At 38.5% G+C, this 72,089-nt stretch overlaps 2 protein-coding genes across 7 annotated transcripts; both read right to left on the bottom strand.

Moving 5' to 3' along the window:
* Positions 1-15,264: 15,264 nt before the first annotated feature.
* LOC124859040 (progonadoliberin-3-like) lies at positions 15,265-17,348 on the bottom strand. The gene is made up of 4 exons (XM_047351488.1): positions 17,337-17,348; positions 17,014-17,156; positions 16,766-16,843; positions 15,265-15,457 (listed from the first exon to the last, which is right to left on the bottom strand). Exons 2-4 carry the CDS (start codon positions 17,149-17,151, stop codon positions 15,404-15,406), a joined length of 270 nt encoding a protein of 89 aa, XP_047207444.1. The 5' UTR covers positions 17,152-17,156; positions 17,337-17,348; the 3' UTR covers positions 15,265-15,403.
* Positions 17,349-18,250: 902 nt separating this feature from the next.
* On the bottom strand, positions 18,251-62,831 carry LOC124859039 (receptor-type tyrosine-protein phosphatase epsilon-like). Of its 6 annotated transcripts, none has more exons than XM_047351484.1 (21): positions 62,392-62,812; positions 46,472-46,703; positions 36,205-36,258; positions 33,249-33,339; positions 32,784-32,857; positions 32,229-32,365; positions 31,991-32,081; positions 31,796-31,872; positions 31,679-31,715; positions 31,487-31,584; positions 30,143-30,262; positions 29,105-29,265; positions 27,206-27,341; positions 26,882-27,031; positions 26,369-26,462; positions 25,983-26,059; positions 25,708-25,842; positions 24,322-24,447; positions 24,081-24,232; positions 20,976-21,111; positions 18,251-20,875 (listed from the first exon to the last, which is right to left on the bottom strand). In XM_047351484.1, the coding sequence occupies exons 3-21, from the start codon at positions 36,251-36,253 to the stop codon at positions 20,801-20,803; spliced, it is 2,016 nt and encodes a 671-aa protein (XP_047207440.1). In that variant the 5' UTR covers positions 36,254-36,258; positions 46,472-46,703; positions 62,392-62,812; the 3' UTR covers positions 18,251-20,800. The 6 variants fall into 6 exon arrangements, with proteins under 6 accessions (XP_047207440.1, XP_047207438.1, XP_047207442.1 ...); XM_047351482.1 differs by having other exon boundaries at positions 29,105-29,268; positions 62,392-62,804; XM_047351486.1 differs by lacking the exon at positions 24,322-24,447 and having other exon boundaries at positions 29,105-29,268; positions 62,392-62,823.
* Positions 62,832-72,089: the final 9,258 nt, after the last annotated feature.

The raw sequence follows: 72,089 nt of genomic DNA, 5'->3' as shown, positions 1-72,089 counted from the left end.
GAGCCAGTTTCTTTGTAGCGCTTGATGGTTTTTGCGACTGCACTTGGGGACACTTTCAAAGTTTTCCCTATTGTTCGGACTGACTGACCTTCATTTCTTAAAGTAATGATGGCCACTCGTTTTTCTTTACTTAGCTGCTTCTTTTTTCCCATAATACAAATTCTAACAGTCTATTGAGTACGACTATCAGCTGTGTACTGTATCCACCTCATGTACAACACAACTGATGGTCCCAACCCAATTTATAAGGCTTGAAATCCCACTTATTAAACCTGACAGGGCACACCTGTGAAGTGAAAACCATTTCGGGTGACTACCTCTTGAAGCTCATCAATAGAATACCAAGAGTGTGCGGAGCAGTAATCAAAGCAAAAGGTGGCTACTTTGAAGAAGCTAGAATATAAGACATATTTTTAGTTGTTTCACACTTTTTTGTTCAGTATATAATTCCACATGTGTTAATTCATAGTTTTGATGCCTTCAGTGTGAAGCTACAATATTCATTGTCATGTAAATAAAGACAACTCTTTGAATGAGGTGTGTCCAAACTTTTGGTCTGTACTGTACATCAATTAATGTCTAAATCTGCTTTAAAGGGGTCAATTAAAAATGCAAACCAAGCCTGATTTTTAACATGATATCTAAAAAAAGTTACATTTTAATATGTTCTTAAAAATGTTTCTAAATAAAAAAGAAGGGCTGTTCAACCCCAAAAATTCATAAAAATAGAGGCATGTAATGATTCTGGAGCCCAAAAGTTGGATTAGTTTAATGTGTTTTCTAAGTTTTTTTCTCCTTTGAAGCAATACAGTAATTACAGATTCTGCAGTAAGAATGCATCGATATGCCGGGTTTCTTTATGCATGTTTGGAGCAGTGATTGTGCATAAGAAGGTGATGCACCAGGTTCTCTCTGATGGTGCATCAGAGATAACAAAACGAAGGCAGTTAATAAGAGATTGCCAGCATTGGAAGGGAGGGGAAGGAAGAACGAAAGAGGGTGGATGTGGGTTGGGGTGCTTTTAGCAGATTACCCAGTGCACCTTGCGCAACTCTGCAGGCCCACACACTCATATCAAAGTGGTACCCCCTATGTGCCCGAGGCTTAGTCGGCCCCTGTCCACCCCCCATGTCACTCCATACATTCTCCTGTTCATGTTGAATAATTGACAGTTCTGTTTTACATGCTCCACATTTGCCAGGACATGGAAGTGTGCCTCCAAACAGGGCATGACTCCGAGAGGTGCTGTGCATTGGTTTGACTTCATTAAAATGTACCCTACTAATGCTCAGCACGCACCCTGAGCAGAACACTGTTGAGCATAAATCCGCAGAGGAACTCTCTGTTGAATCAGCGAGCAGGTTGTCGCAATGAACATGCATTTATTTTATTTTTTGCTGTGTTTATACCAAAACTTAATTACCCACAAAGCATTGTCCACATAAAGAGTGTCCCTTCCCAAATGTGTTTTGACATCAGGTTTTATTTCCTACCAGGGCTTATGAAGGGAGCGACATCTCCCTTCATTATGCTGTTCCAGCTTCTTCTTTGAAGATACTCTGCAGCGCCTAGTGTGCACTTACACTCGGAATCTGCTGAACTTGTTGGATGTCACTCAAGACCGCCAGAATGGCCGTGCATAGCAAAGGACAATGACCGTCATGGGTACGAGAGGGGGACTGGAGTGTTTGTGCCAAGGCAATCTCAAAAGTCAAATAAGCCATTATCAGTCTGTTAAGCTAGGTCTCATTTGAGGTCTCTTAATAACAGTTTGGTGAGGTCTCCATCAATGCAGCAGTAATTGCTTTTTACAACTGCTGCAGAGAAAAAAAAATGGAGAAAAAAAAAATGGAGGGAAAAGGTACAGTTGCAACAGGGTGGTGGGATTATAATCTACTGCTCTGTTTGCATACAACGAAAACATCAAAGAGTCTGTCTTTGTGTGTTTGCATGACTTTATATAGAGTATGGAATGACTCTGTGGAAGTGTATTATGGTATAGCCCTTTAAGTAGTATGAAAGGGTTAGCTGTTCATTTGATAGTTTACCTTGACCCCTGAAGTGTGTCGCTCACACCCTGAGGGCTCGGGCTGGCAAAACCTTTCTCTCTCCCTCCTGGGAATGATAATCTCAACGTGGGCGTTTACCACGGACACCAGACACAACACCATTAGCCACAGCTCCGCGGCTGCTCATTAGGACCCTCCGATCGATACTTGCGGCCGCAGAAATCGCCAGTGCTGTGGAACCGGCTATCACTCTTCAGAGTTATAATTGTAAACAGCACTGGCTGAGATTTAGGGCAGTATCCCACTTTGTTCTGTAAGGGTAGGAAATAAGGGGTCGGGAGCGCAAAAAACTGAGTGACCATCACAGTTCTAAGGACATTAAATTGAAGCAATGGTTAAGAAACGTTGCCCAACGTGGAGTCATTGGCCCTGCTGTAAAATTAGAAGCAGTCAGGAAGAATTACTGTGTACGAGAAAAACATTGACGCATAAGAAGTTTGTTCATTGTTGTGAAAATGTTGGAGTTCTGATGTCTCCTTTATTTAGTGTCTCACACAAATGAGTGAGGTTAAGCACAACAGCATTCTGGTGGACCTGGCAAACCAGCTCTCTGTGTATAAAAACAGAAAAATGTAAAGAAAATATATGGGAAAAATGTATTTATTCAACTTTAACTGAACCAAACAAAATTAGTTTTTTTTTTTTAAGTTTCAGCACACCATAACAAAATTATTTAATCATTTTCCTATTATTTCCCCTTAAAAGGTGAGATGTGCAGACATTAGTCACAGGAAATCGTAGATGAAAAGACAAAAAGCAAAGTTCATTGGTTTCTGGCAGAGGAGAGAATAATATTGAGGCAAAATTGTGAAAATAAGAAAAAGGGGAGATGTATTGATTTTTGGTGGAGCCGGGAAAAGAAAAGAGAAGGAATAAAGAAGTGCTCTTTGGCCGATGTGTCCAAATGATGTCTCAGGGGAGGTTCTTAATGGTAGGGGGAGGGGTGGAGGGGGTTAAGGGGGTGAGGTGGGGGTGATGGGGGCAGGTGCCTACCCTGACTAAGGCATGGAACTGCCCTTAGGCTAGGGCTAATGGTATTGGCTGAGCTTACTTTAAGCAGCTCTTTCCTAATGGCCAACTATGAGTGTGCCACAGGATAGACAGGTATTGATTGTTTCAAATGCTCTTGAGTTGACAAGAACTGAAAGTCCCTCAAGCATATACAATCTCACAGCAAATTATGTCACATGGAAAGGTGATTAAAAACAGAAGCTTGGGGCATGCACACTCATTAAAAGTGTATATGATATTTCTCTTGTTGTCCTTGTATCTCACTCTTTGTGTTTACTCTTTTTTCTTTCGTCTCTCTTGCATTTTTTTGTTTGTTTTCAGCTTTTCTGAGTGAGAAATGTCTGTTTATGTGGCGTGAAACTCTTCAAGCAACACAGTCTTCAAATCTTGTTTTCCAACATAGTGCACTGATGGTTGAACTTGCATTGCATCAGTCAGAATGATGCACACACTGTAGTTATGCACTTCATCAATGTATGCACACTAATTATCTTTGTATTTAAATGTTTATTGTAAGGAATGTGCACCGGTGTGAGGCTTTTTTTAAAAAAAGGAGCAGAATCTGGGTATAAGACACAGAGAACAATGCCATATATTTGCTTTGTTGTCATACCCCCCTCTTCTTCATACACACATACAAAAAATGCTGTGTACAAGATTTTCTCTTATTCACAAGGGGCGCTTTCTAGACTGCTTGAGGCATCTGCTTTGATTGCATAATTCCCAAGAGACGTGCAACACAAAACAAAAATACTGACTGAATTCATACTTATAATATACCGAACAAATAACATACCAGCTCCTCTCTTCAAAAACCCGTAGTTCTCTAAAGAAAAAGAATTGGAGAGTAAATTCAAAGTTGAAAGCTTAGCTCTTTTGAGGAGAGCACGGGGATGGGGGTGACAGATGAAACAAACTTCTCTCCTGGCTGAGAATGTGCGGCATCACTAAAACAAATAGGCCATAGCACACGCATTTATGTAGACTTTAACTCAAGTGGCACATATCAGAGGCCATTTTCAGCCCTAACTTCTGTTTATGTTGCAGGGATGTTAGGTGAGGAAATGTGTTATTATGTCAGGGGTAATACAGTGCCTTGCAAAATTGTCCATACCCTTAAAAGTTTTTTCGCATTTCGTAGATGTCTGGTAAATGGAAACTGATTAAACACGAAACAGTAACTCCTCATTCAGTGATGGATTAAAACTTAATGACAGAATGTTTATTGATTTCTTATTAGAACAATCAGATTACAATGCCTTGGAATTCTATTTATATATATTACACTGTTGTGCATTTTGTCACATTACAACCAAAAGCTGCATTGCATTTTATTAGTACTTTACGTGATAGACGAACACAAAGTAGTGCCTATTAGTGAAGTAAATGGAAAATGACATATGGTTTTCAAAATGTTTGTAAACAGTGAACCTGTGAACTTGTAATTACAGCTGCACATCTTTTGGGCTATGTCTCTACCAGGTTTGCACATTTACAGACTGAATCTTTGGTCCGTTCTCACTTGAAAGCTCAGTCAGACTGGATGGACAGTGTCAGTTAAGAGCCACTTTGGATCTGGTCAATTAGATTGTCAATAAGATTTAGATCTAGACTTTGGCTGAGTAGATTTAACACATGAATATGTTTTGACACTTCATTGCAGGTCTGGTTACATGTATAGTAATGTTGCATTGCTTGCAGGTGAACCTCTGCTCTAGTCTCAATACTTTTGGAGCCACTATAAGTTTTCCTACAGGATTACTCTGTATTTAGCTCCATCCATCTTCATGTCAACACTGACTAACTTCTCTGTCCCTGCTGAAAAAAAAAAAGCATGATGCTGCCACAACTATGTTTCACTGTGGGCTTTCTTGAAACCTTACCATAAAGGTCAGAGGGTCAGACAATCCCGCCATATTCTCTAACATGACCTGTGGATTTCTGCAGCTCCTCCAGAGGTAATATTGATCTCTCAGCTGTTTTTTCTGATTAAGTGGACTGCCATGTCATTTTAGGTTTGCAGTTGTGCCATACGCTTTCCATTTTTGGATGATGGGTTAGAAACTTGTATTATTATTTCACCTAGCATCAGACCTTCGGCCGCATGTTTTGGACACTCGGGTGAAGAGAGGGGCTGAGCTGTCCACTGATCATCACCTGGTGGTGAGTTGGATCCGCTGGAGGAGGAGAAAGCCAGACAGACTTGGCAGGCCCAAGCGCATAGTGAGGGTCTGCTGGGAACGCCTGGCGGAGCCCTCGGCCAGGGATGTATTCAACTCCCACCTCCGGGAGAGCTTCGACCAGATCCCGGGAGATGTTGGAGACATAGAGTCCGAGTGGACCATGTTCTCTGCATCTATTGTCGATGCTGCTGCCCATAGCTGCGGCCGTAAGGTCTGTGGTGCCTGTCGTGGTGGCAATCCCAGAACCCGGTGGTGGACACCGGCAGTAAGGGATGCTGTTAAGCTGAAGAAGGAGTCCTATCAGCTGTGGTTGGCTTGTGGGACTCCTGAGGCGGCTGACTGGTACCGTGAGGCCAAGCGTGCTGCGGCCCGGGCTGTGGCAGAGGCAAAAACTCGGGCCTGGGAAGAGTTCGGTGAGGCCATGGAAAAGGACTACCGGTTGGCCTCGAAGCGATTCTGGCAAACCGTCCGGCGCCTCAGGAAGGGGAAGCAGTGCTTTGCCAACACTGTTTATAGTGGGGGCAGGAGACTGCTGACCTAGACTGAGGACATTATCGGGCGGTGGAAGGAGTACTTCGAGGATCTCCTCAATCCTGCCATCACGCATTCTGTGGTGGAAACAGAGGCTGGGGACTCGGGGTTGGACTCTTTCATCACCCAGGCTGAAGTCACCGAGGTGGTTAAAAAGCTCCGCGGTGGCAAGGCTTCGGGGGTGGATGAGATCCGCCCTGAGTACCTCAAGTCTCTGGATGTTGTAGGGCTGTCATGGTTGACACGCCTCTTCAACATTGCGTGGCGGTCGGGGACAGTGCCTCTGGACTCGCAGACTGGGGTGGTGGTCCCCCTTTATAAGAAGGGGGACCGGAGGGTGTGTTCCAACTACAGGGGGATCACACTCCTCAGCCTCCCTGGTAAGGCCTACGCCAGGGTATTGGAGAGGAGAGTCCGACCGATAGTCGAACCTCGGCTTCAGGAGGAACAGTGTGGTTTTCGTCCCAGCCGTGGAACACTGGACCAGCTCTATACCCTCTACAGGGTGCTCGAGGGTTCATGGGAGTTTGCCCAACCGGTTCACATGTGTTTTGTGGACCTGGAGAAGGCATTCGACTGTGTCCCTCGTGATGCCCTGTGGGGGGTGCTCCAGGAGTATGGAATCGGGGGCCCTTTATTAGGGGCCATCCGGTCCCTGTACGAGCGGAGCAGGAGTTTGGTCCGCATTGCCGGCACTAAGTCGGACCTGTTCCCAGTGCATGTTGGACTCCGGCAGGGCTGCCCTTTGTCGCCGCTCCTGTTCATAACTTTTATGGACAGGATTTCTAGACGCAGCCAAGGGCCGGAGGGGGTCTGGTTTGGGGACCAGTGGATTTCGTCTCTTCTTTTTGCAGATGACGTGGTCCTGCTGGCCCCCTCTAGCCAAGACCTACAGCATGCGCTGTGGCGGTTCGCAGCCGAGTGTGAAGTGGCTGGGATGAGGATCAGCTCCTCCAAGTCCGAGGCCATGGTACTCGACCGGAAAAGGGCGGCTTGTCCTCTTCAGGTTGGAGGGGAGTTCCTGCCTCAAGTGGAGGAGTTTAAGTATCTCGGGGTCTTGTTCACGAGTGAGGGAAGAATGGAGCGGGAGATCGACAGACGGATCGGTGCGGCTGCCACAGTAATGGGGGCGCTGTGCCGGTCCATTGTGGTGAAGAGAGAGCTGAGCCGAAAAGCAAAGCTCTCAATTTACTGGTCGGTCTACGTTCCTACCCTCACCTATGGCCATGAACTTTGGGTCATGACCGAAAGAACGAGATCACGGATACAAGCGGCTGAAATGAGCTTCCTCCGTAGGGTTGCCGGGCACTCCCTTAGAGATAGGGTGAGGAGCTCGGCCATCCGGGAGGAGCTCGGAGTAGAGCCGCTGCTCCTCCACATCGAGAGGAGCCAGTTGAGGTGGCTCGGGCATCTATACCGGATGCCTCCTGGACGCCTTCCTCGGGAGGTGTTCCAGGCACGTCCCACCGGGAGGAGGCCCAGGGGACGGCCCAGGACACGCTGGAGGGACTATGTCTCTCGGCTGGCCTGGGAACGCCTTGGGCTCCCCCTGGAGGAGCTGGAGGAGGTGTCTGGAGAGAGGGACGTCTGGGCGTCTCTGCTGAGTCTGCTGCCCCCGCGACCCGGTCCTGGATAAGCGGAAGACGACGAACGAACGAACCTAGCTTAAAACTTCTCCACAGTGTTACCATTGACCTGTCTACTGTGTTCCTTGGTCTTCATGATGCTCTAACAAACCGCCGAGGCCTTGACAGAACAACTGTATTTATACCGAGAATAAATCACACACAGATGGACTCGATTTAGTAATAAGGTGACTTTTGAATGCTGTTGTTTGGACTTGAATATTTTTAGGTGTACCAGAGTTAAAAGGGCATACTACATTTGCAGGCCACAAAATGTAGAAAACAACATGTTGCCTTTACATTGTGGTTGCCTCATGGTTATGCACTACTTTGTGTTGGTCTATCAAATAAAATCCTTCCAAAATATACTGAGGTTTGGAATTGCAAAGTGACAAATTAGGAGAAAGCTCAAATACTTTTGCAAGGCACTGTACAACAGGTCCCCTGTGTGATCTGGGACCCAGAGCGACATGACAGGTTCAGAAAAAGTAAACATAGGAGAAATGAAAGTTAAAGGGAATGACAGCCACTCTTTTCCTTTAGAAAAACTAAGAATAAAAAGGAAAGAATTTCTGCATCCAAATGATAGGGCTGCAGTCAAAGCTCACAGTTTTCTTCTCTTTCGATTAAATGCTCTTTCTCTGGCTGTTTGTGCTTTACAGTGGAGTGTGCTACATCGCTACTTTCTTCTCTACAGGGGCCCCTGGGCTCCCCAAGCAATAGGAGTAAATTAGAGTGCACCTGTTCCAGCTCCAAGATAAGCCATCTCCAGAGGATTTTCTCTGAGTAAAATGAAGTGAGTGAAGAATAAACAGAATATCACAGCATTACTCCGCCAAGGTGAAGTTGCTGCCGCTCTGGGGACACGGTTCGTTTTGCACAACACCCAGCAAAATATCCTCTATAAACCTCTGGATGTAAGACTGTAGGAATGGTCTCTGCTCACAGCGGAGAGAATAGGCGCTGCTCTTTTGTGCTCCGACCGAGGCAAGCGAGTCAGCTTCTCAACTGTATCTACTCACAACCCTGACTCGAGATGCTGTTATTTTGTGGTCTAGGTTTTGTGGCTTGTCTTCAGCTTGTTTCGCCTTCGTGTCAACACATGTGAGATGGTCAGACATCAAACCACATGCTCCCTCTATTTAAGCAGTTTTGTAGTCCTGCCAAACATTTTTTTAAATATCTAATTAAGTCAACTCAAAAAATATTTTTTTTTTCTCTCCCTTCTTTGCATCAGCTTAGTTAGACAAATATCTCCTTGTATGTTTCCTGGAGGAAATAAAAGACGTAACCCCAGTGTGATGCCCAAAGACCACTGACCGTAGATGTCTGGAATGCAAAACTCCCCCATTTGGTTTACACATGAAAGGCAGGAATAATTAGAGGAAAAATGTAATTCATCATACGTTTGATAATCAGTCTGATTCGGTCTCCTATCTGAACCAGGGCATTCCGATAACCCCCCCCCTACTATTAGCTCCCCACTCAGCCTCACAACAGTAGTATGTTTTACCCTCCCTTTGTTCCCTTACAACACATTATCATTATTGTAGCTAATTGCACGGTTCGCCTTGAAGTCGTGCTGGAGACTCGCAATCCGGGGTTGAAACGTAGATGGGGGATCCGGTCTCATCCACAGCTTGCTTTACTCTGCTAATTGCCATTACCAGAGGATGAGGCGTGCTCCTTGCTGCGGCCAGCCGGACAAGGCTGGAACAAGGCACGGGCTGGGCTGGGTGGAGGGGGATGCTATCTCACTAGGATGGCGGGATGTAGGAGGGAGACTAAGGGTGGTGCAACTGATGTGGGATGGGTAGACCAGATTGGGGAGGGAAAGGATAGCGGTTGGGGGTGAGCTGAGGGGGATGAAACCGGCATTAGATGTAGGTCAGCAGGAGTGGAGTACCCTAAAGATTACAGTTGGTTAGTGCGACCCCTCTCTGACAAGATCTGAGCCCTTGCTCCCAGCAGAGGTGGACCCTGGCATTTGGGGAACTCAGCTATTAGTGAGGCTAATAAAACCCGAGCAGAAAGTTTTGAACCTGCAGTGGCCTGGAAATACTGTCCAATACTAAAGCATACTTCACAAGGCTGCACAAATATCAGGAAAACATACAATATTTGATAACGTTGGTAAATACTGCAATGACAAGAAGACTTGCTATAGATACAGAAATACTTTAGTCTTCATGGTTGATGTCTTTGTACTTTAGCATTTTTGTAAACATTAACTAGTCTATTCAGATGACAGAAAAATAAATAAATACAGTATTCCTATTCCATCAGTATTGTTTCATTCAAAATGTGATGTGAAAAATATATATATATATATTTTCATGGAATACAGAGCATGAATGCATTGCATTTGTATAATAAACCAGAGCTTTGGACCCCCAGGCCAGAAGGGGGCCTAACTGCACTTGACTCCATACACTGGATTACAGAAACCTTTTCAAACCATTAATCACATTTATGAGAAATTAGCCAACATTTAAATCAACAATGAAGGGTTATCAATAGCAAATTTTAAATTATTTACATGTAAAATGTATTTTGAACTTAACAAATGTTATAACAAATGTGCTAGTTGTAAGGTATGTTAACATTCACAATTTATTGTCATTTGTTACTTTTTTGTTAATAATTTCTGCTACATTCTGTGAAATCTTGTTAATGCTGTAGTGGTTGTTGCAACTGAATTTACTTAGGGCCCCATGAATTCAAGGATCAGCTCTGTAATTAGCTTAATATTTATTGTGGTCAAAGCAATTTGTTTTCCAATATTGATAATGCACATACTAATACTGCAATGTCAATAAATTTGAGATATCTTGCAGCCCTGATACATAGTCCAAAATGACTACAGATAGTGTGTAAATAATGATTAATAGAGCAGTTGAACTGTGAATTGTTGTAAAATGTATCTATAGGCAGAAACCCTTTATCTTTTTTGGAGCCTATCCTAATTGTATTTTTTATGAATGCATCTTTTTTTATCAGCATTGTTTATTAAAGAAATGCACTTTAAAAGACGGGTTCATCTAACTCAAAAAACCTCACAGTTTTTGCGAGCTCTGATAGTTTTCCGACGGGAACGCTAGTTTTAAGCTGCAGTATCAACTTCTAACTTCAAAAAATGAGTTACAGCTCCCTGGTGGGGCTTTAGAAAAAGAAAATGGAATTGCAGACATAACTAGTGACAAAGCCTCCATCACCTCACATAAGATCTTATTCTATCTGTAGAAATTCTGGGTCTATATGCCCCAGAAAAATAATAAATATGCTCCTAACATGCAGCATTTTTCACTTCATTCAAAAGGTGTTTTCATGACCAAACAAGGCAAATGGTGTCGTTAATGATATGTATTGTGAACCAGGCCCTCTTAAAGCAATTTTTTTCTATAAATGCACAGATAAAGGGGTTGATCTCCTTCCCAACAAAGGATCTCTAAAATATGAAGTGAAAAGCTACCCAAGATGAAGCTGGTAAAGAAACAGGCAAGGAAGAGCCTATTTCCACAACACAAACAGCTTTCCTGGCCTTTAGCAGTCTCTTACTGGGATACTTTGAGACATATCCATCAAAACACAGCTGTATTCATTCATATTTCATACCTCCTCCTTCTCCCAGTGCTTTAACACTGTTCTTTGATCAAAGAAGAGAAGTCAGATCACAACAGGAAGGTTCCCTGCCAGCCAAGAAGGAGATGCAGTACTGTACATGACTCTGTATAGTTGTCTGTAATTTAAATCCCCACTTATACAAAAATAAAATAAAATAAAATGATGCTTTACAAATCACAGTGAAAGAAAAAAAAAATCAAAAACTTGAGAAAGTCATCTTGTTCTCAAATTGTTCTCTGTTTAATTCCTGTAAAGCACTGGAGCAAAATTTTTACAATTTATCTCTATTTATGTGAGAATAAAAGACAAACTCCACCAGTGAGTTTACAATGGAATATGGATTTCTGAATATATATATATATAACTTAAGCCTTTGTTAGATTCAAAAGAAATACTGTTGAGCAACTTGGGTGAAGGAATTGCTGAGACTGACACCTAGGATCAGATCCAGAACATACAGCTCAAGAGTGTCACCATGTGGAGATGAGAAGATATGGCAAAATGGTGTCAAAGCAGCTGTCTGAACAAATGTTTTACCTAAGACCAACAGCTCAAAAGAAGTAGGGGTATTTTCAAACTTAAGACATCTTTATTTGTCTTTATCTGAAATTATATTTTTTAACAGCTACATTAGGTTTCAGTTAAATTTGATTAATTTTTCACACTGTTTTTTACTCTTACGTCCAGCAAATCAATTCCAAGACATTGCACTTCCAAAGACCCCTTTCAGTAAGTCTGTGGGAAGGAGAAAAAAACTGTTTGAAGACCTCCCTGACATTTAGACTCTCTCTGAAGATGACTTTGCCTTCTACAATTGCCTGCGGGAACATAGTAAGACCCACACTTAACTTCAATTGAAATGCAGCGCCAGAGTCCTCCAGGGGAAATTATCATTCTGTTCATTATAAGTGTCACAACAAGCACCTGGAAAATGACTTTATTACACTATCTGGTTAAATAAAAGTTTCTTCTGACCCACTGTAAACACATGTAGCGCAAAGAACTATTAACAGTGTCTCCTTATGCTTCTTTGGAATTTAGCACATTTCAACCACAATTACAATGGAATTTCATGGGCTATTATTTTGCAAGCAACACCACATGTATGGCGGAAAACTCTACCCCAAGTTATTTAGGGGACACAGTAACATGGGAAAGAAGGTGGCTTGTTCAGATGAAACCGAAATGTAACTTTCTGGCCTACTTGCGCTATGTGAGGTGAAACTCTGCACGTCACCCTGAAAACAGTGTTAAGCATGGTAGTGGCAACATCATTATGGGTATTTTTTTAATTTTTTTTTGGGAAGGACAGGGAAGTTGGCCAGAGTTGATGGGAAGACAGAAGAAAATCCTTATAAGGATGTGAAAGACAACATACAGCCAGAGTAAACCTACCAAAATTTAACCGTCCACAAAACTGACCGACTGGCCTCATGGTAACTGTGTAGCAGCTGGAGAAAGATCCACAGGACAGTTTAGATCATCTGTTGACATCAAGACACATTGTACTTTAATCTGTCGTTTTTTGTGGAGTAGCAAGAAAGCCATTAGAAGTCCTATTGGCAGCTTGCCACAAGCCATGCTGGGGGACAGAGCAAATGTGTGAGAAGGTGCTTTTTTCAGATGACACCAAAATTTAACCATAAAAACCTCAAACGAAGACTAAACGTTACATTGAAAACACCACCCCACTGTGAAACAAGGTGGGGGGAGAATTATTCTGTGTGGATGATTTTCTTTAACAGGGACAATAAAACAGAGCAAAGGTGATAAAGATAAATGGAACAAAATCAAGGGAAATTCTGGAACAGAACCTGTTGGACGCTGCAAAACAAATTGAGACTGGGGTGGAGATTCACCGTTTTTCATGACAACGACCCCAGCCTTCGGCGTTTGCCTTTCCCAAACACTTGTAGCTGCAATTGCACATAAACGTGGGTTAGCAAAATATTGTCTCACAAAGCCTGAATACGTATGCAACTCACACTTTTCGTATTTTAATTTCTAAAAGGTTTTGAAAACCATATATAATTTTTCTTATCCACTTCATAGTTCCGCACTGTATGTTGCTCTATTATGCAGAACAAGAGTAAAATATGTTAAAGTTGTTGGCTGTAATGTCAGAACGTGTGAAAATGTTTCAAAGGGTATGAATACTTTTGCAAGGCACAACAAACCCTATAATGGCAGTGATATAATGCCTATTTGATTATGGACTTTGTGAGGATGCACACCTGCTCGGATGTGCTTGATTGGAGTGCGTGTTGACTCTGTGCCATAGCCTTGGATGGAGGTGCTCTGAGACCCCTTTTTTTCCTATAGCCATTATCCAAATATGTTTTTTTTAGCAAATGAATGGCACAAAAAATCAAAGTATCAAAAATGCATCGCCTCCTCATAATGGAAGTCCCTCTGAGGAAGGACAAGTAACAATGGGCCATTCTCAGCTTCCTGTCCTTTCCCTCTCTATGCCAATGAACGTGACCTCCACGGCTTTAACAATGGGCCATCTCGCAGCATAAGCACACATGCACTAAGGCTGCTTTCATCTTTGTTGTTATATTTAAGGATGACATCCTAGCCTGTCGGCCTCTAACCATTGTCTTCAGCATGATTATTTTCTACCCGTTGTTTAGCCCCAGTTGTGGCTCATTGATGAAAAGGTCGCCACTCAATTGGAAAACAGTCATTAAAATGCGGTTGGTACTATTCACCAGTGTGCATGGAGGAACCAACTCAACTGAGCTGGTTAATCAAAAGTTAATTATATAATTTTCATGCAGATGAGGGAAACATTCAAATGAATCCCAACTCCACAATCATTACAAAAAATAAATAAAGAAAAAATTCTAAAAGGCTATAAAATGTTCAGGGACCAGGAGGCTGTAAACAATATGAAGTTTAATTTGAGGTAAACAAAGTGAATATCCACCAGGGGGTCTGGGGAAGGAGAAAGTGAGGTTAAATCAAATTTGGAAACATAGATACCAGCAGGTTTTGTTGTCCTGATATACGTGCAATTAGGCGGGTCCTTGATGAGGACACTGGGAGTGGAGAAAGTTGGCTCCCGCGGCTAAAGCTTAGGGTTTTTTTAAACAGGATTTATGGGATTTTATGCTTTATGTGTAAACATTAATTATTCTCACAAAAGTACACCAAACCGAATTAAACCCATATTTTAAGAAGAAGTTGTAAAAGGATAATTATCTTTTACGAGCATGTTCTGAAATTATTAAACACCCCACGAAGACAAGCATAAACTCAATGGGACTTTCTGAAGGAAATACCCTGGACAACAATTTCCTCTGCAACTTTGTCCAAGAAGGCAAAGTATCATGTTTCAAAAAATGCGCAGCATATCCTCATCTAATGAAATGAGTGTGTTATGCAAATTACAGACATGAATATTAAACCAACGAGGTGAAGTATCACAAATGAACAAGCATTGTTCTGGAAGTGCAGTGGAATGTGGTTTAATTCCTCTTTAATTCTATGTGCTTTTATAATGTTAGCTTTTTTCCCAGTTGTGCTAGCCAGTTTGAGTTCATTGGTGTGCATTACAACCACGCTCTAACAATGCGGGGCCTCCCCGGTGTCAGCACAGTTCATGAATCTTAGCCCCTTATGCACCAGGCGATTAGTATGGTGCTCTGTCTGTAGGGCTTTGCCAGAAATGAGTTCTCTTTAAAACATATGCCCCCTGCTGATTCGTTTCCTTTCCTGATATGAAATTCCAATTTTTATAATGAACACCAATTTCATATACGGAGAGAAGGAAAAAAAATTAAAGTTATGCACTTCGCCTGGTTTTGGATGACTGCGGTTACCCTAAATTAGGGGAAAGCCGTTGTGGACGTAGCAACCAGAAATGATTTAGATGAGGCTAATCAGCAGTTAGGTATACAAGTGCCGAATTCAGATGGTGCGCTTTTCCACATTGCATATGCATATGACTGGCGTGGCAGAAAATGGAATTACCAAAAGTGTAACAAATTCAATTAAGTCATTGATTCCTAATAAATTGCCTAAATCACCAGCTGTTGTCATGCTCAGATTGTTGTCACAAGTTTTTCATGCTTGTCGGTCGTGGCTGGTGTACAAAGGCGATTCATTGTATTTAAAAGCTATGAGGATCATGCTTTTTGCACCTTGTCAGTTGTGGTAACCAGCTCTACAAGGTACATGTTTACAAAAATGATTAAATGAAACATTACAGCTTGGTCAGGGTTCAAAAGTTTATTTTAACTGATTTATAATGACATTAAAGACATAAATTTCATGTAAACAGCAAAAGTCCGAAGTCAGGGTAGACAGTCCATGGCGTTGATAATAATGCAGTCTGTCTTCTTTTTGTTGCTCCTTATTTATTCAGGAATCTTTTGTTTCTGCCAAAATGGCTGGAGCCATCAATAATCTAAAGAGATTAAAGTCAGACGTTTGTTAAAATTTGAGCTGCAACTTGAATACTGGTGTGCCTCAGTAACTTAAAATACATTGGAAGAGTTCATGTTTCCAGCAATTTAATTCATATAACTTCATTACAAACAGAGTGACATATTACACATTTATATCAGTTAATTTTGTGAATGGTGTGTCTCACTGACAATAACCGATAATTTCTGTTTGGCCTTAAATCAACAAGTTTTCTTGTTGTTTTAGCACTTTAGCACAGTGATGACGTGGTCATAAAAACCTAGTTGTTGGTACTTTTGTTAGTTTGGGCAGGTGACAACTCCTGCTGGAAAGTGAAATCAGCATCTCTTTAAAGCTTGTCTCCAGAGGGAAGCATGAACACCTCTAAAAGTTCCTGTTATAGGGTTGTGCTAAACACCTTGTGGAAACTTTACACAAAACCTTAAGCAACTTGTAGTCTGTGCTTCTCCACTCTCCCTCTAGACTATAAAAACCTTGATTTCCAAATTAAATGTAACATTTACATTGATCTGAAAAAGTTGGTTCAGCAAAGGTTTAACACAAGAAATTAGCTTGTGTTCTTAATACATCTGTCTGGTGGTTCTTGAAGCAATTACTCCAGCCTGTGAATTTCAGGCATTTCTTGAATGGTGATGCTTCAAAATCTGTTCAGGGCTGTGGTTATTCCTGTTTGTGCAGCTTTCTTGCCAAAGTTTTTCTTTCCACTTAACTTTCAATTAATATACTTGGATATGGCTCTCTTTGAACAACCAATTTCTTTAGCAATGACCTTCTCTCCTTGTGGTGGGTGTCAACTGACTCCCCATGATTGTGAGACCAAAGCATGACATTTCTATATTAAAAATCATCTTTATTTATAATATCCTAATTATCTGAATTTTGGTTTATATACCTGCAAGACATAATCATCATAATGTGCTGGAAATGTATTACTGTGTTAAATGCAAATACATAATATGTGATTTTTACTTTATGAATTTGATTTACTGAAATAAATTAAGAGTTGAATCATATTCTACTTTAATGAATTGCACCGGATTAGAAATAAACAACTTATGTAGATAGGAAGTCTGAGGAGATCTGAATTACGGCTGCCACTACTCGATTAGGTAAAATGAATCATGGACATATTCAGTCAGGCAGAAGCAGAAAAATAAAAACAGTCATTGAGCACTTTGTATATTGTCATTGCCACTTTAGAGCATGGTGGCTACCGAGGCATGGTATACATTAATATTGTACAATTGAAGAAAACATTGGTGATGAATAATGTATAAGAAGCACTTACGTTGTATGGCCTAAGTCTCTCCTGGGTTTGGGCACTCGCCTCTTCGGGAAGAGACACCACTCCTCCTGTGCCCATCATCTGAACACAACAGGAGACATTTGGAACTGAAACCAGCGTTTGAAATGAAACCTCAAAAACCAGACTTCATAAACAAGCTCTATGAAAACATGCCTTGTAAAATGTGTCTTTGATTTAATAAAGTTACCACATTTCCTGAAACTCTAACTCCACATAAAATAATCACTTACCCTGATGGTTGCCTCAAGCTCTCCCACGCTTCTCTTTCCACCTGGTAGCCATCCATAGGACCAGTGCTGGCACAGAGTGACCTGAGCCAGCAATGCCAACAACAGCACCTGCACCATAACTCTGCTGCTTGCCTTCATTAAAGCTGCAGGGGAAGCCACATATTTAATAAAAAAATAATAATGTCACAGCTTTGCAGCCCACAGATGCAGGGCTGCAAATGAAAGCATAGCTGAATGCAAACAGACAATAATTTAGACTGCAGTTAATCAAAGCAGTTCTAAGTTCATGAGCATTCACCCAACTTCACTCAAGACTATCTTACCTCTGTGTTTGCCTTGTTAGCATGTGGTGCATTAGCCAGGGGTGGATTTTATAGGTGTTGTACAAGGCTGCTGTCAGGATTATAATCCCCTCTTTGCAGGTGTGACACATTTACGGACTAATGGGACACAAAACACAACTAATGGCGCTGGCTAAGTGCTCACATATGCTGAGATCACTGGCAGGCTTCGAGTGGCATTAAATATATATCATAAAACGTCTTTGTGATGTATTGGATGCATCTGTGTGGAGGTGCTCACTAAAAAAAGACAACATTTGGATGAAACTTGACGTTTATCTCCATCTATAATTTATTGGACACTGCTTTTAGCAAACAGTTGTTGAAAGTCTGCGCAGATACAAAAGGCAGAGAAACATCACTAAAACAAGATGCTTGTGCATTTGTTATACTTGCTGTAAGGCTTTAAATGTCATTACCCTTCTTTGTAATTATTTTAGCAAAAGAACAGACTGAAGCCAACAGTGCAGTTAGTGACAATGAATGACCACAACAAATTTTTCTATACAACAAAAATAAAACGTAAATAAAAATAAGATCAGTGTAAACCAATTATTTAATTGTACAAACATAGTAGAAAGTTTATTATACAAACATTACTGTTCCACAAATAATAATCACAAAACTTGCCAAAATATATAGTTTCATTTAAGCAGCAATGTTAAAGTTTATCAATATCAATTTTGGTTTATGTAGTGTGTGAGTTTGTCTGAATGTTTTATACATTACATAAACTTTTGGTAATGAGATGAATTCTTTTTGCTGTAAACTGATGCAGCTCAACTAATTTCTGTCCATAGGTTATTTCAGATGATTGTGCACATGCATGAGTCCTGTTTGTTTTTATTTTATTTTAAAATGTAAAGCTTCCATGGTCAGATAAAAAAAAAAAATTAAAATCATCTCAGTCAATTTTCACAAAGTTTAATTTAATTTTATCATGTTTTTGTGTGTTTGGGATTTGATATCAGAATGCTCTAAGAAGCCCCAAAAGAGTGAATAAAGCCTGTTTTTGTCTCTCAGAATTTTTTTTTTTTTCATCACTTTATCCAAATAAGTTATCTAATTAACCTGAAATAAAGAGAAGGTGTGCTTGTTTGTTTTGATAAGGTTTAATATTCCGTTATGTTTTGATAACAGATTCATCATTTTTGGATCTGCAGAAACAACGCTTCATTTGCTTTGATAGTGGATATATATACATTATTGGCTTGGATTATTTGAAGTTAGAAGCTACTTCATATTTGTCATTTTTAACCATTAGTCATTTTATGCAAATAATACTGATGATGCCAGTATTTCTGTTTAGCATTTAGCAGAAATGTTGTAAGTAGTTTACAGAATAAAACACAAATGTTAATGTTACTGAAACACATACTTATTAATAGTAAAATCAGAGAAACCTAAAAAAAATTAGCAGTGGTCTCTTCATTAAAGAGCAATGATGCTAGCGGCTGGTTCAAGCTGAAAAACATCCATCACTAACTAATCTTTACATTTTAATCATATCATTATTTTAAAAAAATGTCTTTGTCTTAATAATATCAAAATAATGAATCAGCCAACTTGTCAAAATAATTGTAGCAGGTACTGTGACTTCCATAAGTCTTCCATTTATAATTAGTCTCAATAATTCCTCCACGTTTTTCAGAGATTTACTATAAAAAGTCAGATTTTTAGGTTTTACTAAACAGAACATGGAAAAGAGTCTGGAAACATCCAGTCACTAGTGGTATGTTGATATAATAGATAAAGCTCCCCACCCGGGGCGCCACGGTATGGGGGATGCCATACGCAGTTTGGGGGTCGTCATCCATCAGCTGCGCCTCAAAAGAATTTTCTATTGCTCATTTTCAATCCAGTCAACACAATATGTTATACAGATTTTTCAAATTTTTATTTTTGTTTTTATTCACCTTTATTAATTTAGGTAAATCTCCTTAAGACACAAGTTTTCATTTGCAAGAGTGACCCATTTTAAATCTGCAGCTGACATTAAGGTTAGACTTAGACTATCTAAATAATAGTGGGTCAGCGAGATGTAGAAGTAGATGATAGTCTAATGGATCTGACAATATTAGTGGCTATGAGCGTTATAACTAAATGTCACCATCCTTACATCATATAAATTAGTTGTTAACACATAAAACTTTCTGTATTAAATACAATTCTTCCCATAAGAAAATCTAAAACTGTTTTAGTTCTTAATTTACAAATTAAAAACTTCAAAACCAAAAATCTATGCTTACAGGCTGGAGGCTTAACAACTGTATAAAGGTTGAAGCTAGACATATATGTTATCTCTGGTAAAGGGTGTGTTTCAAAGCAAAAAGAGGAGCTTACCCAGGGTGCCATTCATGTAAGAACCATCCAGTAAATGAGTTCCCAGACTCTATTTTTAGTTTTTAAATACTTAAAGGTTTTGTAGGAACCCTGACTCTAGTTTCCTGCCACACTCTACAAAACACTAATGGCAGAAAATTGGCAATCTTAAAATTGGCCTAAGGTGTGGGTGTTTGCCTGATTATTATTTATTTGTCTTGTACGTTGTGTGTGTTGGCTCTCTGGTGAAACAGCGAATCATCCAGGGTGTACCTCACCTCATACCTGGCAATCACTGGACAAACCCTCTAGTATCAGGAACCTAAATAGGCAGGTAAAGAAAATAGAACAGTGTTTTTGCAAGCTTTTATTTCCTAATTTATACAATAAACCCTTCTTCAAAATGTACGTTACATAAAAAAATGGATATCACAAACAACTGGCTTAACCTTATTTAATTTGTCACTTTGTGACAAGTTTCTCAAGATTAGAACTTTGCCTAATCAACATGACACTGATCTATACAAGATGGAAGCATGTAAAGCTGGCTCGATTCAATGTATAAAATTTATTCTTTTAAAAGCAGAATGTGACGCTTGACTGGGATGATGCATCTGAATTCTTGATAACACATTACACATTACTTCCTGCCTGTTCCAATACGAGCTAATTGCATGTTGCCAAGTCAGGCACCAATCCACTAATATTTATCGCCACAGGCAAAACAGAAGTTAGTTAGTGAGGATGAATCTAATTGCAGCAGGCAGCAGCTGTTAAGTGAATCCCAGACAGAATGGAAGTACTATAAGGCCGAAATAAAGTATATGAAGATTTCCCTTTCTCTTTGATCATAAATAATGTTTACACAATAAACAAGAGATTACTTAATAATTTTACTTACAAATGTCTACAATAGTACTGAATAGATTCCTTCAGAAAGCCTCAGCTGTTCAGATTAGACTGAAGTTTTAAGGAGATTTATCTCTAAAGCTTTGCTGTGCCAAATATCTCCTAAAATTTTTCTAAGTTCTGTAATGCTAAGTGCAAAATGTAAAAAGCTTTACCAATCAACATTCAGAAAAACAAAGCAGACTTTTATTTGACTGATGTATGTACAAAATGATCTATTTAAAATTGGCATAGTCTGAGAAAATGTCGATAAAATCCTGGACCACTCTGTAGCAGAAGTCATACTGCTCCTGAAAAGGAAAGTGAAAGGAGAAACATGAGCAGAAAATGTTCAGACAACATAACCATGGATAAGGAGACATATTCAAAATGATCTCGCTTTGCTCTTACCACAGTCTGAACCATGTGTGGTCTTTGCATGCGTAAACTCTTGACTGTCTGAAAAACATCCAGAAGGCCTTCGGCTTTCACTCTCTCCAGAATGTTGCTGAGAGCAATAAAGGTGCCGGTCCGTCCTGCTCCAGCGCTGTGAACAGAAGGCACAAAATTAATAGCAACATTTTCTTAAAATCCAAACAATAGAATTTGTTTTGTTTGTTTGTTTGTTTTCGTGTCCTGTCCGAGCAGCTCAGCCAAGCGTATGGCGGGTCTAGTTGCCTGGCAGTGTCAAGCCAGATTTGCTCTACAAAAGGGGAAAATTGAGATATTCCTACTGTAGCATAACTGAATTTATTGTGAAGTACAAAAGATATCACCCCTTACCCACAAGAACTGCTTTCCTCTGAGGCCCTTCAAAATGCCACTGCTAGACTTTTCAGATTTGGCCACAACTACCTCTCATATTTGACCTCAAAATGTCTCAAAAAATATGCTCAAAAGGAATTCTCAAAAAACAGTTTTTCTGGATGCTGGCTGATATATGTCATAGTTCAAATATGAATGATATTATGTGGCTGAGTTAGAAATTGAGAAAGGCTTAAAATAATCCATGATCAGCTAACTTTAAATATTCGGTAAATTGTTAAACTTTTAATGGAACACTTCCTTTTTATTCAGTAAAAATATTAAATATTTTAAACCTTCAATGTGGAAACAGCATATGTATTATCTATGACAGACTGTTAACATTCTTTGTCTTTAGTGCAACAGGCTTGCATGTTTCTCTAAGTTCCCCTCTGACTGGTTAATCACCATCTCCTGAAGACTCCTTCCCCAGAAGTTGATGGGTCCAGGAAAAGCAGAGAAGATTCAAACAGAAACATGAAAAGAACCAAAATCAGCAAGAGGTTTTGCCTGACTAAGTCAATGAGAAGCCTGAACGACATGTCAGGTTTCGGTTTTGATAAATGTTTTTGTTTGGATTCTATGCTGACATTCTTTAAGTGCTTTATCTGGTTCTAAATCCAATTTGAGGAACCTCTCGACATCCAAAAGCTAGAGTGAGGAGAGATAGGTTCTGCGCTTTCTATTTCAGAGAGACCTGTAGCAGAGCAATCTGCTGTTGATGCACTTTCATCTGAAAGACAGAGACAGAACAAATGGAACCCCAGAGCAGAACCTGTGAGCCTCTTGTGAGCAGTAAAGCGGTGTTTCCTGTTCTAACCCTGGCGGTTCTGGTGAGGGAAGCTGACAGATCAAACATGGTTCCTAAACTTTGAATTCCTCATAGTTTCTGCCTTGCTTCCCCCCTCAGATTAACGTTAGATATTGTAACTCAAAGTTAGGCTGTAAGTCAATTTCTTTCCTCTCCTGGGAGACCAATAAACTTCTGATAAAATGATTTAACTTCTGAGCCAACATCAGATTTAGCTGTAGTGGTTTTATAGTCAAGTTACTGTTGTATCCTTGTTCTTTAGATTTGGGGTTTTGAATCTTTTATTTAACTACAGTACTGTGCAAAAGTTTTTGGCAGGTGTGAGAAAATGCTGTAAACCAAAAAAAGTGCTAATCACTTATTTTCATCAATCAACAGAATGCAGGGAATGAACAAAAGAGACATCTAGATCAAATCAATATTTGGTGTGACCACCATTGCCTTCAAAACAGCATCAATTCTTCTAGGTACACTTGCACACAGATTTTGAAGGAACTCAGCTGGTAGTTTGTTCCAAACATCTTGGAGAACTAACCACAGATCTTCTGGATGTAGGCTTTCTCACATCCTTCTGTCTCTTCATGTAATCTCAGACAAACTGGATGATGTTGAGATCAGGGCTCTGTGGGGGCCATACCATCACTTCCAGTAAGTCTTGTTCTTTTTTACGCTTAAGATAGTTCTCAATGACTTTGGTTGTATGTTTGAGTTCACTCACTTAGCATTTTGTAAATTGATAAAAATAAACAATCATTTATATTTCTGAAAGCATTTTTTCACACCTGCCTAAATCTTTTGCACAGTACTGTACATTTTTAGTAAATAGATCTTACTAATTATTAATAAAATTATTACTTGATTATAGTAATCAATGGTTCAGTTATTTTTCTTATAACCTGTTTGAAATATAATTAAGTTTAATTGATGCACAACAAATCGTAATCAATTATTATAAAGAAATGTGAGTGTTTCTTTAAATTTGTGATAAAAATCATTCAATGGGAAGGAAAGAATTAATCCTTTAGACTGAAAATATGATACTAATTAATTAGGCTTATTAATGCTACAACTGACCAGACGTTATTTAAAACTAAGATCTGTCAAATAAATTATTTTACACCTAGATTTCGGTTTATTTACAGTGCAATTAAAATTCAGCTCATCTGTTTTCTATTTGACGTAAAAAGTTAGCAGGAGTAAAGGTGACCTTTGTGTAATGGCACTAGTAATCATCCCCACTTAAAGAGAGGCTAATCCAAACGCCAACACTAATCAGTTTGGAAGCTCAGTGTTTGACAGAGTCAATGTTTACAATGATGGTGGGATGGAGAGATGGAGATGAGGGGGAGTGAGTAAGTGCGAGAGTGATGTGCAACTCGGAAGAGAAAGTGTAGAGAGACATTGGGGATTTTAGCGGGTTAGCCCCATTCCCCTGAGATGGGGGGAAAAGCTTTAAAAAGCCCCTCCTAGACAAGCGGTGATGAAGGAATAGAGGCAAGTGATGACACCATTTCCTGTCGTTAGCTCATCTTATCAGATTAATCATAGTGGGAGTCAGAGGAGATTTCACTTTGAGAGGTTTTAATTGACTGTGAATCAGTGGATTGGATCAATCCCATTGGAGTATGCTGCCTTAGAATCACTTCACCTGAAGCTAGGTTCTGATCAAAGCGTTCACAGCTAAGTCTTTATAAGGGATCACATAAGTGGTTTAGGCGTAGAACGCTAGGTCTACTGAGAAAATGTACAACGTATTGTAGCAGGCATTTGTAGGAACAAGAAAAAAATTATTAAAAGTCCAGAATTGGTTAATAAAAGCACAAAAGGCATATAAGGGTCGAAAAGTAAGTGTGTGTGTGTGTGTGTGTACAGTTTTCATCTGATCATCTGAAATTTCTCACCTGCAGTGTACAACTATGGGACGGTTCCCAGACTGTTGCTGCTGCCTCTGCACAGCAGCAACAATGTCAATCATCCCCCTCCCCTCTCCTGGTATTCCAATCTCGGGCCATCCATGGAAGTGGAAGTGCCGGACGTGTTGCAACTGTTTTTCCTGGGGAACATTTGCAGGGTTTAAGTCTTTTACCTCATATGCCATGATATAATGAGATATAATGAAGATTATTGGCCAACATGACGCACTGGTTTGTTGGTCAGAACCATATCTCTGCGCGTGAAGGTTTCACATTGTGTTTCTCCCTTCAGCTCCACTGTGTAATCTCCAAATGTTACACTGCCCTCTGATGGCCAATACTGGAAACACTTTTCCTAGTAGAAAAAAAATAAATGGGAATACCCTTAGACTACATTTAAGTGATTTTTATTATTAAAGTCAAGCGAAAAAATTGGAAAACCTATTAAATATTGAGTTCTTTCAAAAGAAATACCCACTTATCAATTTCTATTCTCATTCTTTTTTTCATTTCTTAAAAATAAAGCTATTTAACTACAGGTAAACAAAAGTAAACCTAGTTTTACTCAAAACAAATTAAGCAGGTCATGTCCTGCTGGAGCAAAGCATCCCCAAACCATGACACTTCCACCTCCATGTTTCACAGCTGGTAAGGCTCCTTTCATGGAATGATATATTTGATGTATGCAAAACATGTCTTCTGTTCTGGTGTCCAAATACTTCAATTTTAGTTGTCATCTTTCCAGCAGTCCTTCTTTACCCTTACCCCCCATGAATGTTAAACTTGTGCTGTGTCTTTTTGATTGAACAGGCATGCACATTCATATTAACAGTAGCAAAAGCCTAATGTAGGTCTCGTGACATTGTAGCATTTTTTAAGGCTTATTTTAGCTTCTTCCAAACAGCTTTCAGGGTGACACTGCTTGAACAGCCTGAGCTGGGCAGTTGGAGAATATTTTCTAGACATTATGTTGGCTGATTTCAAATTCTTTTGAGATATTTTTAAATCTATTACCAGACTCATAAAATGCTACAATCTTCCTTCTGAAGGCCTCGTGCAGCTCCTTCAACCTCACCATGGTATTCACTCATGATTTGCATCGTTATGTCATCATTTGTAAGTCATTTTGGATTAAAGCGCATCCCAAATGCAAAACATAAGCTTCAAAAGTCAGGAGCACACTAGGCTAACTGTAAATAAGGTTTACCCATGACAAATCTCTTTCAAAATGCTAGGTCATATCTAACCAGGTGCATCTGGTGTGATACAGGTGGGTGTGCCCTAATTTATTCCATGCCAACGATTTAGTTTGTTTAATTACATTTTACAGAAGTTTTTTAAAGAGGTATTTTCTTGTTTTTAATGTTCATTTATAACACTTTATTTCTCTGTATTGTTCATATTTATATAAAAAAAAATCATATATTCAAATATGTTACAAAAACATGCAGACTGTGTTGTTGTGCCCTAATATCTTTAAATGACTATATGTCTGAGGTGTGAGAGACGACAATCATACAAAACATAGAAATGAATGCGAACAAAATTTACATAAAATAATAATAAAAAAAGGAACATTAAATGTGCAGATCTGTTTTTCTTCAGCACACTGTACCTGCTCCCTTTCTTTGAGTTCAGTGAGCATAACGATTGAATGACACCTCCACTCCCACACCATCCTCCAGAAGTCCTCCACTGTGTGAGACAGGGGGCCCTGGGTTGCGATAAAATAGTCCTTCTGCCTGTAGCCCTGGAGGGAGGATCAGCCGGTAAACAAGACTTGAGAGCACAGCAAAACATAATATTTTGCATTGTTTGCAAAGGAAACAATGAGCTTTATTTATACTTTTTATGGGTAATCTATACAGGAGGTTGGGAGGGAGCGCTTACATCAATAAAGGAGGCATTGATGTAGTCAGTGAACTCTTGTCCTCTTTTCACTGAGAGTATTACTCGGTTGAAATCATCTGGAAAGAGGAAAAACGAAAGAGAAACTTTCCACAAGTGATTGCTAATAAAATAAAAGTGTCAAAAAGGCTGACAGGGAAAAATGTAAATATTATATATAAATTTCTGAACATTGCAAAAACACTCTACTAATAACTCAAACAATAACAACATAAAGAAATCACAAGCCCACATTTAAATATCATTGATCTGGCTCACATGAACTGATTCAACAGATATCCATGTACAGCGTCCGGTAGCGTAGTACTTTGATATTACTTGGATATGATGTATTATGAAACCGTTCGGAGCATAAAAGCCGTTCTTACATGGGATGATCTGAAGTACACGATTCTTCCTCATGTTGGCTGGAAGGTTCCCGGTCCTCATGTTCTCCTTCATAATGCGAACGTTGGTCAACTTCTGATAGAAGAAAACACATTCAAAGTAGAGCAATGCTATTAAATATAGGGTCTGTCTTTTAATATTCTAAAGCAGGCAATAGTTTAATGTTAACAAGTAAAAGAACTGAAACTGGACAATAACATGACTTGTTGGTAGAGGGGGGAAAAAATCTGAAAAGGAGAGAATGAGTGTAATTCTGCACAATTTGAGATGAGCCATGGAGGACTGTGCATCAAAGCTAAAACAAACTCAAGGCGGCAGATGGTGGTGCCTTATAAAGTTTCAGCTGATCCAAAACATTTTTATTTATGATTTTGCTGCCAAGAGCTGCACCCTGGGCAACATTTCCATAATAATATAACAGTGTAGGATGCAGGATGATGGGCGACAATTCATTCTTCACTGAAATGTTTAACAGGGAGCTTCTTCCTTCGTACCCTGAATTCCTCCTCCAGGCCCAGCCTGTCGTGGGGGGCCCTGGTGTTGTGAAGCCTTTGCAGATGGCTCTCCAGAGAGCATACATCTAGCTCAGTGTCTCCGTACAGATAGTACTCCAACAGAGCCTGGTAGATAAAGGAGTACTGAATCTGAGGAGGAACAGATCAGAAGACATAACAGGAGCTGATTTAGTTTTGCTGAACTATATTCCTCTATTTTTTGGCATCACAGAACATGGTAGTTTTCCAAGTTTTCAGCTTGTTTACGGTGCGAGCCGAGCTGTTGGTTCAAGGTGCAGTGGGTCGGACGGGGTCATCACTTACGTCTGTCTGGATGAGTTGACAGCGCTGCTCTCGTATTCTGCTCACAAAGCCAAAGACATCCACTCGCTGCTCCATGTACATCATGTCGATCATGCTGTCAATGACAATGAATGTCCCTGTCCTCCCCACTCCAGCGCTGTGAAAACCCAAACAAGGTAAAGGTCTGGTCTGTGACAAACAGCTAAAAAGTTACAAATAAAAACATGCACAGAGGAGAACCTTTACCGTGCCCTGCAAAAGTATTCATACACCCTGAGCTTTTTCACATTTTTCACATGTTACAACCAGAAACTCCAGCGCATTGTATTGGGATTTTATGTGATAGACCAATAGAGTAGGGCATAATGATGTTGAAATAATTTTTTTCAAAAATGTTCATTGTGTCTGTATACAATATAGTCTTTAGGTTCTTTTGTTATTAGACACACATTTTTTCTGTCCCATACCTGACATGTTTCAAACAGCATACCATCTAGTGACACCTCTGATGAGGACAGAAGTCACTGTTGAAACAAATTGTGTGTCTAATAACAAAAGAACCTAAAAACTAGCTTGTGGAGAGGTTTAGAGTTGGGTATAAAACAACATCCCAAGCTTTGATCATCTAACAGAACGCTGCTCAATCCATCATCTGAAAGTGGAAAGAGTACAACTTGCAAACACATCAAGACAAGTCTGTCCAGCTAAATGGACAAGAACATTCATCAAAGTGGCAAAGAGCACCGTGAACACTCTGGAGGAGTTGCTCAAATACCCAGCTCAGTCATGCATCCATCCGACTTAATAAACGAGTGGCAAGAGGAGAAGGCATTAGAAGTTCCATTTGCAGGTTGCTACTATGTAGGGAACACAGCAAACATGTCAAAGACGGTCTGGTCAGACGAGACCAAAATTCAACATTTTGACAGCATCATTTTGTGAGGATGCTGTTCTTCAGCAGGGACAGCAAAGCTCCTCAGCAATAAACAGGGAAGACAACCTGTTGGAACGTACAAAAGATTTGAGTCTTGGTGGAGGTTCACCTTCCAGCAGAACAATGACCCTGAACATACAGCCAGAGCTACAGCACAATGTAATAGTTTAGACCAAAGCAATAAAATTTGTTTTAAGGGGAATGCCTAGACATAAATCTAATTGAGAATCAAGGGAAAAACTTAAAAATCCATCTTCATAAATGCTTTCCATCAAACCTGACTGAGTACAAACTATTTTGCAACAAAGAATTAGCAGCAATTTCAGTCTCCACATGTGCAAAGCTGATAGAGACATACCGTAGCAGGCCTGCATCACTGTAGCAAAAGGTGGTTCTCTAAAGTATTGACTCAGAGAGGCTGAAAACAAATGTGCACCATATTTTTTAGACATTTACTTGTCATTTTTTTTCCTTGTGTTGGTCTGTCCCATAAAATCCCAATAAAATACATTCAGGTTTTTGGTTGTAATGTGACAAACATTTTAAGCAAGCCATTGTAAGCAGCATAACTCTGGTTCTCACTGAAATAAAACTCTATGCTTTTTGTGCTAATGTTACAGAACCATAGAACTCTGTACTCTGAACAAAGGAGTCAGTTGTGACCAGCAGCAAGCATATGCAGAAATGCTTCGCCTCTGAAGTCCAAACACAACACTAATAGATTTACTAGGGTCATTTGGGCAAACTGCACCTCTGAGAGCACAGAAACTGGATTCCACAGTGGGGTGTTGAGCTTCAGCAGTGTGGGCCCTGTGCAAACAGACAACACCTGTTGCAGCAGTTGCTACAGTCAGCTGCAGATTTCTATGGTGGGGCCTTACATTGAAGCGTTTAGATTAAGTCATTTAATTTAAATCTTTATATATTAGACCTGGGTCTAAATTCAGCTTCATGTCACTTAAAGCTTCTTTCCTCCTGCATTTTACCTGCAGTGTACAACAATAGATCCAGCATGTGAAGGATTGACAGCTTTGACCTTCTTGAGGAATTTAAGCATTCCGATTGGTGTGAATGGCACCCCGAAGTCTGGCCAGCTGGTGAAGTGGAGCTGGGTGACCAGTCGAGGGACTCGGACTCCATCGCTGTCCTGCTGCAAAACATAAACACACCAAAGGTAATAGTGCACGGGTAGGGGTATGGACACACAAATCAGTTAAAGCAAGTCAACTATAAACTCTTAACTGTTTGAAAAATAATCTTAAATTAGCATTTTCTCTATTTTTTTTTTTCATATTTCTCACTGTGCTTTCATGGATACAATGTAATTATCAAACAGCGTTTTTTTTCCCTTTGGATCACTCCCAGGAGAACATCTATTCACTCTCTTGGTTGCTGTTTTCAGAGAGCTGAATGTAAAAGCACCCGTTACAGAGCTACAGCGCATTCATCCTTTTTTTTTTTTTGATTCAGAGAGGATTTCTGCGCTTGTCTGGCTTCAGACGGAAAAGGAACAAAGTGAATTTTGAAATGTGAAAGCTTCGCAGCACACCGAGCAGACATCCAACTTGGCAATCAAAAAAGAGGAAAGAAACAAACACACCTTTTACGTGCACATACTTCCACGGATCACGTAGCGATAAACTCTGAACATTACAGTGCTGTTTATTGTTCATTAAAATATGCTTATTTATTGATGATATATCCTATTCCTGCTATCTGTACACTTTAATGTTTTACGTCTATAATATTCATTTTCCAACCAGGAACTTTTTACTCTATTTCAATGCAGCTTGGTTTTGCATTTGCATAAACTAAGAACATAGAAAAAAATAAATAGCTATTTTACACCACATCTATAAAGAAAAACCATTTGCAAACTTTTCATCCTTAAATACTTTAATTCCTAACTTTTATGTGGCATTAAGCCAAGACATAATAAGATATAACTTGGGTATAAACTGACGATCATTTTAAGAGACAATTAACTGATGGTAATGAGATTAAGTTACATCACATGTACTTACATACTGAACGCAGAACTTTCTAATCGTGTAGTCCACGAGCACAACGACGTCTTCAGTTGCCACACGGATATTTCCGTACAGCCACCAGCCTTTTTCTGGCCAATACTGGCAGCATTTCTCCTGGAGGAGGTGAGCAATCATAAAAATAAGATGGTTATTTTAAACTTGTAACAACTGCAGTCATATTAATTTCTTACCAAGGTATTCATATCCCCAATACATTTTCACCTTTTCACGTGTTGCAACTGCAGTGTATTTTACTGGGCTTTTATGAGGTAAAGCAAATCATAACTGTGAAGTTCAAGGAAAATGATTCATGGTTTTTTCATAGTTTTTAAAAATCTGAAAAGTGTGGTGAGCTCAATTTAATCTGATTCCCCTAAATTAAATCCAGTGCAACCTATTGACACACCAGCCAGATCAGGAATGGGCTTACAGAAAAGTAACAATGCACATCACCATAAAAACACCAACCCCACAGGGAAACGTGGTTTTCTTTTTTCAGCAGGAACAGAAGCTAGTCCAACTTGATGGGAAGACGGATGGACCTGGAAGAAGGGGGCTGCAAAAGACTGGACACTGGTTCACCTTTTACCAGGATAGCATTTAGCTAGTGCTGCAGTGGAGTGGTTCAGATAAAAGAATATGCATTTGTTAGAAAGCTCCAGTCAAAGTTCAGACCTCAATCAATTGAAAATATGTGGCAAACCTGGGAAAATTATGTTCATAGAGACTTTCCATCCAGTCTGACTGAGCTTAAGCTAAGAAGCATGGGTCAATAATGTTCATTTCTAGATATGAAAAGCTAATGTATCATTTCCCCTCCACTTCACAATCATGCCATGTTTTGTATTAGTCTATCACATCAAATCCCAATAAGAAATTTTGAAGTTTGTGGTTTTAAAGGCTATCAATACTTATTTTGTCAAGGCACTGAATGAGTAGAGTAATTTCTATTTTCAGTGAGTATTTTTAAAATTCAAAGGGAATCTGACAGTCGATAAGGTCTTCACAGTGACGTTTCAACCCATTAACTGGATTCTCTAATTATCATGAAGCCTCTCAGGATCTTATCAACAATTACTTTATCATTGATCCCCACCGCCTCTATTCTGCCCCATCAAACTTGCTCCTTGAGCACTCAATTATCCTTTTAAAGGCTGAATTTAATTTCAATGCTAAGTGATCCTGCAGGGTGACACTTTTGCATGAATTCCCAGTTAGAAGAGTGGTCAAATTAAAGATAATCAGCACTTTGGCTTAGAAAAAAACCCAAAAAAGGCTTTATAGATTTATGATGTTAAAATCTTATGGATGGAACTCAGTAAAAATGAAAGAAAATACCTCCTTTCTTTCTTTTAAATTTGTCAGCATCACTATAGTTGTGGTTTTCTGCTCCCAAATCATTCGCCAGAAATCAGCCACCGTCTCAGGCTTGGGGCCTGAAGCAGTATGAGGAGAAATATTTCAAAACACATGGCATTAAGTGTCAGAAAGTTAAATACTTGCTTGAAATACCATAAAATGTCCCTTTACCTTGAGCTGCAATAAATTTGTTCTTCTCTTTATACCCCTGTGTGGAAAAAACAAAGCTCCAGATTGGTTAAAAGAATGATTATGCAGATGAAGAGCTTATTGGGTAAAAACACTCACATCTATAAAAGAGGCATTTATGTAGTCTGAGCAGAGATGTCCATCGAGCTGACTGAGTACCACCCTCGAATGATCATCTGAGACAGAGAAGAGAAATAAAGCAAAGTAAGTTTTATATCTGTTGCTGCACTACCTTTCCCAGTGATTTAGCCATCAATAAACCTGTAGCTGAACATACACTAGATCCTCACTCACATGGTAAAATGTTCGGGTATCTGTTTTTCTCTCTGTTGTGCTCTCTGCTCGCCTCCTCAAAGGACCCATGGTGGTAGTAACATGGCAGTGACTATAAAGAAAAAAATCCAATCCTCATATGATAAAAAAGCCACAGGTACAAAGCCTTCTAACAAAATATTTTATTGTTCTTTTCCCCCATACTTTGATATATGACTGCACAGAAAAAAAGCATCTTCATCCACACCAAATTTCTTACATTGAACTCCTCTCTGAAGAGCTTGCCATCGTCGGCAGAGCGTATCCGGTACTCCTCCTCCAGCGAGTCCAGAGGGATTGGGAAGTATCTCTTGGACGGCGATGGAGATCTTGGGAGGAGGACCACTGTCTGCTCTCCTGCGTGAAAAGGAATATACGGTGGTCAGACAGCAAACGTCTCCCAGTGGACAACATTACAAGCTCTCGCAGCACCTGCACAAACAAGCCTGATGACTATTAAGATTTCCTACCTCTGTGGGTACATGACAGAAATGATTTCTGGAGTCATAAACTTGGTCCTGCGGCTCAAAACCATCTCGGCTCGGAATCTGGCATTTCCGCACATTTATTTTCCACTTGAAGAAAAGTTTATGTGGCTCCCTACGTGCTATGAAACCTAAGAGCCCCGCCCCCCCTCCAACTTTTCCAGCTTGGGCTCATGAGCCTTCCTTTGTTCATAAAGAGTTTAAATTTACAAGTAAAATAAAAAAAAAGCATAAAAAGAAAATAAGTGCATTATATTTTTATGCTATGGTGGTTATTTTGAGTGCAGTACCTTGTTCCTCCAAGAAGCCATTTGGAATCTTCTTATCCACTGATGTGACTAGGGCTTTCCGGTGGTTTTTAAACCTGTAACGTTAGAAAGAGGTGAGGAAATGAAAACCATCTGATGAAAAGAAGCCAATTTCAGCTGAATAAGTGCCCACGGAGAACTATTAAGCACATGGGATAAATCACCAAGATAAAAGAATATTGACCATCTCAGAGAAGTTAAGCTGTTCCTCCTCATGCTGTCGCGTTGCAATGTGAGGCCTCATATGACCTAACTCGTTTTGTTTGCTGTCTTACTTAAAGAGCAGCTGTTTGCCCACAAGCCACTGCATGCTGCCTGTCTACCCCCCCCCCCCCCGCCCCCCCCAACCCCCAAACAATAAGGCCCTGACCCACTTAGTCTTATTCTCATATAATGAACAAAGAGGGAGAGTGAGCAAAGTAATTGTGTGTGTGCATGTTTATTTACCTCAGACAGTAGATTGTCAGCAGGACAACAATGATAAGAAGCAAGGATATGATCAGCGTCGAGGGCAGAACATGAGCTGGGGTGGGGTTGTCTGTGTAACGAAACACATAGAAACATATTCCTTCAATCCAAAAAAAAAATTTCAACCTAATGTTATTTAAGCTGTGAATAATTATTGAACATCTTGATGCTGCATAAATAGCTCAATTTGTAACTCAGTGAATAATAATGAATAAGCTTTAAACATTTTTCTAGGCTTCTCTAAAGCGCCCCACACCAGTAGATCACATTATTCTACTCAAGAAACATTTTTTAGATTTACAGAAATAACTTGCAATGCCTCTATGATAAAATAATAATTTAGAACAACCTGTTAGCATGAATGGATTGACCGCAGCTTATGCTATGGTAAGATGCAGGCTCCAGCAGGGACATATTTTGGGACCAGTTTTATTCTCTCTAAGTATGAGGGTTTTGCTTCTTGAATTGTATTTGTTTTGAATATTTTTTTGCTAATAACACTAATTCTCATACACTTTTTTCTGAACCAATGACTTCAACTATTGAAAATATTTCCAAAAAATTCAGTCTAAGTGAGTTATCTCTTAATGTTCATAGATCTTAATCAATCAGGATTACATACAAAATATTGTTGAGTTTCTTTCTTGTTTCATCTAAGGTAAAACGATTATTTGTTTTAATTAAATATCCAGATCTTTTGGCATCATTAGTGAGTTACATATTGTAGTTAATCAGCAATGCAAAATAGCTCTTTGCTAAAATCTGTATTAGATATGTTAAAGAATTGTAAAAAGAGCAACATATTCTTATATGGAAAGGTACTTTGGCAAAATACATTCTACAGAATTGTAACATTTAAACATATGATCATTCAGCACCTCTTTTCAGTGAATTTAGGATACTGTCCATTTAAGACACTGATCTGACCTTGTTTTCATCTCAGCAGCAAATTTTGTCCCATTCCTTTCTCATTTATTGTGTCTCTTTTGAGTCGTTTCTATGCAAGTGAAGAACTGAAGCTAAAACTAAATGAAAAATCTTTTTATCTGTTTGTTTATACTATGTCTTTTAGGCAGCCATGTGTTTCAAATATTTACACATTTATCACTATGTTGCTTTCTGTCAGGTCTGTAGTGTCTTGATGCAATTATCAAGGCAGTTTCTAAAAGGTTAGTGGGTATATGATTTTTATATAGATTTTATTTCAGAATTTAAAGAAATGTATTTTTTGTTACTCAGTCAGTCAGTCATTTTCTATACCGCCTCTTCCACATAGTGGGTCGCGGGGGAGCTGGTGCCTATCTCCATCAGTCTATGGGCGAGAGGCGGGGTACACCCTGGACAGGTCATAAGTCCATCGCAGTATATTTTTGGTTTTTAATAAAGAAAAAAAAAAAACAGCTCATATCTACTTGAGCTAGTTCCAAATTCTAATTGGCCAGACTGCAGGACGGATTTCACTTCGCCTCAGTCCATTATCAGTGAGCCTGGACACAGAGAGAGGAAGGCAATTTTATGAGTGCTGCAGAAACAACCAGAATTCAGGAGAGGTCCCGGAGCTCACGCAATAATTTATACAATGGGCATTTTTTGTTTTTTAATGGTCCTAAATAACAGCCAATTCCTCAAATTTGTTGAAGTGTTACCTTAAATGCATTGCATTAAACTGTTGGCTTATCTCGCCTTCTAGAACACTGAAGGTTTTTAGTTCTGTGACAATTAGCCTCAAGATGAATTATTTGATATACACAAGGTTACTACAAATTTTCCATATCCACATTCCAAACTTTCCCAGATTTTTTATTTCTAATTCTTTCCATCCATTTTTTGTAAATTCTGGACATTTGACAGTTCTAATTAGGTTTTATTTTCTGGATGTTTCACACATTATTACACAACACAATACTAAACCTGGCTTGGAAGTGAGGCAAAGGGCTATTACTCTGCTTTTATGAACATTTGAAAAACTGAAATCATCTTTACTTTTTCTTACAACATAGACTTCTGGACATAATTATCCTCCACTAAAAGATTCATCCAAGCACAGGTTGTATTCTGTCATACTTTCCCACTGACTGTGGGACAAGTCCTTTATTTTTCAAAAATTCATCAATTCAGGAAATTGACATTTTTCCTTACTCAGTTTTTTTCCCATAGTTTTCCAGACTCACAAAAAGATCTATTCAAATAAAAAAATCAGATTTTCAAGACAGTCACTGTTATTAACCTGTTGCTATATAATATTTTCTTCTGTCCGCTTTTGTGTTGTACTTTCTTAGTCTTGACATAAAATTCAGAATGAGCCATGGTTTTCCAAAGAAACATCACCATCAGCCACAAAAAGTACAATATTTCAACATTATCAATGCCATTTTAAACTGTATATTTGCAAATACTGGGCTAAATGAGAACATCCCTAGAACTAAAGAACAATTAGTTACATTATTTTTGCTTATTCAAGATTGAATTGTATGAAGAGATGAAGTGTAAATGAATGTAGGACTGCTTCGGGAACCTAATAATCATAATCGATTGATCCATATTAAAATCAACATCATGATTTCTACTTAAATGTGAAAACACTGAATTAACTGCACTGAAAACATAAATCAGATTAAATTTGCACAGTTGAATTTGGAAAACTTGTTAATTGTTTTTATTGATTAACATGTGTTTGTGATCTTGTGATCTAAACTCAAACTGGAAATACAAATAGAATTTATTGCAAAATTGCAAGTGATGTATGTGATAGTGAAAGATAATTTAAACTTTCTCATCTCTTCCTCACAACAGGATTATGCTTATTTTGTTAAATGATGGACAATTTTTTCATTAGGTTAAATCAAATTTTGAAACTTTAATATTTAAAACAGACATGAAATTTTTATTTTTTATTATTAGAATAAGCAGTATGAGCAGTCTGATATTTTTTTACCTGCGGTGTGGTTGCCATGAGATGAATTACTGACACCAAACAACACCATTGTCGCTGCAAAGAAAAAAAAAAAAAAACATCAACACAGGAAGAAACCTTTGTGTAAACCTGTAATTCTAGATATTCCCCACTAGACGGAGCCAAACCAATATAAAACCCATCTGTGCCTTGGTGCTGTACATAAAGGCCAGAGATCAGAGCTCTGCTTTGATGTGACTTGAGAGTGATGTGTGAGAGTTTGTCTGCAGAGCAGTTAGACTCCTTCTGGGAAATCTGGTTGCAGTCGTGTTCTGTCAGGCTGACTTGAAAGCGAAGCATCAAATAACCTAAAATTCCGACATCAAACCAGGGAAGAGGCTTTAACCCACAGGTGACAGTAGCCATATCCTCTGCAGACCTTGTGGAGTTGAGGTTCAGCATTGTTTGTTTGAAGCCATTTCATTTTGACCTGTATTCTTTGATGTAGTGGAACTATACTGGAACCTGCTTTCATACAATAACACTATTTCTGTATGTTCTGGGCCCTTATTACCATCATAGAATCTTAAGGGATAAAAAACAATGTAATTTTTTATTGTTAATGTACCAACAAGGGAACATTGTCCATAATGTTGCCTGGTCATTTTATCCCCCTGCATCTCTTTTCATTTTCTCCTTTCCTCTACACCCGTGTTTCTGAAACCTTTTGTATCAACTGTCGCCTCAGATATCCTGACTTACATTTCAGAACAAGAGGTAAGTAGTACAACAAAATGTGGAAAACACTGCATGATTGGTTCAACTATGTAATCTAGTTACAGGGCTGTAAAAAAGTATTTGCATTTCTTCTGTTGTTTTCTGTCACACCTAAATGATTCAGATCATCACACTTTTACTATCAGAAGATAATCAAAATAAATACAAAAAAGCATTATTCAAATAATGTTTTCAGTTATTAACTGAAATACATACACAATTTTTCTGGTTCAGTTTAATTAGCCAGACCTAGACCTTATTACTGCCTCACCCACAAAATAAAACAAAAACCTAAATAGAACCTGTGTGACAGCATGAAGTAGGGTTGAGGAGCTCAAAAGACAACACATCATTCCTGTACCAATGAAATTCAAAAAGTAATGGGAAACAAAGACACTGAAATCTGTTAATCTGGGAAGGGTTAAAAAGTCATTTCTAAAGCTTTAGGACTCCAGTGAACCACAGTCAGTAGCTATCATCTACAAATGTAGAAAAGATGTAACAGTGGTTAAACATCCAAGGATAGGTTGGTATTCTAAAATAACTCCATGAGATTAGTATTGACCAGTTCAGTAGCTCAGTTAAAGTCAGTGTTCATGATTCAACAATATGAAAGAGACTGGGAAAGTTCTAAGGCAAAATCCACTGTTGACCAAAAAGAACATGAAGTATATCTCACATTTCACAATAAAACCTCTTGACTTTTGGGGAAATGAGACAAGAACTGTATATTTTTAGAAGGTTTCCGTTTCCCTTTTATCCGCCATACAGCTAACAACATTTCAGAAATAAAACATGATACCTACAGTTAAAAAGAGTGGCTGAAGTGCAATGGTCTGGGCAGCTTTGCTTAAGGACCTGGATGATTGGCCAAAACTGATGGAACCAGGAATCCACTGGAAAATTCTAAGAATATCTGGCCATCAGGTCATGACCTTAAACTCATGAACACTTGGGTTATGCAGCAAGACAATGATCGGCAACACACGCGCAAGTACACCGCCGAATGGCTAAAAAAAAGAAGCTTTTGGAGTAGCCTAGATATTTGGAGATATGATTAATATTTAAATGTGACAAAAAAAACATAAGAATCTGTAAGGTTGGAAACAACTTTTCACTGCACTGCATGTGTTCCATTACTAATCAGAAGTTGGAATTTTCGATGTTTAAAGTTGAAAAAACTAAACAAATAGTCCCTGTCAAGTTCAAATTTCTAATGTCAAAGTCTAAAGTTTTTTACCCGACTTAAAAATACAATATGGCCACCTTACCTAGCTGCTTTAAAAAACTGTAAATGTTTTCTCCTGATGATTTGTATGTCATCAGGTCATCAAATCACACATGCAACCACCTCCAACAATTAATTTCTTCTTACTTCCAGAAGGTGCAACCTAAGTGTTAACAGTTTAAGAAGTATGGCTCTACACCAGAGTTTTTTTATTCCTAATTATTTCCTCTTCATTTTACTGTTATCCCATATTTAGAGCAGGGCCACAAGCGTCTCAGCCAAAAGAGAAGGATATAATAGTTACCCGCTAACACACCATTTTATTTGACATGACATGAGAACAATCAAAAGTTATGCTATCTGTGTGAACAGCATCATGCTAGATTCTACTGATCCAAAAGGGGGGGTACCACAAGGCTCTGTTTTGGGCCCACTTCCCGTTTTTGCTATTTATTCACCCACTTGGTATAAAAACATGAACTTTAAGTGGTTATTCTTTTATTTCCCCTGTCTAGACTTTTGTAACACGCTTTTCACATGTATCAGCAAAAAAGCCATTGATTGCCCTGAGTTGGTCCCAAAACACTTAACTGGAACAAACACAGGAGCTCACATTGCTCCTGTTTTATTGTTTTTGCACTAGTTACCTTTTACTTTATAAATCCTCTCAAGGTCCAGTATGGTCCTGCATGGTCAAGCTCTCCAGGTCACCATCTGTGAATGGTGCTATATAAATGAAATGTACTTAAAATATTATCCTTGGGTCTTTTTTATCTCAAATGTGTAGCACCATTTTTTTTAAATCATATTCATTTCCCTTTTCTTTTCTCTTCATCCTCCAAGAGGTAAGGTAAGAAATCAAACCGTAAACTGGGCAAATGTGGCACATCTGCCTAAATCTATTTGGTTTAGTAAAAGGGTAATGCAAGAACTGAGTGTCCTAATTTATCCTCTGTTCCAAGTCCCCCTCTCGTTATGGAGGCCAAAAGACTATATGGAATAATTCATTGAGTCAATTTATTGCTTGGGGAAATGGGTCATCTGGGGGCCTCATTTGTGATGTTTCAGAGAATTTCTTACATACAACCCCCAAGGGGTGGTTCCATATATTGCCCTGAAGCTTTTGTAAAAAATAGAGCTACATAATAATGCTCTAAAATTGTTCTCAAAACAAACTCTATGTCAGAATTTCTAAAGTGTTAGTAGATTATAAATTAGGGGTTGTAAAATAAGTCATCTTCGGGCTGCCATCATAAACTGCTTAACACGAAGGCTGCTGACACTCAAACTAGCATTCGTAAACATCAAACGTACAAATGCTTCTGCATATAATTTGTCACAAGGTCAAAGGCTATGTGTTGCATACTGTTAGATGACCCAAATCTCTCCCCACTGTTGACAATTATGCTGTGCCAGCACCTGCTTCCTACTGTCTCCTCCATCAGTCTGCAAGTCATATCTACTAATTTAGCCCCATACTACTGTATAGCTCAAGTCAGCAAGGCACGCTACGCATGCATGTCACTGCACAGGCCAGTGTACATCTGTCATTTCTTGGCAGCTACATTACATGTAATATTTAGTGAGGAAATGAGTAAGTAAATGGATACTAAGAATAGACCAAGCACAGTTACCTGCTATGATGTAGTTAAATGAAAATTTGATAACGCATAAAGACACTCGACTTTTTTTCTGGGTAGTTCAGGAGAAAAAGAGGAATTAGGTTCTAAGTGCCGTTTCAGTTCTGAAATGTGAACCTACTACAGGTCCTTCTCAAAATATTAGCATATTGTGATAAAGTTCATTATTTTCCATAATGTCATGATAAAAATTTAGCATTCATATATTTTAGATTCATTGCACACTAACTGAAATATTTCAGGTCTTTTATTGTCTTAATACGGATGATTTTGGCATACAGCTCATGAAAACCCAAAATTCCTATCTCACAAAATTAGCATATCATTAAAAGGGTCTCTAAACGAGCTATGAACCTAATCATCTGAATCAACGAGTTAACTCTAAACACCTGCAAAAGATTCCTGAGGCCTTTAAAACTCCCAGCCTGGTTCATCACTCAAAACCCCGATCATGGGTAAGACTGCCGACCTGACTGCTGTCCAGAAGGCCACTATTGACACCCTCAAGCAAGAGGGTAAGACACAGAAAGACATTTCTGAACGAATAGGCTGTTCCCAGAGTGCTGTATCAAGGCACCTCAGTGGGAAGTCTGTGGGAAGGAAAAAGTGTGGCAGAAAACGCTACACAACGAGAAGAGGTGACCAGACCCTGAGGAAGATTGTGGAAAAGGGCCGATTCCAGACCTTGGGAGAACTGCGGAATCAGTGGACTGAGTCTGGAGTAGAAACATCCAGAGCCACCGTGCACAGGCGTGTGCAGGAAATGGGCTACAGGTGCCGCATTCCCCAGGTCAAGCCACTTTTGAACCAGAAACAGCGGCAGAAGCACCTGACCTGGACTACAGAGAAGCAGCACTGGACTGTTGCTCAGTGGTCCAAAGTACTTTTTTCGGATGAAAGCAAATTCTGCATGTCATTCGGAGATCAAGGTGTCAGAGTCTGGAGGAAGACTGGGGAGAAGAAAATGCCAAAATGCCAGAAGTCCAGTGTCAAGTACCCACAGTCAGTGATGGTCTGGGGTGCCGTGTCAGCTGCTGGTGTTGGTCCACTGTGTTTTATCAAGGGCAGGGTCAATGCAGCTAGCTATCAGGAGATTTTGGAGCACTTCATGCTTCCATCTGCTGAAAAGCTTTATGGAGATGAAGATTTCATTTTTCAGCACGACCTGGCACCTGCTCACAGTGCCAAAACCACTGGTAAATGGTTTACTGACCATGGTATCACTGTGCTCAATTGGCCTGCCAACTCTCCTGACCTGAACCCCATAGAGAATCTGTGGGATATTGTGAAGAGAACATTGAGAGACTCAAGACCCAACACTCTGGATGAGCTAAAGGCCGCTATCAAAGCATCCTGGGTCTCCATAAGACCTCAGCAGTGCCACAGGCTGATTGCCTCTATGCCACGCCGCATTGAAGCAGTCATTTCTGCCAAAGGATTCCCGACCAAGTATTGAGTGCATAACTGTACATGATTATTCGAAGGTTGACGTTTATTTGTATTAAAAACACTTTTCTTTTATTGGTCGGATGAAATATGCTAATTTTGTGAGATAGGAATTTTGGGTTTTCATGAGCTGTATGCCACAATCATCCGTATTAAGACAATAAAAGACCTGAAATATTTCAGTTAGTGTGCAATGAATCTAAAATATACGAATGTTAAATTTTCATCATGACATTATGGAAAATAATGAACTTCATCACAATATGCAAATATTTTGAGAAGGACCTGTATAGAACAGCAAAAAATCATAACCTAGCTTATCTGTATGCAGAGAGAGGAAGCAACAGACCTTTTTTTTTCAACTTCTTAGGAAACATAAATGCGAGAGAAAAAAAGAAGAAGGTAACAGAAGGTTCTGTTTTGGTGGCAAGAAAACCTGAGTGACAGTATCATAGCAACTATAGATTAGTAAACGGATATACAGTACAGACCAAAGGTTTGGACACACCTCCTCATTCAAAGAGTTTTCTTTATTTTCATGACTATGAATATTGTAGCTTCACACTGAAGGCATCAAAACTATGAATTAACACATGTGGAATTATATACTGAACAAAAAAGTGTGAAACAACTGAAAATATGTCTTATATTCTAGGCTCTTCAAAGTAGCCACCTTTTGCTTTGATTACTGCTATGCACAATCTTGTTTAATTTGTACTGTATTGCACCGACTACGCCAAAACAAATTCCTTGTATGTCCAAAAACGTACTTGGCAATAAAGCTTTTCTGATTCTGATTCTGATTCTGATTCTGTTGATGAGCTTCAAGAGGTAGTCACCTGAAATGGTTTTCACTTCACAGGTGTGCCCTGTCAGGTTTAATAAGTGGGATTTCAAGCCTTATAAATGGGGTTGGGACCATCAGTTGTGTTGTGCAGGAGGTAGATACAGTACACAGCTGATAGTCCTACTGAATAGACTGTTAGAATTTGTATTATGGCAAGAAAAAACCAGTTAAGTAAAGACAAACGAGTGGCCATCATTACTTGAAGAAATGAAGGTCAGTCAGTCCGAACAATTGGGAAAACTTTGAAAGTATCTCCGAGTGCAGTCGCAAAAACCATCAAGCACTACAAAGAAACTGACTCACATGAGGACCCCCCCAGGAAAGGAAGACCAAGAGTCACCTCTGCTGCGGACGATAATTTCATCCGAGTCACCAGCCTCAGAAATCGCAGGTTAACAGCAGCTCAGATTAGAGAACAGGTCCATGCCACACAGAGTTCTAGCAGCAGACACATCTCTAGAACAACTGTTAAGAGGAGACTGTGTGAATCAGGCCTTCATGGTAAAATAGCTGCTAGGAAACCACTGCTGAGGACAGGCAACAAGCAGAAGAGACTTATGTGGGCTAAAGAACACAAGGAATGGACATTAGACCAGTGGAAATCTGTGCTTTGGTCTGATGAGTCCAAGTTTGAGATCTTTGGTTCCAACCACCGTGTCTTTGTGCGGCGCAGAAGAGGCGAACGGATGGACTCTACATGCCTGGTTCCCACCGTGAAGCATGGAGGAGTAGGTGTGATGGTGTGGGGGTGCTTTGCTGGTGACACTGTTGGGGATTTATTCAAAATTGAAGGCATACTGAACCAGCATGGCTACCACAGCATCTTGCAGCAGCATGCTATTCCATCCGGTTTGCGTTTAGTTGGACCATCATTTATTTTTCAACAGGACAATGACCCCAAACACACCTCCAGGCTGTGTAAGGGCTATTTGACCAAGAAAGAGAGTGATGGATGACTTGGCCTCCACAGTCACCGGACCTGAACCCAATCGAGATGGTTTGGGTGAGCTGGACCGCAGAGTGAAGGCAAAAGGGCCAACAAGTGCTAAGCATCTCTGGGAACTCCTTCAAGACTGTTGGAAAACCATTTCAGGTTACTACCTCTTGAAGCTCATCAACAGAATTCCAAGAGTGTGCGGAGCAGTAATCAAAGCAAAAGGTGGCTACTTTGAAGAACCTAGAATATAAGACATATTTTCAGTTGTTTCACAATTTTTTGTTCAGTATATAATTCCACATGTGTTAATTCATAGTTTTGATGCCTTCAGTGTGAAGCTACAATATTCATAGTCATGAAAATAAATAAAGAAAACTCTTTGAATGAGAAGGTCTGTACTGTATATTTGGTCAAAACTGAACTTTTAACCTACAGCTACAGTGTATCTGTAAAGGAAAACTAACAATGCACATAACTCTGAAAACATCATCTCCATGGTGAACCATGGTGGTGGGAGCATCATGCTGTGGGGAGGCTTTTCCTGAGCAAAGCATATTAATGTGTAAGAAATTGTTCACTCAAAGTCAAGAATTCAACTAAATAAAAAATCTGTGGCAAGACGTGGAATTAGCTGCTCAAAGACGTTATCCATCCGTTCTGACTAACCTTGTATTTTGCTAAGAAGAATGAGCAAAGATGGGCTAGATGGATACTGCAGTGAGGTTATATATAAAATACTGAAATCAGGGGACTAAATACAAATAAACACAAAACTTTCCATTTATATTTTTTTATTTGTGAAAAGAAATGAGTAACCATGTTGTCTTTTTCTTCAACTTTAGAATCTGTTGTAGGCTTATCTACGACTGGGTCACAAAAAAAGCATCCCTTAACCCAGCAGACCAACAACTATTAAAAAGATCTCGATGCAGTGAAACTGCAGAAATTGAGTAATCGGGAAACCGGAGCAGGCAATCAGCCCCGCAAAGCCACAACAAGCCCCCTCTAAATGGGCACAGTACCTGTAGGGAAGGATGTTGTGGGTTATTTTTGTGAGATGGGTGGCAGGTAAGGATGAATGCCTTGACATGCACATTCCAGGCACTATAATCTGGCTCCAGCAGCGTGGGTTTCTCCAAAATGGACAAATAACAAAAAAAAGTTGCATTCTTTTAATCTGCATTAAAGCTATAGTGCCATCCAGCTATGATGTAATGCCAAGATTGACAATGCATAACTTTTTGGTCAACCTCTAGGGTTATTGATTATTTAACAATGGTGCAATTTTCTCTGAAAACTGTCATGAAGTTATTTTTAACTCATGACAGTTTTCAGAGCAAATTCCATGACTATATATCATGCTGCACCCACAGGGATAGTAGGTGATGTAGCATATTTAATGATTTATACTGTAAACCTTTCATATCCAAACATTCACTGCACCCAGCCTGGATTTGCTTCCACATGTTTATTATCTCAACATCTGCGACAAGCTAGACATGAACTGACATCTTGGGTGATGTGTGTTGCAGGATTTCTACCGTTCATGCTACGCTAACAACTGTGCACCTCCAGGTGAAACCCATTCACATACACCCACATTTATTTCTACACATACATGCACCCACCACCCACACATGCACACAAACACACCCATGCACCAACGCACAAATAGTTCAAATGATTGAAGGTCATACAAACACAGGTTACAATTACATCAATGTGGCCTACCTACATTAATGCTGGATGCAAGTTAATAAATCAATCGCACAATTAGGATTCAGTCTTGAGATATCTTTTTTGTAGTGCAAATCTGAAGAAGGTAAATGTAGGCAACCTTCTCTACATGGTATGCCTGAAATGCCACAACAGGAAGGGTGAAAAATACAAAACAAAGACGAGTTGACATCATGGAAACACTAATAGCAAAGGTAAGTTTTTACCTCTGAAGACCTGAGGACCTTTTACCATAAATCTAATGGAAATATGCTCAACACATAATAATAAAAACCACTGACAGAACTTTCTTATGTGCATTCAAACAATAATATCTCAACATTTTTAATAACCAGAAAATCTCTTGATTAATATTAATACCAGTTGCTTAAAACAACACAATTTATTTATTATTATTACATATAAATAAAGCATCAATGAGAAGCTGATCTCAGAGAAATGCTATGTATAAAAAATTAATGACATCACCCATTTTAAATAAAAATTCTTTGCAAAATTATGTATTTCTGCTGATTGGCTGTGACATGCAATCACTGCCTTTAGGCTTCGGAGCGATTTTAAAACTGTCTCATTAATCCGTTTTGCACAACATGAATGCAATGCTTTAAGTCTCCTCAATAACACTGTTTCCTTTCTTCAAGACACATCTCCAATTTTTCTATAGCTGAATTGTCATACTGTCAGAGAACAAGTCTCATGCAACAGGACACTGAAAAACGTGGGATTTGTAAAGTATATTCAGTGTTTAACATATTTATTTAAGGTTAAATATCTCAAAACTTTAAACACGGCAATTTAAGTAATTGTGGGTAATCTTTTTTATTGTGTAATATCTGAATGTGGCATTCTCGCATCCCCTTTTTCCAAATTATTCACAAAGAAATATGGAGATGCAGGAAAAATGCAGTAGCTTCTTTAAGGACGTTGAGTGTGGTACCAATGGGAGCTAAATGGCAAAAAGAGTCAGAAGAATTGCAAATTACAAAAAAATATATATTCTTGCCCTGACAGTTAGGCATTGCTTTATTTAATTTGAAAATCTTCATAAGTCTACACAACGATGAGCAACATCATCACATAATTACAAAACAAAATCATATATAGATCCAAATCACTGACCAATACATAGAGATTAACGGATTTGTTAACACATGGACAGTAAGCGTGCAGTATTGTCACTGATTTGTTCCTTCTCCAAGTGAAGTCTGCACAGATCTTAAAAAATGCATGCACTTATAAAACATTCAGCTGGTTCCATCAATACACCATATAGGGGTCATGTACTGATGCTTCTTAAGCTGTGATTCCTGGTCTGTAACTAGACAAGTGATGCTGAAGAAAAGCACCAGTACAAGTTTCTATATTTCAGTGATCCATAAAGGATGCTGTAAAAATAGGATCATCAACACTTCCTGACTAGAAGGGTTCCCAAACAATAACAAAATAAATCAAGCAGACAGATTTTTCCACGGATCAATCTGGCTTCACAGACATATTCTTTGAATAGATGGCATGTTTGGAACACAGAAAGATTTTTAAAAAATATGTTTTTCTGTTGTTTTCAGGAAACTGAGAAACAAAAGCATCAGGTGGGATACAAAGAAAGATGCGTGTCCTAATTTATCGTTTGTTCAGTTTATGTGGAAAAAAGTTGGTTTTTAGAAAACTAGATATGTAAACAGTGGGATGACACTTACAGTTTCAATCAAAGCCAATGTGACCTGTCACTCCATAGCATCCATGGTATCCTAGCTGCTGTCTTCCTGATTTACTAGGGTTTCCTACCCTCAATCTTCATCACATCCTGGAAGTTACCGGTATCAAAAATGAACGAAGAGATGAGTCAGGATAATGGCAGCGCCTCACTGTTTTTCAGAGTTCTTGGAGCTTCAGATCGATTGGCATAAAGACAGAGGACATCATAGAAATCTGGGGGAAAAAAAAAAAAAAGCAAGTAATGTATAAATAAAGCACAAAAACTATTTGGGAAATGATGCTGCACATCTTCTGTCGCTCAGTATTGTAAGTTAACACAAAACAAAGCTTAACACATGCAAGTACAGGTCCTTCTCAAAATATTAGCATATTGTGATAAAGTTCATTATTTTCCATAATGTCATGATGAAAATTTAACATTCATATATTTTAGATTCATTGCACACTAACTGAAATATTTCAGGTCTTTTATTGTCTTCATACGGATGATTTTGGCATACAGCTCATGAAAACCCAAAATTCCTATCTCACAAAATTAGCATATTTCATCCGACCAATAACAGAAAAGTGTTTTTAATACAAAAAACGTCAACCTTCAAATAATTATGTACAGTTATGCACTCAATACGTGGTCGGGAATCCTTTGGCAGAAATGACTGCTTCAATGTGGCATGGCATGGAGGCAATCAGCCTGTGGCATTGCGAGGTCTTATGGAGGCCCAGGATGCTTCGATAGCGGCCTTTAGCTCATCCAGAGTGTTGGGTCTTGAGTCTCTCAACGTTCTCTTCACAATATCCCACAGATTCTCTATGGGGTTCAGGTCAGGAGAGTTGGCAGGCCAATTGAGCACAGTGATACCATGGTCAGTAAACCATTTACCAGTGGTTTTGGCACTGTGAGCAGGTGCCAGGTCGTGCTGAAAAATGAAATCTTCATCTCCATAAAGCTTTTCAGCAGATGGAAGCATGAAGTGCTCCAAAATCTCCTGATAGCTAGCTGTTTTGACCCTGCCCTTGATAAAACACAGTGGACCAACACCAGCAGCTGACACGGCACCCCAGACCATCACTGACTGTGGGTACTTGACACTGGACTTCTGGCATTTTGGCATTTCCTTTTTGCCAGTCTTCCTCCAGACTCTGACACCTTGATTTCCGAATGACATGCAGAATTTGCTTTCATCCGAAAAAAGTAGTTTGGACCACTGAGCAATAGTCCAGTGCTGCTTCTCTGTAGCCCAGGTCAGGCGCTTCTGCCGCTGTTTCTGGTTCAAAAGTGGCTTGACCTGGGGAATGCGGCACCTGTAACCCATTTCCTGCACACGCCTGTGCACGGTGGCTCTGGATGTTTCTACTCGAGAATCAGTCCACTGCTTCCGCAGGTCCCCCAAGGTCTGGAATCAGTCCTTCTCCACAATCTTCCTCAGGGTCCGGTCACCTCTTCTCGTTGTGCAGCGTTTTCTGCCACACTTTTTCCTTCCCACAGACTTCCCACTGAGGTGCCTTGATACAGCACTCTGGGAACAGCCTATTCGTTCAGAAATGTCTTTCTGTGTCTTACCCTCTTGCTTGAGGGTGTCAATAGTGGCCTTCTGGACAGCAGTCAGGTCGGCAGTCTTACCCATGATTGGGGTTTTGAGTGATGAACCAGGCTGGGAGTTTTAAAGGCCTCAGGAATCTTTTGCAGGTGTTTAGAGTTAACTTTTTGATTCAGATGATTAGGTTCATAGCTCGTTTAGAGACCCTTTTAATGATATGCTAATTTTGTGAGATAGGAATTTTGGGTTTTCATGAGCTGTATGCCAAAATCATCTGTATTAAGACAATAAAAGACCTGAAATATTTCAGTTAGTGTGCAATGAATCTAAAATATATGAATGTTAAATTTTCATCATGACATAATGAAAAATAATGAACTTTATCACAATATGCTAATATTTTGAGAAGGACCTGTAAATGCAAAAAGGTGAGGTGAAATCACTATAGGGGATGTATTTTCTGCACTGAATCAGAATGTGCATTAAATTCAGTCAGTTGGCTGAGTGGGTGTGGATGTGAAGTGATCTGTATTGTGTATGTTCCCAATCAACTTTTACAAAGAAAACTAATACTTTTAATAACTTCTTCTTAAATATATAACCACAAAACAAAAAAGTTAATTTAGTAACATTGTTTAGTTATATTACACTTTTCTATCCACAAATTTGTCAAAACAGCAAAAACCCAACCATAAACAGTGTTACAACTGAAACAGCGACAATTGAGTCAATTTTAGGGTGTAGCATTTTAGAATACAGGGGGCTTGATACAAATGCATGTCACTTTTTAGGTTTTATTCATAAAACAATAGAAAAAAAAACCATAATTTTTCTTCCATTTCACAACTATGTGTTATTTTATGTTGATCTGATGACGTTCATTGAGGTTTGTGGCTGTAACAGGATGAAATGTGCAACATTTGAACAGAGTGAATACTTTTGCAAGGCACAATTGTTAAACAAGTATTTAATAATTAATACTTCTGTTTGGACAAAAAATAATGAAGATTTTGACTTGCTAGCCTGTGACAAAGCAGACTTAGCCCCTTTTTGGCACTCACTATGCACTATTCACCATTATGAGACACAAAGGGATTTTGTAGCTGCTGGAACACAGCTGAGCCAAAAATAAAAAAGAGGTAAATTAGTCAGTAGACTCAGCTGGATGACTCCACTGACCTGAGCTGTGGGGAAGAAAAAGAAGTAACTGAACAAGGTGTGAAAAGCACCTCTTTTCCCAGTCTGGGATCAGCTTTTCCAAATGCTTTAAAAAGTGCTGCTGGCAGTGAGATGTGTGCAGTAAAGTTTCCATTAAAAGCATCCAGTCAAACTTGATACTACTCAAGAGATCTTTTCTCAATGAGGCAGTAAAAATCTGTTCTCGAGGTTTAGTACTGCACTTATTAACACTTTGGGAAACCTTTAGGCTTATTAGCTTTCTTTCATTTGTCAGAAAAGGCACTTGAGTTTTTTTCTTTCTGTTGGGCAACTAATCTGGCAGATCATGTAGAGATCATCCCAGAGGTTAACTGGCCCTTGAGACGATAGAGATATTTATATCACTATGGGGCTTGATATTTATATATTTTTAAATACTAGTAATAATGTGCAGAATTAAATGTACTTTAGTATGAGGCAATATCTTCTGTTTTAAATTAATGTCCATCAAGATTTTCTCTCTTTTTGTCAAAATATAGGCGTAAATGCCTTTAGCTTTTATTACCAGTCACTATTATGATTGATACTATATTAAAAAAAATGAATAATGATGTTCTTATAGGGATTTGCAAAGTCTCAATGGATTTGTTATTTTAAAAGCAGATCAAATATGTAGAATAAGTTAAATAGTAGTTAATTTAAATGAAATATAACTCAGAAAATCTATATTGTAATTTACAGGAGGGAACGAAACTTAATAATGATTTATTTATAGCATGAACATGAAACTTAAACACTCTTTTCAAGGACAGAGCTTGTAAAAAAACAAGAATAAAATAAGACACTCCTGTTTAGCAAACATGGAGTTTGGATAAGAAGTAATCCTTTGGTAAAAAAATAACTTTTTTGTTATATTGCCTGAAAAAACTTTGTTGGGTACCATCTATTTATAATTGAACTGGCAATAATCTGATTCTAGTTTTTGTTTAGCATTTTACAGGTTTTGGTCTCTACACCAAATAATCCAGATGTCTATTTAATTGGTGATAATTACCATAAAAACAATTCAAAAAATCTAGATCTTTCCGCACATTTATTGGAACTCAAATATTACGTTCATTTCTTTTTTTAAATTCTTCAGTTTTAGCTACCCTCCTGCTCTCATTGGTCAAGTAAAAGTCAAAAGTGGTGAATTGGAGTGATGCTGCACACTCATGTGAAGCTAGCAGCTGGGCATGCATTTCACAAACATTTTATGTAATTTTGTAGGAACCCATTCAAGAACAGCATGTAGCTATGCTGTTCTTGAATGGGTTATCTGGCATAGTAGAAGTTTGTGTCCTTTGCTAATGTTTTCATCACAACCTTAGGCTTGTCAAAGACATAATCAAAGCAGTTATACAGTGCCGGTCACATTTATTGGCACTATAATAAGCCTTAAAATAAAGTAATTCCTTTTGCAGCTGCATACTTTCTCACTGAAAAATTCCATGTTAAGAAGCAATTTATTTAGCAAAAACACTGGAGTTATAACTATCTGCAACCATAGCAATTCCTTAGGAATTATTCTAACACAATCATTATTTGATACTTAAAGAACCCTCCTTCTGTGCTCCAACATACCTCCGCAAAGTATGTCTTAACATGATTAATTGCCCCACTGGATACATGAACTAAAATAAAATGATAAATAAATACAATAAAAATAATATGTAAAAATAATAATATATATATTTTTTTTTAGATTTTCTTCTTGGATTTTTTGATTACATTACAGCAACAAATTATTTTTTTCACATCTATCTATCTATCTATCTATCTATCTATCTATCTATCTATCTATCTATCTATCTATCTATCTATCTATCTATCTATCTATCTATCTATCTATCTATCTATCTATCTATCTATCTATCTATCTATCTATCTATCTATCTATCTATCTATCTATCTATCTATCTATCTATCTATCTATCTATCTATCTATCTATCTATCTATCTATCTATCTATCTATCTATCTATCTATCTATCTATCTAATCATGGTATCATGTTTATTTTTGTTACAGACTTTAAAAAAAAGCATACTATTCTCACAACATGCGACATTCCCTGTACAAACAATAACATCCGAAAGTAAATTTTTCAGCTTCTTAAAATGTACACAATGGGATATGAAAAGGCTAGAGGGTAAATTAGGCCATTGCAATGAGACAGGACTGTTTAGTTAAAAACATAATGTGAAAAAGCCACCTAGCGCCGCTGTTCTTTCAAGCAGAGTAAAAAGTTCAATCCTGTATTTAAATCTGTCAATCAAATATGAATCATAGGGCAGAATGCTAATGTTAGAGCTGTTTTCTATATCTGAGCACAATCTGGCCTCTGGGTGTAACTCCAGGCTATTTTGTGGACTCTGGCTCTTGTTTTAAAGGGCAAGGCTTTTACTCAGAGGGGTTTAGGAAGTTTTACTTTGTAAAAGGATAAGAATATTGATTACAACTGGTAATAAAGTATATTATACTGACGCAATAAAATCCTCCAGAAAGGTTTTTAGCGATGTAATGTATTCTCATGAATGTTCCAGTAAAAAGCCTGACCCAACCGGTGGTAGGTTTAAAAGAAATGATTAATAGTTATTCATCTGTATTTTACTTGCCTTAAGTCATTTTTGAGACTTTTTTAAAACCATTCCCAGAACAATCTTTTCTCTGTCTTTAATTCAGCAAATCCAGTAAAAATATGGCAGCTAAAGGCAGCTATGCTCACAGTATTATATTGTTATATATGACAGTCCCAACCACCTTCTCTGCCCTGCCCACTGACTAAAAAGGAAAACATGGAGGTAATTAAAGGTTTATATGAATGCAGTCATCATCCAGCCCTCCATGCAGAGACAGCAATGAGTACAATAGCTCACCATAGCTATGATGTAAATACTCAGTCTGTTATGTTTTTCATGATTATTCTAAATATGAGATGAAAGGCCAAATTATTAGCAATCCATGCACAAATCAGATAAGTGTTGCTGTAATACTGACAGCCTAAAATATGAATACTGAGGTCATATCCTGAAAAGAGCATTCATGCAGTGACATTTATATCTAATGCTCAGAGATCAGTGTGGAGTTAGGTTAAAGGGCATATTTCATAATTTGTTTAGAGCCAGGAAACCTAAAAATCTTGAAAGCATTGAAATAATACATATGGTCTGTTGTGTGGAATCACACCATTTGGAAATCTCTAGCAGCAATATAACCAATTGTTCCTAATCAATTGTTTCCTTGACAAAAAACACTTTTTCAATTGTAATATGTCAAATAGAGGCACATTGCTGGCATTACAGGGAAGGGATTCAGTGAGCACTTTTACTCCAAAGGTCATATGTGCAGGAAAGATGGATGAACTAACGTAATCAGCTGTAGCAGTATGCTTTCTTCCCCTCTACAGGTCCTTCTCAAAATATTAGCATATTGTGATAAAGTTCATTATTTTCCATAATGTAATAATGAAAATTTAACATTCATATATTTTAGATTCATTGCACATTAACTGAAATATTTCAGGTCTTTTATTGTCTTAATACGGATGATTTTGGCATACAGCTCATGAAAACCCAAAATTCCTATCTCACAAAATTAGCATATTTCATCCGACCAATAAAAGAAAAGTGTTTTTAATACAAAAAACGTCAACCTTCAAATAATCATGTACAGTTATGCACTCAATACTTGGTCGGGAATCCTTTGGCAGAAATGACTGCTTCAATGCGGCGTGGCATGGAGGCAATCAGCCTGTGGCACTGCTGAGGTCTTATGGAGGCCCAGGATGCTTCGATAGCGGCCTTTAGCTCATCCAGAATGTTGGGTCTTGAGTCTCTCAACGTTCTCTTCACAATATCCCACAGATTCTCTATGGGGTTCAGGTCAGGAGAGTTGGCAGGCCAATTGAGCACAGTGATACCATGGTCAGTAAACCATTTACCAGTGGTTTTGGCACTGTGAGCAGGTGCCAGGTCGTGCTGAAAAATGAAATCTTCATCTTCATAAAGCTTTTCAGCAGATGGAAGCATGAAGTGCTCCAAAATCTCCTGATAGCTAGCTGCATTGACCCTGCCCTTGATAAAACACAGTGGACCAACACCAGCAGCTGACACGGCACCCCAGACCATCACTGACTGTGGGTACTTGACACTGGACTTCTGGCATTTTGGCATTTCCTTCTCCCCAGTCTTCCTCCAGACTCTGGCACCTTGATTTCCGAATGAGAGAGACCCTTTTAATGATATGCTAATTTTGTGAGATAGGAATTTTGGGTTTTCATGAGCTGTATGCCAAAATCATCCGTATTAAGACAATAAAAGACCTGAAATATTTCAGTTAGTGTGCAATGAATCTAAAATATATGAATGTTAAATTTTCATCATTACATTATGGAAAATAATGAACTTTATCACAATATGCTAATATTTTGAGAAGGACCTGTATGTCTCAGCCAAATGAGGGGTGCTACCATTTTGACTGCAGATGCCGTCCGAGTATTTTAACTTGCATGAAATTAGCTTGTTGGGACCCTGCCATGGATTTCAACATTAAACTCTGGTACAGACATTCCTGAACTTTCAAAATAAATCGCATTTAACTGACTTCCAGCAACTGAGAAAAGGCAGGTAGCAGCAGACTTCCCATGATGCCAAAGTCTGAATAAGAGCACCCCCTCTCCAAAAAGCCGATCTCTTCCACACGGCCTTTGAAAGGGACCGGACAGGGGAGACAAGCGCGCTGATGTCTCTTTGCTGGCAAACAGACATAAACTCTTCAACTGGATGTCATACGATCATCGATCATATGCAAAGCCTGCAAAAGCAAACTGTCCCAGAGAAGTTCCCTACTGAGAAGCTGTCTCTACGAAGCCGAGCAGAGCGGTGTCCCAGTCTGGAAGGAAGACAGCAAAGACCCCATCACCGTGGTAACGGTAACGTGCAGTGTGGTTAGCGGACAGAACGGGCTGTCTTTCATCCACAGCTACTGAGGTTAGCTAGAAGATAATCGTTTGTTCACAGACCGGCTGACAGAACAGCCGCCACTCCCCACAGCTAAGGAGGTTAGCTGTAGCTAACCATTGTTCACTGTGGATTAGAGGGTGACACGGGAGTGGATTTTCTCTCCTGTCCCATCCCGCTCCCACAGAAAAATGTCTTGTCCCATCCCAATCCCAGGCCAGCATAACGGAAAAAATCCTGTCCCGTCCCACTCCTGGTAAATTGACTCCCACTCCCATCCCGCTCCCATTCAGAACGACTCCCACTCCTGTGCCACTCCCATTTTTGTTTTCTTCATTTAGTCTTTTGGCAATTTCTTTCTTTGAAGGACCAGTTAGGTCCCTGTTTTTAGCTGTAGTAAAGGCCAGTTAAAGTAAAAAGAATAATAATGAAGAAATAATAAAATATCAAACAAGGAAACAGACCATGCCTATCTTAGTTGAATAAACAAAATGTACCTAGTTGTATTTTACTTATTTATTAAGTGATCGTTTCCTTTGAACAATGACATTTTTATGTTTCAAGTTGCTGGAACGAAAGAAAAATGCACCTAGTAAGAGAACTGTACTTGTTGAACAAAAGACCAAAAAGGCATTACCTTCATAATTTAGAAACTGTACCTCAATGGTTCACAGCCCTGGTCCTCAGGGACCCCTTCCCTGCAGGTTTTAGGTGTGTGTCTGCTCCAGAACACCTGATTCAAATTCTGACATGATCTCCTATACAGGCATCAAGAATGGAGGGTCAAACTGGACAAAATTAATACAATAAAATCATCATTAAATAAATAAATTTTGTGAATGTCCCATAAGTGAAGTAAATGTAACATGAAAGAAATGTAACATTAAATGTGCCATTAAATTAAAGGTACCATTTATTTATTTAATACATCATTAGAAACAATAAATGTACCATTATATCATGAAATGGACTATTATGCAATTAAATGTGCCACTGAATAATTAAGTATAATTTTAAAGACGACATGACGTAATTAGTGGTACAGTTAATATTTAATGATGTATTAAATAAATTGTACATTTAATGGTACATTCAATTTTTTTCTATTTCACAACATATTTATTTAATATCTTCCCTTGATGAAGCCTTTCTATACGGAGCCCGCGAGGGGACAAGGGGGGATTATTTTCTTTTTTGTGTCCCCACGCAATAGTCTTTGCGTTATTTCGCAATACTTTGTGGGATAGTTTCCAAACCAGATAACTGCAAAAAAAGAAACAAACACTACACTCGTTTTGAGATTTATTGAGTTTTATTTTGAAATCAGCCTTAAATAAAATTATCTTCAAATCAGACTAAAAGACACTTTTTATCCACAAGCTGTCAAACAAACTACTGAACAATAATACTGCACGAAACCACATCTGTGACACTTTGTTTGCTTATTACTGCTGCATGATGTGTACTTTTTTTTGTACGCCATTAGTGTTTTTGTTTTTATCGTGATTTGAACGGTTCTTCTTATCCTAAGCATTTCATTGCATTGTTTACTGCGTGTTAACCTGCATATGACAAATAAACCATATCAATCACATATCAGTGTTTGTTTTATGAGCAGTTTGTCATCTGTGCTGTTCCAAAATGCCGAACGCAAAAGTATTGCGTGGGGACGCAAAAGAAATAAATTTCCCCATGTCCCCTCACGGGCTTCCGTACCTTACCTCTGAAATCTTTACTGCACATGCAGCAATTTTGTTGGTCAGATGAGACTTGACACATGTTGGTACTTTTGGTTTGATGAATGAAGAGATGCAGGGCTGATTTAATCCAGAATCTGCCTTACAAGTGTCCCTTAATTACTGGTGAACTTGATTACGACTAAACACGTTTTACAAGCAGCAGACTGCGTGTTAAATCCGCTACATTCAACTCTCCTGAAGTTCAGTAATATTTGCGACTTTCCTGTCAGCTCTATGAGTTTAATAGATAAGTCCTTACTTCTGACTTTACTTTGCAAATCCAATTTTACCACGTCCAGTTCTCCACCTGCGTTTGCTCCCTCCATTCTGAATGCAGGTGGAAAACATTGATCAGAAGCACTGTTGGCTTGTGGGTCGTGTAGTTCGTTTGACTCGCATTATAGTATAGGCTTCTTGGAAAAAAACTACACAATGGCGGCGTCGATTCAAGTTTTTTTTTCTTAACGTTTATAACAAAGTCTCAGTTTTACATTTCCAAAGACAATTGATCCTAGTTTATTTTCCCTCCTATTGGTTAGCTCCCGCTCCCGTCTGCTCCCGATCATGTTTTATCCTTTACCGTCCCAATCACGTCATCTTTACTGATGCTGTCTCCCGTCCCACGGGATTCCCATGGAATCCCGTGACCCAGAGGACTCCCGAAAAAATTTCAGCCTCTAATGTGGATACCTTCTTCAAACGTCGTCGTCACCCGGAGAACTCCTCAGCATGGTCAGAGGTTAGGTTTGGGCAGAGCAGAATAATGTAGAAGTGATTTAGATTGAAATGATTTAAACATTTTTCATTTTATGAAGTGTGGTTTTGTTTGTGTCGAACTCAGCTATCTTGGTGCTAGCAGATTATCTGTAGCAGACGTGCTCAGGTTGTGTTCTTTGTGTGTTTTTAAAGTTAAGACAAACTTTACTAAAAGGTGATTTTAAACAGAAGATTGATCATAACACGCTGTCCTCGCTTATGTATTTTAACCCTTTTATTAACGGTATTTTTAAAGGTGTGTGTTTGATTCTGGTGCTAAGCTAGCAGCTTCTTTGTTAGCTTAACTGCTAACAGCTAATGACATGTGCTTGCTGCTAAATAATATTCACCCAAAAAGATTTAGTTTTCAATCCAGTAAATAATGTGTCCCTAACATCATTTTACAAAATTTGATAACTAAGTAAACACCATTAAGCCCCATTTCTCCAGAAATATTTGGTTCTTTTCCAAAATATTTCCTTAATATTATTTCTTCAAATATTATTTTAATAAATAAAGGCAGCTAATGAGACACCGTTGAGAAATGGTCATCCAGAAGGTTGGTTTTATTCAGCAGATCATTATTTAAAACATTATTTTATTAAAATAATATTTTATCTGATTTATGCACAACATGTTGTGCATAAACTGACATAAGACAGAGTACAGAGTTTGAGAAGTGTGAAAGATGTCCGTGGAATAATGGTTTGGCAGCTACATTACTATAGTGCAGTTAGACTAGTGAACATGTGTACCACAGGTTGCTGTTTTGTTAAGTCCCCAAGTTACTACTCTCAGACCACAGTTTATGTGATTTTTTCATCCTTACTCGGAAGATCAACGTGTAAATCATTCTTTTATGACGTGAAATCTGAGTTGGATACTTTACTATCCATACTTTAGCCTTGAATGGACATTGTGTTGTGCATTGATGCCCAAATTGTCATTACAAATGTAACGTTATCAGAAACTTTCAGCTGTATTCTTTGCTGTGCTCGACTTTTTGTTTACGTTTTGTATATTTCTTGTTTTAAATTAATGCAGCAATTGTGAGCTACAAGCCTGACCACAAGAAAAAAAATTAAATTGTAATTTGTTTATACAGTGGTATAAATTATGAAATATGGCCCTTTAAAAATAATAAAACACAAATTCAAAATATGGTAGGCCAGTTTAAGTCCATCTGTGATATTCCCTGCTGTTAAGCTAACTGAACACACAGAGAAACAATTGTCTCTTACATCATGTAACTTTCCACCGACGCAAAATCTAAACCTCGACAAAACAGTCCACAGTACTGACTCTGTGGGTAGGCCCAGAGCCTCTAACGCCTACACTTCATAATAAGCAGCTATCCTGTTGTGGGAAATAGCGAAGAAAATTAAATTTTATCCACACGAGGCAGGAGGTGAGAAAAGTAATCTCCAGCCTCCAGTTTGAGGACTCTGAAAATGACACTTCTGGGACACAATAGGTGAAATCGGGGACAGGAGATGGTAATCATTGCAATTACAGCCTCACTTGTTCAGCTGCAGCTCAGTCAAGGATAAAGGAGTAACCTTCTTCCATGGGACTCACTACAAATGGTATTAGGTGCAAAAATGAATACAACAACAAGCCCCAGCATAAAGAAATCTACTGTGATTGTCATGTTACATGCAGCGTTTTGAACAACTCCCGAAATAAGTTGTGCTATTAAAAACAATAATTTGTTTTCTGTGGTTACAGTCATTGCAATGGTTGTTGCCTGTTAAACTGCAAGGGTTTTTCATTTAAGTGATTAGCTGCTTTGTTGATCACAGAATGACGACACAAATACTTCCTCTTCTCACCAAGAGTAGTTTCACCACAAGCATACTTGCAAAACCCTGACATGCCACAATAGGCATTTAGAGCCTGAAAAAGCATGAGACATATTAGTGCATCTGAGCAGAGTTGCAGTTGTTTTCTAAAATAAATACATTTGATCACCACAAACTCACATTTCTAATTGCACACATGCATTTTTGTGCAAACGCACACATTTTCATCATCTAACTTTTTCGACAGAAATAGTAGCAAATGTAGACACTCTGTAATCATTTGTTTAAAAATTTTGTGAAACCCTGTTTTACGATGTCTGCTGTCTCACACAGGCAGGAACTGTGCTCCTAATATAAATAGAGAAAATGAGTGACATACATTTTTATGTTCTTTTTAAAAAGAAATTGGAATCCTGTATCAAGTCAAAATTTTACAAAAAATGGTGATCTTAGATGGGGCACAAATTTCTGATCAATGCAGACAGTCATTCACACTCTCTACAAGGAATGTAAGCCAAACAGAGTGATTGCTAAAAAAGCTTGTTGTGAGAGCTGTATCCAAGTATATACATACAAAATTGAGTGGAAGAAAAAGGTGTGGGAGGAAAAGGTGTGGCATCAACAGTGATAACTGCAGCCTTGAGATGATTGTCAAGCAAAAAGCCACTATGTACAGACACAGCCTACACATAGGCTACAAATGTCATATTCCTTGTGTCCAGCCACTCGTGAACCAGAGACAATGTCAGAAGTGTCTTACCTGGGCTATGGAGAAAAAAGAACTGGACTATAGTTCAATGGTCGAAAGTAAAATGAAGAAATGGAGTTCCTGGAATCTGGAAGTAGAGTGGGGAAGTCCAGCTTGACGTTTGCACAGTGAGTAATGACTTGGGGTGTAATATCATCTGCTGGTGTTGGTTCACTGTGTTTTCTGAAGTCAACACTGAACGCAGCCATCTACCAGGACATTTTAGAGTACTTCATGCTTCCTTCTGCTGACAAACGTTATCGAGATTCATTTTCCAGCAGGACTTGGCACCTGCCCACACTGCCAGAGGTACCAAAAGCTAGTTTATTGAGCATGGTCCGCATGGTGATACTGTGCTTGATTGGCCAGCAAACTGACCTGACCTGAACCCTATAGAGAACTTTTTATGTACCTCTATGTGATCAGATTAGCAAACCACTGAAGAAATCTTTGCTGGTATTAACTACAAGAACATCAAGGACTGCCTCTAAATAATTCTTATGATAATGTAAACTCACAAATAAATCAAAACTTTTTACAAACACGACTGAGATTTTTTTTCTCCACTTCAAAGAAAATCTCTCAGCATGCTTACATTCTGTATGATTGCCAGGATCAAAACTATGTTATTTCACCATGCTGAAATATCATCCCTGGGAAAATTATCTTGCACAATGTGTCTAACTATAGCATGCAAATTCCCTCAAGGGTATAATGTGGGCTATAGCTGTCCCAATATTCTGAGGTAATTTGAGAATTAGCACCAGCTATTAGTAGGCCACTTAATCATGAAATAAGCAGACATTTAGGTTATTGCAAATCAGGCTTTGGTCGAAGAGCAAAATGTTAATGTTATTACTTTGCTATTAGGTATATATATTACAAAACAGATATAATGTTTTGCAGACTATGTAAGGCACATATAAGGCTAAACATTATTACCAATGCCAGATAAAGAATAGTTTTGATTATCTATTTAGCATGGACCTATTGGGTGTAATGTATTATTAGCCAGAAAATAGACATTTTGTACTCAAAGTTGTTAGAAGCAGAAACAAAAATGGACAAGTGTGAAGACCTATCAATTGATGATAGCCATCTCTGCAGCTTTTATGGGTTATTCCCAGCCGGCAGTGGTCAGTATCTATCAAAAGTGGTCCAAGGAAGGGACATTGGACAGGCAACAGGGTCATGGACTGTCAAGACTCATTGATGAATGTGGGGAATGACAGATCCATTCCAGTTTGTTGAAGTGAAGCTGCATAGCTATAGACCAGTCAGGGTGTCCATGCTAACTTCTGTCTACCACAAAACAACAACGAGCATGGCAGTGTTAGAGGCCTGTATTAGCATTAGAACTGGACCACAGAGCGATGGAAAAAATGGCTTTGACTGAAGAATTCCATTTTCTTTTTCTGGATAGCTGAAGGACTGTGTTTCACTAGTTGGGGGACATATGGCACCAAGATGTCCTACTGGAAGAAGGCACGCTGACAGACAGTGTGATGCTCTGGGCAATGTTTTGTTGGCAAACCTTGAACTCTGCTATTCATGTGGATGTTGGTTGAACCTTGACACGTTCAACCAACTTTAGCATTATTCCAGACTATGTGTCATTAAAAAGTGCTCTTTCAACACAAAACTTTACTGCTATGAAAGCATGTTTTTCTCTAACAAATTTCATTTTGACTTGCTTTGTTGTCAGATTTAAATTCTTTGGATAATTAAAAAAGTAACATCAGACAAATATAACCCGATTAAATACAAATTCATCTTTTAAATGATTATATTATTTATTAAGGGAAAAAAATCTATCTACACCAACCTGGCCCTATATGTGAAAAAGTAACACCTAATAACACCATTGGTGAATGACAAATGTCATCTAAAGTTTATTGATTTTTTTCTATAAGACTTTCACATTACTGCAAGGTATTTTGGCCCAATCTTTCAGAATTGTTTTAATTTAGTCATACTGGATGGTTTTCAAGCATAAAAGGCCTGTTGAAGTCATGTTACAGAATCTTAAGCAGATTTTAGTCTAGACCTTCATTGTTCTATGTATTTTTTTATCTTTTCATTTTTACTTTTTTGCACTGCATAACCCAATATTGCTTAAGCGTGAGGTTCCACCCTGTTCCATGTTTTCTCCTTGGTACCTAATGGCTCTCTCTGTGGTTTGCTGGTACCAAAGCCTTATAAATGGCTTTGTCACCATTTCTAGACTGATAGAAATCAGTAAATTTGTTTCTCTGTTCTTGAACGTCTTTAGATTGGGACATGATATGTTGCTTCTAGACATTAAAAAGCCTACTTCATGTTGTCCAAGTGGTTCTACTTAGGGGACTTCTTGATTTTTGCAGATTGCCAAAAGTAAAACCAGTTGTCCAAACACTTGTGTTTGATCTGTTTGAAAATTAATTGATGGTTTAACATGGTAAGGGGGTGGTGCTGTTACCTTTTCACATAGGGCTAGGTTGGTTTGAAAATGTTTTTAAGCCCTTAACAAATAGAACATTTAAATCTGCTTTTTGTATTCACAGTATTAATCAAGTAATCTTTGTCTAATATTTACATTTGGTTGGTGAGCCAAAACATCTAAGTATGACAAACCAGAAAAAGCAGAAGTAATCTGTGCGAACCTATACTGTTTCACAGAACTGTAGCCTAAATGGCCTTGCATCAAACTGACACATCACTTTTCTTTGCTGCTATTAGAAGCAGTCTACAAGCTACTGCATCCACTGTAGAGCACTATGCACACAGGCCTATACTGTACTATACTCTTCATTCGTTCGTTGTCAATAGCACTACTCTTTTATTGTTTTAGGCTATGATCACATTCAAAGAACAAATTCAGGTCGTTAAATTCATTCAGTATCTCCCCCATATTGTGTCCTGGTGGTCACTGGGCGGATGGATTTGCTCCACTAACCCATATTTACAACAGCCCTGTTGACGAAGTACATGAATGACAGCATACATGGAATAATGTCCAATCCTCCGTGACCTGCATGCGTTACAAAAGCCTTTTGTAATTTCAACAATCAGAGGGAGATAGTCGCAGACTATGGAAATAAAAAAAATAAAAACGAGAGAAAATGGTCGGTGTTTACGCATAAGCCACACAGTGAAAAGCGGCTGGTTTTGTCCGCATCTTACCGTAGCTTTACGATGACCTCGGCGTTCACGTTGCAGCGACTGATGATGTCGGCTTCTGCTTGCTGTTGTTGTTTCCGGCGCCCCGTCTCCACTCCTCTCCCCTCTCGTCTGATCTTTGGAGAATAACGCTGTACACATGAAGATGTCGAGTCGTCTGACCGAAGCCGAGGAATGCGCTTAGGTTCCCATGGTGATCATGTTTCTGGTAGATCCCTCAAAACATGCGTGTCTGCCTGCCAGAGCTGGGCCGAGTTGTGGTAGAGCGGAGACTGAAGAGACCCTCCCCCGGGCGTAAAGAAGTATCAGGTGGACGCTCAGCATCCTTCACATTCCTGCATCACTGGACGATAAAGGGCAAGCTTATGCAGTAAAAAGGCTGAATCTGTTGTAGTTTTATTTACAGTTGGTATTTTAGAAGGATGTTTGTTCAATACAAAGAAAGGTTTCAACTTGTAACATTCCTGCACTGATGCTCAGAGGATTAATGTGCGATTCATGTCATTATATGATGCTGCAGACATGCGCAACCAGAGCTTTTTAAAAACACTACAGCTTCACTTTTTCCACAACAGTTATTTTTTCAACAGCAGTTATCAACAAATATAGTAATAATAATAATAAATAATAGCTGTTGTGGTAGTAGTCCAATCATGGTGTGTTTTTTTTATTAGCCATATCATTTCCTTTTGAAGCAAGAACTGGTCAAAGGGTTCAGCCTTGCTAGCTGAGCCACCTGCTGCTACGTTCAAAAACATACAGAACTGTTACAATATTTTATGAGCAAGTTGACAAAAAAGGCAAGAGGAGGCTGTTAGATATTGTTATTTAAAGAAAAACATGCATAAAGCAATAGGAGTCCATAAATGGCATGGTGTCTGACAGCGTTTTCTGAAATTCTAGATTTTTCTGTTTTTTAAACAGGGGGACTGGGGGATTTAATATGTTAGAAAGAGTTTGTGAACATAGATTTTCAAGTCACAAATTCTCAATCAAATTTTAGTTCTGGGCTTTGGGCCAACATAAACAAAAATATGCTTTGTCTAAACCATTCTATTATAGCTCTGGACTTTTCTGTATTGTTATCTAAATGGCCTGTGATTAACTGCAAATGGGACTTCGTCCTCCTACTGTTTCATAAGTGCCAGATTTGTAGGGTCCATAACTATTAGTGTACCTGTCAAAGGGACTCTCCCACCTGAGCTGTGGATCTTTGCAGCTTCTCCAGAGTTATCATGGATTTTTTGTCTGCATCTCTTAGTAATTATCTCGGTGTCAGCCACCTTGTCAGTTTGGGTTGTCTTGGTTTACAATTGTGTCATAGGCTTTCCATTGTCAGATGATGTACATGTTAGATGTCAAAAACATGGGATATTGTTTTATAGTCTAACCTTGCCTTAATCCTCTCCACATCATCCATGACCTGTCTGGTGTGTTCTTTGTTCTTCACGATGCTGCTTGTTCACTGATGTTATATTACATAACAAAACAAACATCTGAGGCCTCAACATAACAGCTGAAGTGAACTCCTTTTTACAAAATAGTTGCATTGGATTTTACTTAGGCTTACTAAACTAAATGGGATAAATAAAAATGTAGGGCACACATTTTAATTTTTCTTTGGAAAAACCTCTATAATGTACCTTCACATTTATTCACTACTTTGTGTTGGTATATATCATTGAATCCCAAAACAGAAGTTTGAGTTTGTGGCAAACTGTTAAACTCAAAGTACTTTAAATAGATTTTCAAGGCACAGCACTGTATGTGTCCTAAATACATTGTTTTCCAGATAATGTTCACAATCACATTCCCTGAGCATTAAACTGACTCCTGCAAAGTGGCCTTTACATGAAATTCACAAATTTCAGATATGGAAAACTCCTGGGCAATTTTGTTAAAGGGCATCTGTGAAAATAAATAATGATGTTTTTCAGACCATGTGGCCTTTTAGGCATGTTACAAGTTTGTAGAGACTGATAAATATTGTAAGGATAGTTTGTGACAGCTGGAAAATCATAAACAAATGTGCTGCAGAGCATACAGGATAATCCCTTGTGACCTTATGACATAAAAGCACAATTTAGTATAAACATGCAGCTTTGCTGACCTCTTGTGGAAGCAGTTACAGAAATAACTTCCTATCAGATGAAGCAAACTGTACCCGCCACCAAGACAAGTAGATTCCAGAGTTGAGTGATTTGATGGAGAACACCTTTTTACTGCAAAGCACCTCTGTTCCTTAACCTGCAGGAGAGAAAAGAACCAAATAAATTTTAACTTCCTTCCCTTCTCTAGTAACATAGGCTACTTATTTGTACATTTGTAATGCATGGATGCACACTTAATATCATTCCTATCTAAACAAGCATCTGTTCCTCCTGCTAAGAACAAGATATTAGATTCCAAATCCACTGTCGGTGATGTGATATGGGAAACATTCATGTTTGTCAGTTCAGATCTTTTAGTAGTTACAGCAGTATAATTACTTTTCCAAAAGCTCAATTTTGATGATTATACAGCAGACAATTTTAATAAGCTATAAACACTCGAAATGGGTGCACACATTTCTTGACATCTATTGGTCTGGAAAGAAGGGTCTGCTCCAAAATTGATACCTTCCAGTTCTACTTATATTTGCAGCTAACCATACCGACAACACTTTGTGGAGAAAGTTTAATAGTCAGGCAAGGCAAAGGTTGAGCTGGTCGGTGACAATTATAAAAAAATGTTTGGAGGTTAGGCTTTTAGTTGTTAAGCAAAGTGGTGGTAGCATCATGTCGAGGGTCTGTTTTACAGCAATTGGTAGTGGTGCATTATGATGGCTACAAACAAAACAAATGCAGAGGAGAAATGCTGCAAATAGCAAAGACAGCATGCTTAGCTGCAAACTCGCTCCACAAAACTAAGTGCACTAGACCACTAGGGGAAGTCGACCTCCAAGTCATATGGGACCAGACCCTCATCAAAGACAATTAACAGGATGCCCAGATGACATTGGAGGGAAGAAAGAAAAGGTAAATCTTCCTATGTGTATTTTTTGAACTAGTGGTCGTAATCTTTAACACTGTTATACAACAGCAGCATATTTACATCGGTATTATTAGTGGTCGACTCCCCCATAGTGGTCTGGCGCACTTCGGTTTTGTGGAGACAGTTTGTAGCTTTTTTACCTTTTTTCTTTGATTTGTTTTGTTGGTTGTAGGTTTTTGCTTCCTAATTTCTTTGATTGCAGCTTTTTTTCTTTTGCTGTGTTTTTCTGATATATTTGTGTTTGTATGTTTTGGAGTTTGCTTCATTTATGTGTTTGCAGGGTGTTTATATGTTTGCAACGCGTTGAGCCGTTTGCACCTGTCGGCCAACTTAATGCATGACCCAGAATGGAGAGAATAATGCCGAAGCACTACCTCCAGATTCTCTAACTTTAACTCGTATTAACAGCTATTTGTTTGAAACTTTAACACAATTGGCTTCACCATGACAATGATCTCAAACACACAAAACAGATTTTGCATTCAATAAACATTGCTAACATTAAGCTTATAGAAACCCCTGCTATAAATGTGTAGACTATGCTAAAAAGCTAAGTCCATGCCAGGAAACCACTTTAAATGATCCCAACCATTTCTTGTAAGAAGAAACGTCAACAATCTTGCCAGAACTGTTGTCCCACCATAAGACTGATAGCCATAAAAAGCATATGGCTGAGGTGTAAGTTGCTGAGGGAAATTTGAACAAATATTGTAATAGTGTATGCATAGATTTGAGGCTGTATGTATGATTTTACCTGTGAGAATTGTAGAAAAACTCCATAAAAATGTAGATTTGTTGTGTATTTCCTCTCTCAGGAAATCTCTCTGGAGCTGCAACTGTGAAGCCATCTACAAGAAGGGACAGAGCAGACTGTACGTCTTGAGGAAGCTTAGGTCCTTTGGTGTTTGCAGCAAGATGCTGCATATCTTCTATAAGTCTGTTGTGGAGAGTGTGATCTCTTCTGCCATCATCTGCTGGGGAAGCAGCATCAGAGCCAGGGACTTAAAAAAGCTCAACAAGCTGATAAAGAAGGCTGGCTCTGTTCTGGGGACTCCTCTGGAACCTCTGGAGATCATTGTGCAAAGAAGGATTCTTCATAAAACGAAGAACATTATGGAGAGCCCTGAGCATCCTCTTCATGAGACTGTCCTACAACAACAGAGTGTCTTCAGTCAGAGGCTTCTTCAGATCTGCTGTAAGACAGAGCGCTACAGGAGATCCTTCCTGCCCACAGCCATCAGCATCTACAACGGCTCTTTGAGGAAACTTTCATAATATGAGCTATAACAACATTTAATTTCCCTTTGGGATTAATAAAGTATTTCTGAATTGAATTGAATTGTCGTTGATACAAGTATATTGATGCTTAAAAGAACTTTTTTGGTTAGTTATGTTTTTCACATAATGTTTCCGGTTTTATACAACAGCAACAATCAACTCTTCTCAATATGAAGATATTAAAGTGCAGCCTGTTTTTATGTTTTAAACACATTTAGATCTTTCTTTGGCAAGCTTTCCTTTTAATTTCTTTAAGTAGCATCAGTAATTGATTTCCAGACTTCCCGAAAGACATCCAGTACTGCTTCTTATCATGAGTATCACGAGTGACAGTGCTGCATTTTCTGTTTCTATATAGATACACTCTTGCTGGATTTGGCTAAATGAAGCTGTTTTCAGTCAACTGCTTTCCAGATGGTATTGTATGGGGGATAAGAATCTGCGGATGTTTAACTTGTCTTGTTTTCCCCATCTTTTTAACAAAACATACTGCACACAATAGAAAGATATGCCAAGTTTCTATCTAATGGATCTTTAGAAATCGTGTTTTTTGTGCAAAATATTATTTTATGCATGGAAAACAGAAACAGAAGCAGGTTGTGGTGTTGTGATAGGCTGCTTGCAAAATGTGCCTATAAATACAGCTAAAGACCACTTCTTGCACTTCTTAGCTTTGCTGTGTTTAGTGTTTATTTATTGAATTCATGTCTTCCATTCCTTAGATGATTGAGGGGGATGTAATATGTCTCTAAAATAAAAACTTTGAAATATAAACCAAAACTAATTGTAAAAGTAGGCAATGACTAAAAAAGCTATTAATATACCTTTTAAACATTTTAGCCAAAGGTCATGTATAATTTTCTTTTTACAGCTCTTGCCTGTGGAACAAATATCCTGCAGACATGACTGTTGAAATCACGAATTATCTATCTATCTATAATAAATACAATAAAAATAATATGTAAAAATAATAATAAATTTTTTTTTTTTAGATTTTCTTCTTGGATTTTTGATTACATTACAGCAACAAATGATTTTTTTCACATCTATCTATCTATCTATCTATCTATCTATCTATCTATCTATCTATCTATCTATCTATCTATCTATCTATCTATCTATCTATCTATCTATCTATCTATCTATCTATCTATCTATCTATCTATCTATCTATCTATCTATCTATCTATCTATCTATCTATCTATCTATCTATCTATCTATCTATCTATCTATCTATCTATCTATCTATCTATCTATCTATCTATCTATCTATCTATCTATCTATCTATCTATCTATCTATCTATCTATCTATCTATCTATCTATCTATCTATCTATCTATCTATCTATCTATCTATCTATCTATCTATCTATCTATCTATCTAATCATGGTATCATGTTTATTTTTGTTACAGACTTTAAAAAAAAGCATACTATTCTCACAACATGCGACATTCTCTGTACAAACAATAACATCCGAAAGTAAATTTTTCAGCTTCTTAAAATGTACACAGTGGGATATGAAAAGGCTAGAGGGTCCATCCATCCATCCATCCACCGTATTTGTAGTATATTCAATAAACTAGAATAGTAAAACAGTTCATTTATAGTATTTCATTAACCATTGTATCAAGTGAAACGTATACAGATGAATTACACACAGACTGATGTTTTCAAGGCTTCATTACTGTTAATTATGCTGATTTTCAGCTTATAACTAATGAAAACCCAACATTTAACATGGGAATATTACATCAGACGAATTTAAAAAACATTTTTAATGCAGAAATGTGGTATAATAAAAAGTATGTTTAACACCTGATAAAAGGTTATCTGACAAACAAGCCTCATCAGAGTATAAATATTTGTGTTGTTGTTGTTCATTCGTGTTTATTTTATTGTAATTGTTTAATTTTATTTAACTGTATATGTATTTTGTTATAAACATTATTTTCTATTTATCTAATCCAACTTGTTATTTATAAAGTCTGTTTTACAATTCTTAACAGGTTTTTAGAACCAGTTCTTCAAAGAAAAATTGTCTTTAATTGTCATTTATCTTATTATTTATTTTCTGTTTGTTTGTTTATATGTTTTGTTGCTGGTCTTTGTTTTTATTATTGGCTCTTGTATTATGCTTACTGTATATAAAGCACTGCGTGTTTCCCCCATTGTGTATGAAAAGTGTATGAAAATAATGAATGATTGGTTAAAAATGATTAAATACCTTTGGAGAACCACTGGAATTTCTAAAACTGAAAATGTTTGTTTCCCTTTTGTAACTAAAACATAGGGAATCAAAGTGCAAGCGTTTTTTCTACACTTTTTCTTTCGTCCCCATATGCCAGAAAATGAAGCTCAATCAGTAACAGGCAAACAAAGCACAGTTATATTATTCCTAAAATAATTTAGCAACCTTTGTTTGTATTGAAATCTAATATAATTGTGTTTTATTGTCTTTTGACTTCGAATAATTAATCAGGAACACTAATAACAGTCATAAAATGTATTTATGTTTGAGAATTAAACTCTTCTTTAAAGCTGTACACTAATCTCAAGGTGCCTGTGGGTAACACCATATATCAGCTGAGGGCAGTGTTGCTCTGAAAATGCAGCTGCTGTCTTTGCACATGCTAAGCTCTACTTAGCAATTCAAAAAGATTTCTGCATATTGGTGTGCAACAATGACCCAGTGTCTTCTCTAACTGACATTTTATATAAATATTGTGCTTCCATTCCATATTAATAAGGTCAAATGTCATCAGGTTATTATTTTAGTTGGAATTTTGAGAATTATGTGGATTTCTCCATCAGAGAAGAAACATTTACAATTCAGCTCACATTCATGGGTGTAATATCAGGTTATACCTGACAGCTGTGTTCACTGTGTTTCTTTGTTTATATTAACATTTTGAGTTTTTTAATGGACACAGCAGTGAGGCGTTCTGTTAAGGTCATTTTGCGCATTGAGATTGAGGCACTATGCTGCAGGTACACTCACTTCCTCAAGGCTCAGAAGACCTTTTTGGAGGATTTGTTTCCCTTTTTTCAACCTGCATGTCAAATAGATTTCTGTCCTGAAAAATGCCCCAAACTGACCTTCATCCCTTACATCAAATCAGAGAGAGGGAATTCTTTTCATCACAGGTTTTTGATTCTGTTGTCACTGTTTTTAGAATTTTTTTTTACATTGTGGATCCAAGTACACAAACTTGATTAGAAATCAAAGTAATAAAATGAACCCAACCTACCCACATTACTCTGTGCCAGTGTACTCGAAACATTCACAATTTGGTACTGGGGGGATATTATTCTTAAGTAGGTCACGATGACAGGTTGTTCACTAGTGGCTGCTGGTAGTGACATTTTTTTTAGCCCTCTGTCCTGCCTGTTGGCTTCTGTGCCAGCCCAAGAGGGAAGGTGCTGCTTTAGGACAAAATTCTTTATCTCCCCATTAACCTTCACAAAGTTGGCATCAGGAAGCGATTCCGTTGGAAAATGGAACCAGTTTCAATATACAGCTGTGCAAGTGAGCTCAAAGACAACTGGCTATAACACGAACCATGCTCTGTCCTTCACTTCTCCTCTTTCTTTTTAGGGGTTATTCCTTAGCTGGGCTCCGATCCACAGCAACTACTGATAAGATAATGATTACAGATTGGGGCCTAGATCCTGCAAACATTCTCAGCTGCTCTGCAGACTACATAAAAAATCCTTTCTCTGACTTGAAATGGAAGCTCTTGCAGCTTTTGATCACTCTTTCAATGAAGCATACATGAGTGTGTTAAGCTGCCTAACTTGCAGTCTGCCTAACTTGCCAGCACATTGTGTTTCTGAATGTGCTACATGATGTGAATTATGGACATAGACAGAGTGTGAATGCTGGCTCAGGATCAAAGAACTCTGCTATGTATCTGAAATGGATCAGTCTTGGCTGACATGCTGTAAAAAAAGGAAAGACACACACACACACCCATGCTATATGTACAAAGGCAGATTTAGTCCATAGGGATCAGCAGTCGGCTGTGACACTCCTCCTGAGAAACATCTCTGTGCCCATGAAAATGGAAATGGCAGCAGCTGATCTGTCGGTGGGGACTAATCTGCCTCCTCATCAGGACTATTCATTAAGCTTGAGTGCTGTCTATTAGCCCCACTCATTCTCCTCACCCATTGCAACACATGACCTTGAGGTGGAGCAGCACTCACTGTTTTAACAACACCTAGGCGGGCATCGAAGAGCTGCTAGTGTCAGTCAAAATTTGGATACTGGATCTCCTGGGTGATTGGGTTTTTCCGGAAGACGATTTCTCTTAACTCTACGATTCCTCCCTAAGCTGTCTGTCACATTACAACTAATCATAACTGGTAATTTAACTTAACCTCATGATACTTGTCACATACTCTGAGCTTCTTCGCTGTCTAGCACAGAGTGTGATCAGCGCTCTCCCTCTCATGATAGCACTGCTTAATTGAGCTGGATGTGCGTCGGTGATTTCACTTAGAGGGGGATCATCAAGATTCAGACAAGCACCTGGTCCTTTATGTGCCTGTAGAATGCTGGCAGAAACAACGATTACTGGCCTCATTTGTTCTCGATAGACAGTTTTGACCTTTCCAATTGGCACACCTTCTTACAGATATGGCAGCTTTTCTTTGCTGGAAACATGCTGTGATCTTGTATTTAATATGCACAACAATTGGACTTCTGCCTATTAGGGAGCTATGGAGCTGGAAGATACTGAACAGTCATGGTAGCAGTGCCTTTTGACATCAGATTCATCTGCTGTTGATGCAAGTCTACTGCAGTGTTACTGTCCTTACGTTTCAGCTTTATTGTTACACTGAGGAAGTGGTTATCTCTAGCATAAGATTTCTGCAGATATATGCTGGGATGTAATCTAATTTAATATTCAGTGTAATGAATTTATGACGATGTTGTTGGAAAGGTCACGGTAGCTGTGCTCTACAGTCAGATGTCTTTTTGCTTTCAAGGGATTTTGTCTTGCCCAAAAGAAACAAATACAAATTTACTCCAAAACAAAGCCTGACAATTACATTGAGGGCAGGTATGAATACATCCAAAGACACACTATATTGCCCAAAGTATTAGGTAACTAAATCTTTGAATTCAGGTTTTTTCAATCACTTCCATTTCCACATACTGTAGGTTCTGAGCCTAATTATAATGTCTGGTTTTGAAAAGGAGCTGCTAGCAGCGGCTAACTTCCGTTATGTTGCTGCTAAAGAAGTCAGGAGTGATGCAGATTTGTCAGTAAATAGCGCTGTGAGTCGGTATAGTTTGCCGTATCCTGCTAACTCAAATTGAGACTAAATGTTAAAGTATTAAGTATTAAAGCATTTATGTTTACAGACCAGCTTTCAAAAAT

The sequence above is a fragment of the Girardinichthys multiradiatus genome, chromosome 22 (genome assembly GCF_021462225.1).
Source record: "Girardinichthys multiradiatus isolate DD_20200921_A chromosome 22, DD_fGirMul_XY1, whole genome shotgun sequence".
Lineage (NCBI taxonomy): Eukaryota > Metazoa > Chordata > Actinopteri > Cyprinodontiformes > Goodeidae > Girardinichthys > Girardinichthys multiradiatus.
Note: the sequence above shows the minus strand (reverse complement) of the source record. Positions and strands in the feature narration are given on the sequence as shown.

What these genes read in the sequence shown, in the direction of transcription:
- LOC124859040 (XM_047351488.1), bottom strand. Translation starts at nt 17,151, where the DNA reads ATGAAGGCAAGCAGCAGAGTTATGGTGCAGGTGCTGTTGTTGGCATTG. An exon ending in AGCTTGAGGCAACCATCAGG is followed by an intron (nt 16,844 to 17,013) that starts GTAAGTGATTAT and finishes TGTTGTGTTCAG; the next exon opens with ATGATGGGCACAGGAGGAGT. An exon ending in AGAGACTTAGGCCATACAAC is followed by an intron (nt 15,458 to 16,765) that starts GTAAGTGCTTCT and finishes TAATCTCTTTAG; the next exon opens with ATTATTGATGGCTCCAGCCA.
- LOC124859039 (XM_047351483.1), bottom strand. Translation starts at nt 36,253, where the DNA reads ATGGTGTTGTTTGGTGTCAGTAATTCATCTCATGGCAACCACACCGCA. An exon ending in TGTACTTCAGATCATCCCAT is followed by an intron (nt 26,060 to 26,368) that starts GTAAGAACGGCT and finishes TCCTCTTTCCAG; the next exon opens with ATGATTTCAACCGAGTAATA. An exon ending in CACACATGGTTCAGACTGTG is followed by an intron (nt 20,876 to 20,975) that starts GTAAGAGCAAAG and finishes TTTCCTTTTCAG; the next exon opens with GAGCAGTATGACTTCTGCTA.